The 72,089-nt window shown below is 41.6% G+C and overlaps 1 protein-coding gene across 1 annotated transcript; it reads left to right on the top strand.

Annotated features, from left to right (window-relative positions):
* The first annotated feature begins 31,413 nt into the window (after positions 1-31,413).
* On the top strand, positions 31,414-71,837 carry LOC128834695 (hormonally up-regulated neu tumor-associated kinase homolog A-like). The gene is made up of 9 exons (XM_054023705.1): positions 31,414-31,679; positions 32,703-32,995; positions 36,064-36,119; positions 47,694-47,832; positions 54,825-54,952; positions 57,370-57,505; positions 59,206-59,383; positions 68,252-68,471; positions 70,183-71,837. Exons 1-9 carry the CDS (start codon positions 31,428-31,430, stop codon positions 70,935-70,937), a joined length of 2,157 nt encoding a protein of 718 aa, XP_053879680.1. The 5' UTR covers positions 31,414-31,427; the 3' UTR covers positions 70,938-71,837.
* The last annotated feature ends 252 nt before the right edge of the window (positions 71,838-72,089 follow it).

The raw sequence follows: 72,089 nt of genomic DNA, 5'->3' as shown, positions 1-72,089 counted from the left end.
ATACTGAATACTGTCATATGCTGGAACTAAGCTCAAACCTGTAAATCAGTCTAAGATACCCTTGGCTGAACGTATTCAAAACAGTTCTCTAGGATGGGTTCTAGATGCATGCTATATCAATCCTGTCTTCACTAATGGCAGTTGCCACGTCAGTGAATGTAGCATTAGCTATTATGCACTTTTACTGTTAATTAACTCTGTGGTAAAGATAACTCATCTCCTTTTCCTTCTGAGCAGTATCAAGACTGAACAGTGAAAGGACAAAGAAAGAATAATTGCTCAAGGATCTGGTGTGATGTTTTCTCCTGAACAAACATACAATTAGGCTGTCTTAGCCTCCCAATATAGCAATAAACACCATTTTGCAAACTCATTTGCAGGCAAAAGTCACTGAAAGGAGAGGAATTCTACTCTGCAAGACAATTGCCCTGTCATTTAGCCAAAGCAGCAGTTCCACTAATTTAAGCCATCAAAAATCCTTCGTTACTTTCCTCTAACTCAAATGAGATTGAAATAAAGTCTATACATTCAAATCATTGAATAAATCAGCTAATAAAAATACATTTGTGACTGGTCATAAAAAAGAATATAATTGGTCACACTTTAGAAACTACTTTTACATACACAGTATGGGGGAACAAGGTCTCAATAATATTGACTTTACTAACACTTCTACACTTTTCTTCCTCTCTAGTTATGCCAGTCAACACCACCTAGAAACTGTAACTTCCAGTGTGTATTTCTTTAGTTTAACTGACAGTGGGGTAAGGTTCTGATTGGAAATAGTGAATTTCTCATATTCTACCACTCCACAATATACTGCCCTAACGTTGCAACGGGTCCACATGTGCAGAGCTCTTTACGCTTTTTATAAATCTGGGTTTATAAAGTTAGGAGAGTACGCCATTTTTTTAAAGGCTAAAATGATGTGAATTGTGAAATTTGGTCATTTCATATTTCACTGATTTTTTTAAATTCTCTTGGCATGAATTATGGGTGAAATTCTGGCTCTACCGAAGTCAATGGCAAGACCCTCACTGATTTCAGTGAGGCAAGGATTTCACCCTGTGTGCCTGCTCCTGCACCACTGAAGTTGATAGGCGCTGCCCCATTGCCTTCGGGGAGTGCTGGATCAAGCCATATAGTAATAATAGGATGACTCAATGTGAGGAACTCAAACGAAAGCAGGAAGAGTTTAGAGAAGGTTTTCCGTGTTTCCAACAATTATACTGATGTATAGAATCCAGAACCATTGTTAGTTAGGTTGATTGCAGTGGTTCTCAAGGAACCTGGTCAGGGATCAGGGCCCACTTGTATTAGTCATCGTACAAACAAGTAACACAAGTAAAGTGTCTCCCCAGGAGAACTCACAATCTAGGACTTGGACAATGCACACAGGTATCACAGTTCTCAATCACTGTAAAACTATTGATTTATTTATCTGGATAGGTATTTTCTTATTTAGTGACAAACCAGGATATTTGATATTTTCAACATTGCAAAGCCATGGTATTTTCACATCTTTGTCAGTGATTTACATGAGACCCTCTCACAACAGAGACTAGACTACATCGACCTCATTAATTTCCTTCCGTAGCATATAGTACATGCACGTGACAATTGTTTTTGCTAACTTTGTTCCCTTGGTATAACTATGGCCCTTGGCAAGCACACTAGTTAAGATGCCTATCTACCCCTTATTTAAAGAGGTTCTTCCTTTACTTACAACTGATATTACATGTCTCAAGAAAATATTGATGAACAGAAAACAGTCACTATGCTACTCTTAGAAGACAGAGGGACAGATTCTGCTCTCACCTGCACCAGTGAAAATCCAGAGTAACTGCACTGGCTTCCCTGTGTAAGGGAGAGCAGAATTTGGCCCAGGGAGTGTAAAACCTTCAATAGCAACCTATAGAACTATTCCTTCACACAGCAACATAGGAATTGCCATACTTGATCAGACTAGTGGTCCACCTAATGCTGGATCCTATCTCCAACAGTGCCTAATTCCAACTGCTTCAGAGGAAGGTGTAAGAACCCCCTGCAGCAAACAGGGAAACATTCTAGCCCCCATTAAATAGAAGTTATTGCATGCCCTGGAGCATGAGGGTCAGTATTTCTTCCAAAGCTCTGTTTTTTATCCTTACCATAGCAACTTTGGAGATTCTTTCTGCCAGTGCTATAAAAGGAAGATTTTAATTTGAGGATGTACATAGTAAAAACAACAATATTAATTTTAAATAATTAAATCATGCTTTTACAGCACTTTGCATTTTCAAAATGCTCAAACATTAACTAGTTAAGAGCCAATCCTCCCTTCCTTTACACCCAGTTGACGTCTATGGAAGGTTTGTGTGCACAAATAACTAACAGTCCTACATTATTAATCATTCAGCAACTGCTGTAAAAACAAATCCGCTAGGCTTTTATGTGCATATGCATTTGTGGAGTTTTCAAGATACATGCACCTGATACAAGGCATTTCTAAAATAGACCAGGGTGTTGATCTAAAATTAGAATCCAGTCTTGAGTCTGCCCCACCATTGGCTGAATCCAGCTTTATAACATTAGCTATAATACAAATCAAGATAGACTCCAGACTGCAGAAACCACCTTCCATGGGCTGTGGAATTCTCAGGGGGGAAGACGACAGTAAGAGACAGCCAAGAAAAAGGCCAGAGGTGCTACAATCTTGTTATTCCTGCTATTATATTATTTGACAGCACCCAAAAATGTGCTAGTGACTTCACCATGCCACTAAGGTGACATGGCCTCTGCTCTGAAGAGCTTGAAGTCTAACTTCAGTGAGAGACACAGGTCTGCTTGTGGCATCATTTCTGACAGGCATTGCCCCCTCCCATTCAGAAACCAACAAGGAACCCATTGAAAAGTTAATACAGCCCTAATGTCCTGATCCTGCTTCAGAATCTGCTAGCCTGGACCCCTGTGCTGAATCATGGCCTTCTGTTGCATTAGCTTTTCTGCAGAGCCCTCCCTTTTAGGGAGTCTCAGGAGCAGCTGGGGACAGGAGACTCCCTGTCAGAACGGCTCTGGCAAAGCCATGCGGTCAGGAGGCAGGGTCCCAGACCAGTGCAGAAGCACAAGGCCTTCATACAGATGGCAATGGCCTCCAACTGATCTTGGGGACCCACAGGAGATTCCACCCCTCCGACGGAATGATCTGGGAAAACTCCAAAGAGGAAACCTAACAGTCTTCCTCCTTGCTGACTTCTGCTTATGACATCCCCCTCCCCCTAAGAGGCAACAATCTGGATCTAGAGATCACGTAGTCTAGTGTTTAAAGCATTGAACTAGGAGTCAGAAGACCTGCATTCAATTCTTGGCTTTACCACTGACCTGGCATGTGACCAAGTCATACACCTCTCTGAACCCTCCCACCCTTTGTCTGTTGTGGCTATTTAGATTGTAAATTTTCCAGGACAGGGACTATTTCTCACAATAGGAATAAACTTTGCCCAGCACAATGTGGTTTCAATTTCAGTAGAGGCTTCCAGGCGTTATTTGCAATACCAAATTATTAATAATGTGGGCCAAAACCTAAATCCTGTAGTCGGTGCAAGTTTTCCTGATAATATACTATTTTAGCCATCATCAATATGAAGCTATTTCTGGAGTGAAATCCTGCATCTGTCTAATACTGCACAGCAATACTACATAATAATGCTACTAAAAAATGCAAACAATATATTGGAGTTTCTGCAATGATCTTCTTGGTTTAAGAACCACAGCAAGTCAGTCTGAGATGGAGTCAGGAGGTGCAGTAAAAAAATACAGCAATAGCGACCAGATCTCTCCTCTAAATTAAAGCATTGATATTTTATACTATAGAAGTCAATCCTGGAAAATAAGAGAATTTGTCTAGTAAGGAACAATTTAGTAGTTTAATTATGAGCCCTTTAATGTCTTTTCATAATCAGTTAATAAATACCTTAACAATAAAATTGAATTTAAGCTTTTAATAGGCTGTGTTGGCTTGAACCTAAACAAAAGAATTAGCAGCTCCAGGCATTGTGCAATAACTGCTCACTGCTTGGTGCCAGGAGAAACAAAGCATTTCAAGTACATTTTTTGTACCTCACTATAATAAACGCTTGTAATATTCCCCAATTTCTGGAGTGTAAGATGCAGATCTTATTTATCACAGTATGTGACACATCTGGCACATGGATCAGGAAACAACTGTTTTACTTCATTTCTGTCATCACCTTCCAACAGATTTCTTTCACATTCCAATTTGGACGAGAGGACTTAGACTTTCTCTCCATAAGTTCTCCATTAACAGTTTCACAGCAACGAGCACTATTGGTTCTTTCTCCTTCCACAGCAATTAGTTACACTGAGCTGCATATTTTGACTTTAATTACAGTGAACATGTGAAATCGTTGGTATTTACTTATATCTATTAGCAACGTCTTTGTCACATACAGAGTGCTGGGGTGGTTTCTGATTATCATTACCTCTACTTAGCTATGCTTTCAAACGGTGTTTCGGCCTGGACATGGACTGCTGGCTTCCACTGCCTCCTGTCACTTTTATTAACATGTGTTTTATTTACAGTAGGTCTTTTGTTATGTCACAAAGCATGTTTTGCAGCTGAAGAGAACAGTTTGTCTTCTGCATTAACGGTGGCGGGCATATCAAACTCGCCGAGACTTGAGCTTTGCAAGCTGTATGAACAGCTACGCACTAATAAAGTTTGAAAAGCTTGAATTACATTGTAACTCACAAAATTTTTCAAATTAAAAAGCCATATTTAGAGGTCTCCCGTGGATTGTGATTTTATTTACTTTAATCCCCTCTTGTGGCCAATTAGGTAGACACCCCTCTGCACATGCATACGGCAGGACAAAAAAAGTGTAAGCCTAGTTTTAAAAGAGTAGTATATCATTCAGCCATGGACAAAAATTTTTTTCCCTGCTGCAGCCCTGAAAATAACATGACTGTTAGAAATCAATAAAACTGTATGCAAGAGTATGTATTTTATTTTTCTAGGCTGTATCTTAATTTCTCTTTGTTTTTACTGCAGCGTTCAGTAAAGTTTCATTAACATATACTATTTCAGACTATATAATAAGCACAAATCCTCCAGCCTGCTGCTTTTATTCTTAACCCCAGAAGCAAGGAGATGTCCTGGAAAGAAACTCTTTGGACACTTAATTGAAATGCACCACATTTATGTAACATGTATGCACAGTGTGGACCAAATGCCCCTTTCATTTACACTAGCGCAACCTCATTGACTTCCGCAGGGTTGCCCTGGTATAAGAGGAAAATGTGTGTGTGTGCACAGCTATAATTCACATCACCCCAAGTAACACATTTGTTGCAAAAACTGTTGGCAGCGAGTCTTATTTCTCACTGCTGTTCTTTTAATCAAAAGTCCAAAGTTTGTCTCCTGCTTGTCTAGTGGCAGACACCAAGTGTACCATATGAAAAAGGAGTTAATAAAATACATGCTGGAAATATAAAAGAAGGTCAGAGGTGATGTTTTGGTAGTGAGGCCTTCTGCAAGTGTAGAAAACAAAAGCTCAAAATGTTACAGCTGTCTATAGCAATGGGCAAATAACCAAAAAACCTGCTGCCTGATTCCTGCTTTCACTAACAGATAGTGTTAAGAGATCAAAATAATAATCTCTTAGAGCCTGAGCCTTCAAATACTTACACACAAGTACCTTTACTGAAGGTAGTAAAGGTACTCATGTGCACAAATGTTTGCAGGTTTGAGCCTTTACTGCTCTGCTAAACCAGCTGCCACATTCCACCTCAGAAGTGGCTGCATTCCTGTGGCTGCTGAAGTGATTCATGTGTGCATGCAAGTGTGTAGTTTTGCAAACCACTTTGGGGCACATTTGGCATTAAGTGTATGATATTGTAAGAACTGGGGGTGGGGAGGGGAAGTTGTTTACATATAAAGGAAAAAAAGTCCATATGTATATATACACACAAGTCTATGAAATCCAGCAGATCCGTTATATTTTCAGGATGTGCATCTTTCTGAATTAACCCAAAATAACTGCATTGGCCACTATGCTCAGTTACACTGGTCTAAACCAGCCCTTAGAATAACATAACAAGAGAAGAATGGGAGCCAACAAAATCAGCCTCCAATGGATAAGTCATCTTTATACCACATAAACCAGATTAGGATAAAAAAAGAAGCTCATATAAAAAAAAAAAAAAACAAGTGAATGTCATGCTTGTGAAAAGTGCCAGACTCACAGATCTGGAGCCTGAAGTCTTTTCTCCATAGGCACAGCATGGGCATTGGCAGTTCAGTCCACTCCACACTGCCTTGCCAGTGAGCCTCCATCCTGACCGTGAAGGAATCATGTCTAGGAGGTGAGAAAAGTCTCCATGTCCATTCTGCAACAACAAATAGTGGAATTCTTGAAACCAGAAATATTCCATATCAAAAGCAAAGTCGTACTGAAAACACATTAAAAAATATGTTGAGTATAAAAGTCATTTATGACAATTTAATATAATACAAAGTGAAATACTGTAATAATTAAAAATACTTTGACATATTTAAAAATCTAAGTGCACATAGTGTCTCTCTCTCTCTCTCTCTCTCTCTCTCTCACACACACACACACACACACACACATGTCATAGGCCCCAGTACCTCTTCTCCCTGGGCCTGATCCAAAGTCAGCGGAGAGACTCCCATCAGTCTCAATGGATGTTGGATCAGGTTCCATATCTACGGGCACAGGAGATCCTGCACCCAAGGAAGGAATTTTGTGGAGATCCATCTCTGTAATATGTTCTAATTTCCCTCTGACCCCACAGAAACTGCTTCATGGGGTGATAGCTGGGTACCAGCATAGTGGAATTGAGCAAGGGAAACAGGGGGACCCAAATGGGCTCCTCCTGACCATGCAATCCAAAAACCCAAACTGTAAGATAAAGTAGTGTAACTGGCTGTTCAGGGTCTGTTACACAGCCCCGTGTGTGCCTGATCCACAGAGGACAGGGGTTTGCTACAGCCTCCAGCTACAGAGCCAGGCTGGTGAGCTCAGGTGAACATTCAACTCTAAAGGCCTCCAGTTCAATCCCCATTGTGTGGGTCAAGATGGCAGCCATCACAGTGACATAAATTAATAAATCCTAGTGAATTTAATAAGGATTAAATGAATGAGGCCTCTGAAGGGAATCTATATAACTTAAGAAAATGATATTCAATCTATAGGTTTTTTGAACCATGCTATAGAATTCCATAGCAAGAATATAATTTTAACTTTATAAGATGGTTCCAAAAACCCTGAGTTCTCATTATCTAATACATTCTATAGGACTTTCCCATATGAAGTGTCCATAGGAAGGACAGACTGAGGCCCCAATTTCTGAAATTCCAAGGACAGCTGTCAAAGCAATAGCAGAAGCTGGTGGAGTCAGACAATCGAGCAAATGCCCCTGTCTCTTGTGGATCTCCCAGAATCTGCAGATCTCAAAGTATCTATAAGTTAAGGAAGCAGAACTCTAGAGCTTTTTCTGTGGGGAAAGCAATCAATGGCTCCCCTCCCACAGAAGAATAAGCAGGAAACTCTGCATGCTGAAATTAACTGAGCTTCCTCTCCCCTACGCGTGTTATTCCCCTATAGGGGAGAATGGGGCCTTTTATACCTCCATGCCTCTGGGCTCATTGAATAATGAGGGGAACACATTTATTGGTACAAGGTTCAGTGTTTATTGATGCTACCCATTTTTCACCAGTTTTAAGACTCTGTGGGGAAGGCACGTTGACTTCGGAAAACACATTGTATAACCAATTTGTTTCAAGGTTTACACAGTAGAACACTTTCAACTATTAACTGGTAAATAAAAGGCACTGATAAGTACTAAGCCTGCCTTAAGATATTATAGTCAGTCACATCCTCAGCTATCAGATTTATAAGCAAATCAGCAGCTCTGCTGCATGTTTACACACACAGGCACACATGCAAATGTGCTTTTTAGCTGGCAGGCTAACAGCAGATGCAGCATTTGAAATTATGGGTCCTGAATGGTTGATGGGCAGAGGTTAGCCCAGCTTAGCACAACGGAATGAATAAAAGCAAGAATTCATTTCTACTGATAAAAAACTAAACATCCTCACACCTCATCCTCTCAGATAAAGATTTTTATAAACGTCAAATGACTTGCCTTGATTGCTCTTTAGAAAGATCTTTTCGTTAACATTTCCAAACGTTAAAAGCCTCCTGAAATTACTGTCTCTGTGCTGCATGTTATTTCAGTCAGCTCCCCACTGCAGGGCAGCCAACCTCACCTCTTGAACAGACACACTCCCTCTTGTGGATGAATGCTGGCCCTTGACTGTTTCCAAGAAAGAACCAGAGCACATGGGCAGCGGGAGTAAAATCCACTGATGATATATTGAAATCATTAGGGCTGAGTAGGCCTAAGTATGGTCTCAAAAGACAAAAAATGAAAATAGACCATGCAGGCAACAAATGAATTAGGATATTTTGCAGGCAACCTTCCTGTTATAAAACATTAAGGAGTTATCTTGCTGAGTACGAGACATCTAATCTTTTAGACAAGTAGCAGGCCATTGCTGTACATTATAGTGTAGATACCAGAGCCCACATACAACAGTGAATTTTATGGCTTTTTCTTGAGGCCAGGCACAGGGGGTTCTTTTGATGAGGCATGTGAAATATTAAACGATGGCAAAATCCTACATCCGGTATTGATTTAACAATGGCTGGCCTGGCAAACATTATTAGCATATATAATGCTTTAGAGATTGATTGCAGCTATGCATTTGCTATCTGGTATTGATGTGTTACTTAATTTATTGATTCACAGAAGGATGTCTTAACCTGGTACTGTACAAGCTGTTTTCTAGAACTCTGAACAAGAAATCTTAGAAACAAAGGGGTTTGGGGCCATTTTTTTTAATATTTCTGAAAAAAAGGCACACCTCTCATACTCCAGGTGCTTCTGTCATAGAGTAAAAGAACAATTATGCTAACCACAAATAAATCCAACAGCTCCTGGGTATGAGCACCATTAAAATCTGTCTGATCGTCTTCAATTTGTTTCTGTTTCTCACTGTTTAGGTATAAATTCTGCAGCTTTGATTTAAAAACCAATCAAGAAAGTAACTCATAGGGGAACATGATCTTTAATTCCCTTCCTTCTTTTCATATTCAAAGAGAAACTGATATCATGGAAAGGTGGTGAACAGGCAGCCCAAATGAGGTACAGAGAACGGCGGGAGGAGAGAGGCGTACGGGTCCAACTTTGTGCTTCTCCATGACATTCACTGGGAGATTTCCAGGACAATCAAAGCTTTTATAACAACATGTGTACAGTAGGCTAAGGGACTCCTATAAGGTAAAACATGTTTCAGCAGAAAAAGGATGGTGTATAGAAAACTCCACAATGGTGATTTTTAACTGTTCCATTGAAGTAATTATAAAATCAGTTGACAAGGGAATGGGATCGACTACATAATCTGACTGCTTAGACTCAGTGAGGAATATACTGGGACTCTTCCCCTTATGCCCAACGATAGAGTCCCTCTTTCTCCTTCTTTGCTTATAGATGGGCACAAAGAAATCTAGATTAGTCTATTCCCCTTTTAATTCAAGCAAATTAGTTAGCTAAGGGAATATCTTCTTTGCATGTAACAGATACATAGGGCCTATCTGTACATGGAGCAGCAGCACACACTATGACGGGTGTGATTTCCAAAGCACACTAATGTGTTGAGCATTATCCCTGTCTCTTAGCAGTTGGTGAGAAGCTAATAAACAGCTGGACACTGAAGAAACCATGCCAAGCACTTATGATTTCAGGCAAATGTAGGTATTCTTTTCCCATATATACATGTTCAAAAGCCGGAACCTCTTATTAACAACATATTGTAATCAAATTTAGAAAGAAAAGTACAGTATACTCCATCAAGATGCTGCTCACTGAAATGTCCTTTTGTCATTTGCTTTGCATTAATCAAAATAAAATATAAAAACAAATCATCTCCTGTTCCTGAAAAACCCTTTAAATAACATGAATTGTACACACCAGCTGCCAGCAGCCCACAATCTTATTAATAAACCCCTTGAGCTTATTACTTATTAGTAAACCCATGAGCACCTGTCCTCTAGCCCTCCTTTATTTATTTATTTATTGGTGCAATTTTCTAGGCAATTTTCCTGTATCATACTCAGCTGTAAAAAGATAGAGGAAAGTATGATCACGTAATCTAATGGAGATTTATTTGATTTCGGAGTCAGGAATTCTGTCATAGATTGCAAGCTCTCTGGGGCAGGGACTGTGTCTTTTATTTAGTTTGTAAAGGGCCATGCCCAATTTTGGAGCCCTTTTACAAATACACAAGTTATTCCTCATGTTGTGATGCCCTTTGAGGACTTTTGGCATGGATCAGTTTTCTGGCATTCAGAATCACAGAACTCTGAAATTCTTTTAGGGTCCCAGTAAGAATGTAGTGGAGTGGAGCGCATTTTTCAGTCCTCTAGTCATGGTGTTAACTCGTGTCTGTTTTCTCACCTCCCAAGACACCAACTGGTTCTTGCAAAATTAATGAAGAATGGGCAGAACAGTGTCTCCTTCTTCTACACCTATGGCTATAATGACCTATTACACTGTAGCTTTGGGAAAGGTGCAGGGAGCACCCCAAATGGAGGGAGGGCAAAGAGACAAGTTTGTGTCAAAGATTCTCTCACACCCATAAACTTGTCATTAGGGAAGTTTTGCAAAATGGAGAATTTCAAGAACAGACTGTTAAACTCTGGCCTTCAGGATGGAAAAACATGACATATAAATCTTACCACAGGGTTTATAGAAATTTTGTTGTGTGGGCAAACTCAAAGTAATGAAATAAAAGTTTCCTAACACGAATTACTGTAAACCTCTAATCTTTGACTATTTAGCTAGCAAAACGGTGGTTGGTAAACCTACTGCCACATTTAAAATCTATGAATCTGCCTTAGTGGCTCTGTTCCTTTGAGTGAAGAGAACCAGGGAATAGGTATGCCAGTCAAAGTTGTTCCTTACTGGCCAAACCTCTGAAGTCCAAATACAACTCACTTGGGGTATTATGTTTTTGTTAAATCATTTAGCATATTGACAAATGCTTTTTCAGCATCAGAGAGACAAGACACATGCCACTTTGGCAGCTAAATCAAATGTGTCAGAACTGCTCCCCTAAGAGCTGATGAACCCCGGATAAAAAGAAATCCAAAAGGGGAACACATTTTTCCTGACTCCAAAATCAAATACATTTCTGTTAGGTTATCTGATCATACTTTCCTCTATCTTTTTACGGCTGAGTATGATACAGGAAAATTGCTTAGAAAATTGCATCAATACCTCTTTGGATAGAATGGCTGATTGAGATGCTTACAAACACAGGGCTTGTCTACACTTGAAACACTACAGCAGCACAGCTGCAGCTGCACCACTGTAGCACAATGACCTACATCGATGAGAGGGGTCCTCCCATTGGTATAAGTAATCCACTTTTCACACCCCTGAGCAACATAGCTGGGTCGATCTAACTTTTTAGTCAAGTATCAGAGGGGTAGCTGTGTTAGTCTGAATCTGTAAAAAGCATGCTCCCAATACTTCTGTTAGTCTTAAAGGTGCCACAGGACCCTCTGTAACTTTTTAGTGCAGACCAGGCCCCCAGGCTACGACAAACAGAGAGATAAAGAGGAGAGGTCATACCTCTACCAAAGGTCATGGCTGCCAGTTGACTCTGACATGAGCTTTGGAAGAAGAATAGCCAATAAGTTTATTTTGTAATGACATACACTTCTCTTAGGCTGCAGAGTTCTGCCAGCATAGCTATGCTGGTCAAGGGTGTGAAGATGTGCATTCTGAAGCACTTAGAGGAAAGGAAAGTGATCAGGAACAGTCAGCATGGATTCACCAAGGGCAAGTCATGCCTGACTAACCTAATTGCCTTCTATGAGGAGATAACTGGGTCTGTGGATGAAGGGAAAGCAGTGGATGTGTTATTCCTTGACTTTAGCAAAGCTTTTGCTATGGTCTCCCACAGTATTCTTGCCAGCAAGTTAAAGAAATGGACTATAAGGTGGATAGAAAGCTGGCAATATCGTCGGGCTCCTTGGGTAGTGATCAACAGCTCCATGTCTAGTTGGCAGCTGGTTTCATGCGGAGTGCCCCAAGGGTCGGTCCTGGGGCTGGTTTTGTTCAATATCTTCATTAATGATCTGGAGGATGGCGTGGACTGCACTCTCACCAAGTTTGCAGATGACACTAAACTGGGAGGAGTGGTAGATACGCTGGAGGGTAGGGATAGGATACAGAGGGACCTAGACAAATTAGAGGATTGGGCCAAAAGAAACCTGATGAGTTCAACAAGGACAAGTGCAGAGTCCTGCACTTAGGACGGAAGAATCCCATTCACTGTTACAGACTAGGGACCGAATGGCTAGGAAGCAGTTCTGCAGAAAAGGACCTAGGGGTTACAGTGGACGAGAAGCTGGATCTGAGTCAACAGTGTGCACTTGTTGCCAAGAAGGCTAATGGCATTTTGGGCTGTATAAGTAGGGGCATTGCCAGCAGATCGAGGGATGTGATCATTCCCCTCTATTCGACATTGGTGAGGCCTCATCTGGAGTACTGTGTCCAGTTTTGGGCCCCACACTACAAGAAGGATGTGGAAAAATTGGAAAGAGTCCAGCAGAGGGCAACAAAAATGATTAGGGGTCTGGAGCACATGACTTATGAGGAGAGGCTGAGGGAACTGGGATTGTTTAGTCTGCAGAAGAGAAGAATGAGGCGGGATTTGATAGCTGCTTTCAACTAGCTGAAAGGGGGTTCCAAAGAGGATGGATCTAGACTGTTCTCAGAGATACCTGATGACAGAACAAGGAGTAATGGTCTCAAGTTGCAGTGGGGGAGGTTTAGGTTGGATATTAGGAAAAACTTTTTCACTAGGAGGGTGGTGAAGCACTGGAATGGGTTTCCTAGGGAGGTAGTGGAATCTCCTTCCTTAGAGGTTTTTAAGGTCAGGCTTGACAAAGCCCTGGCTGAGATGATTTAGTTGGGAATTGGTCCTGCTTTGAGGAGGGGGTTGGACTAGATGTCCTCCTGCGGTCCCTTCCAACCCTGATATTCTATGATTCTATGAATCCCTGATCAACATACCTGTGCTGGCACAAGTCCCTAGCATAGATACAGTTATACTGGTGTGGCTGGTTTCTCTTGTGGGAATGGTTTGACTATAACAGCTAAATAACGCGATCAGAGGTTTGTGGTCCATTTCAGCTTTCACTGTCTGTCCATAAATATACTAATTGAATTTCTCACAGGCAATCAATATTCCTAAAAGCTTTTCCATCTGTGTATATGGTTTCTGCCTCAGTCAGTGATTTGGATGCATATGCCTCTGGTTGCCAATCCTCATGCTTCTATAAAATCACTGCACCTAACCCAGACTGTGAAGCATTTGCTGAAATTTTAATAGGCCTTCCTGGTGCATAAAAAGTCAACACTGGTTCTTGTATTAGTTGTTGTATTAAACCTTCCCATGATTCCTCCTGTTCTGCACCCCAATACCATTCATTTTTATGTTGCTTTGGTAGATAGGTTAGGTATGAATTTTCCAAGATAATTTACCATTCTCAGGAACCATTGGACATCTTTCTTTGAGTCGGGACATGGCATTTCAATTGCTAAAATCGTTCTCTTATCGGGTTTTACACCTTCATTGGAAATAATGTCCCCAACAAAAGTCAGTTCTGTAACCCCTAAAACACATTTCTCCCTACTTAGTTTGAGGTTTGCAGCTCTAGTTGCATCCAGGACTTCCCAAAGTCTCTGATCATGCTCCTCATTCATTGAGCCCCAGATGATGATGTAATTCATTGAGGTGTCAACATCATTAATATGTTAATAGATCATATGGTTTTGTGGTACACTTCTGGTGTGAAGCTATATCAAAGGGTAACCGTAAGAATCTTCCAAATGGGGTATTAAATGTGCATAGCTTTAAGCTTTCTTCAGTTAATTTTAGCTGCCAAAAACCTGAGGATGCATCCAATTTACTGAAATGTTGAGCATTTGCAAATTGAGCCATAATCTCTTCTCTGGTTGGTAGTTTGAAATGTTCTCTTTTTATAGCCTTGTTGAGGTCTCTGGGATCCAAGCATATGCATAGCTGGCCATTATCTTTCTCCACAGTGACAAGCGAGCTCACCCATTCTGTTGGCTCCTCAATTTTTTGTATTACTTGCATTGCTTCCATCTTTGCAAACTCAGCCTTGAGTTTATCACAGAGTGCAAATAGCACCTTTCTACACTGATGGATAACTGGAGGGACCTGCTTGTTTATCCAGTTGTATGTTCACCCTGCAAGCAAACAAACCCTTGAAACAGGTCATGATATTCCTGAAAGAGTGCCTCATAGCCAGATTCAACATGATCTTGTAGTGAAAGCACCCATTTTACTAGATTAGAGTTTCTCTCATGCAGCCAGGCCTAAAACTGGTGCCATCTTCTTTGGCCCTACAATGAAGGGGAGCCTGTACATGGTGTTTTAATGGTTGATGCTAGGAATGCACTTGTCCCTCACTGGTATATTTGCTCCATAATAACCAGTTACTTTTATTTTTGTTGGTCCCAGTTTTGGTCTTATTTTCAGTCTCTCATAATCTTGTTCAGACAGACTATTAATCGGAGCTCCCATGTCCAGTTTCAGTGGAATAATTGTTCCATTCGCTGTCATAGGCAGTATCCAGTCCATCTCATCTGGTTTTCTAGATCCCAGTACGTCTATGAAAAACTCCTCAATCAGATTGTCTTTAACTGAATACACTTGACTTTTCTGCACTTGGGATCTGCAGGATTTTGCAAAATGATTATTTTCCCCACATTTATGACAGTTTCCCAAAGGCAATACACTGTGTGGGGCCATGCTGTGATCCACACGACAGTCTGTATCTAGTCTTCCCCTTAGCAGTGGTTTTCATAGCGAGTGGTTCGACTCTTTGATTTGACCTATTCTGGTTATAATCTTTTGTACTTAGTACATATATAACCCTTTTTAGTGAAGTCAACTCTTTGGCTTGTGCTTTCACAGTTTCTGCTGCCCTGCATATTTGGATAACTTTGTCTAAAGTTAGGTCTCCTTCACAGAGCAGTCTCTCTCTTAACATTTTGTCTTTAATGCCACAAATTATTCTATTTCTGACCAGAAACTCTGTCAGCTCACCAAAGTCACAGGTTTTACTGAGTTTCCTTCTGTGACATATTGTTCTATGGTGTCATCAGTTTTTTGCATGCATATAAAAAGGGCATGTCTCTCAAAGGTTTCATTCCTTTTTGGCATGCAATGTTCCTCAAAAGTAGTCAGTATTTTACTTAATTCATGCTTTCACCTTTGTCAAACTTAAACTTGTTATAAATATTCAATGCTTCCTCCCCAACAACATGCAGAAAGACTGATTTCACTTTATCTTTTTTCTCCTTTGCCTCTATGGCTGCTAAATACAATTCAAATCTCTGTCTGAATTTTTTCCATTTTTCTGCAACATTGTCTGGCAATTGCAGACTATATGGAGGTTGCAAAACATCCATTGTTGGCTTTTTTCCCTTGCTTAAGCTAGTCAAGCTACTATTGTGCTCACCAAATACATGCAAAAGGCTCTATGCCTAGTGCTTCACATGCTGCTCTGGTGCCTCCGGTTGTCTCTGCTTTCAGTTGCAAACACAGGAGTTAACTTCAAAACAACTGCAGTTTACTTCTCATTCAGCACTTCTGACATCATGTAATGATCTTGGGATCATTAAATAACAAACCAATAAATGAGAAAGGAATAAAACATTAATAAAACCAACTGGAGAACTTCTATGGTGAGCTGTTGCACACAGCCATGTGGTGTTCCCAACCCCCATCTCTGGGCACATCTCCAAATTCCTATGTTCATAACACTGTCCCTTATGAGGAAGTGTCTCTAAATTAAAATCTTCTACAAACATATCTTTACATTAATCAACCCACAATTACCTCATTTCCAGAGAGGGTTTCATTTGGGCATAGTGCTGAGGATCAAGTAATTAGACCGACATTTTTTACTGAGGATGCATTTGAGGCAGGACAGAAAGTCTGTGATTCTGTTTTGTTGACCTGTCATCGGCATTCGGTACAGTTTGGTACCATGGACTAGTCATAAAATTATTCTCCATGGTTCAAAATACGAAACTTGTAGAGTTTATTAGGCAGATGCTTTCTAACAGAACAGTGATTGTCAAGTGTGGAGATGTTTCAGGTTGACCACATCATATGAACAATGGGATCTGTACTCATTCCGATGCTCTTTAATATATATACAGCTGACCTGCCGCCCACCTCGGCAACTAAATTCATTTACACTGATGACATCTGCCTGGCAATAGCCAGAAGAAGCTTTGAGAAACTGGGTCCAGTCTGTCATCTGATCTTGACACCTTGGCCAAGTACTTTTTGAAACACCAACTTAAACTAAACACACTTAAGCTAATGGCACCTTGTTTCCATCTCGCCAGCCGGTGAGCTCATCGACAGCTGCAGGTCCTTCTGAACAATCGATCAGCCAATTGTTTTTAAACTGTACCCTACTTATTTCGGGGGAAATCTTGACCAGTGTCTGTCCTTTTGACAACACATCAAGAAGACGCTAAAATCCTGTTGAGAACCACACTCCTCTCAGACTTGCCAACAATTCATAGAGTGCTAGCGCTGCAACCTTATGGACATCTACCAATGCCTTAATTATTGCACTTCCAAATACTGTGCAGGAGGATAGGGCTCCAGTCAACATTGTGGCAAGTTGGACTCAGTGATCAACTCTGCTCTTCATATCATTATTGGTGTGCCTGGGGCAACTCCAATCTCCAACCTTCCAGACCTGGCTGGCGTTGCTCCTCCAGCATGAAGGCAGGGCCTTGGTTGCATTGCGCCACACAAGACAGCTTACTTCACAATTTAATCTCAAAGCCACATCAAAAATGGCAGCTAAATGCCAGCCCTTTTTCTGAAATAGCTGAGCCTCTCAGACAGTACATCAGACAACACTCTTTCTAATGAACAGTGGCAACAGGTGGGCAGGACTATGCTTTGGATCAATGGTTCATTTCTTGGCAGATAGACAACTTAGATCTGCATCCCCTAGTGTATCCAGGTCAGGTCTTGCAGACCCATCAGAACAATCATATGAACCGAAAGATCCTTCTTCGTTACAACAGGATACATTGTAGTCATAAGCAGTTTAACTAACATCTTTACCATTGGGGCTTCTTGACCTCCCCGCCCTGCCCCTGTACAGCCCAAGAACAAGCAGCCTGCCATCTGGTTATGGACTTCCCTCTTTTTCATCTTGATGGTGGATGGACATGCTTAATGTCTCCAGATGATGCTGCCGTGATACAGTGACTACATCACTTACCCAACATCTAACCTGTTGTTGGTGCCATCAGAAGATGATTTAATCAATTAATTTCATTCTCAATAATGAGATTCTATATGCTGAGGTCTCACGTTGCCAGGTGAAGGCAGTGTAACATATGCCACTTAAAAATGCTCCAGTCATAAAAGAAGCTATAAAATTAGCTGAATGTTAAATACAATACACAATGTTCATACAGTGTTAAGATTACACAATTATACACTCAAAAGTCAGGAAACGCCACAGGCTGCATACTAACACTTAATTCTGCCCCCTTGTGTGAATGTGTTACAGTGAGGTCTCTCATTGCATGATATATATAAAAACCGTAATACCATCCAGAAATTGAAGCTAGTGCAGAAGGTGGAAATCTGCTTGGTAAGTGGAATGTCTGGCCACAAACATGTTAATTCAGTGACCTGCACTGGCGGCCTATGGATTAGTGGGTGAAGAATACACTGTTGGTTATGATCTTCCATCAAAAAGTTCTTTTTCCAAATGAAAAATGCCTTTTTGAAGGATAAGAAAATGTTCATAAAAATATGCAATAAGAAAAAATTGTTTCCATTTGTACTGAATGGATATTAAATGAAAGTTTTTCAGTTTCCTCCCTCATCTCCCTTTTATCACTTTTTAACCAAGAAAAACAACAAAATAAAAAAAAGTTTCAGATTCCATTCAAATTGAAGGAAAACAAAACATTTTATTTCCAAATATTTCTCCTAAAAAAAATCACAAGATTTCAGGAAAAGTTACAAAGGAAACAAAAAATTCCTTTACACAAATTTTTTTTTGAAGGAAACAAATTAAGCTCTAAATCTTAGGATCTACCCACTCGGGAGCTTGCCTCTCTCCCTGTGTCATGGTGTGGCAGCGGAGATCGACGGAGATGCTCGGGCTGGAGCTGTGTTGCTATAAATGAGAGGAGACTTCTGGCAAGGCATTCTCTGGGAGGGTTTTGGAATTCACTCCCCTCCACTTGGTCTGAAACACTCCAAGGGAGAAATCCTGGCCCCATTCAAATCAGTGGCAAAACTTTCATTGACCTCTGTGGGGCCAGGATTTCACTAGGAATCTGATGGTCTTCAAAGATACACTGTGAAGCTCATCTTTTTTCCCAGCCATTTGAAAATGTGGGAGAGTTGTGAGGGTGGGCAATTGTTGGAGGGGAAGGGGGATTTGAGTTTGTAAATTGCATGGCAATAAAAATGGGTGATATTAAACTGTACTGCTGCTGTAGAATGTATTTTTAAGTTATGACACGGGAACCTAGAGTCTATAGCGCAGTGATTTGTAAGTGTCCTGCTTCTGGCTGCTTTTTTAACAGTGTAGTAACAGATAAAATGTCTTCTCGGGTTTGTCCTGACAACATTCATGAATCAACTGAACTCTACTATTTCAAAAATATAAAATGTAAGAGAATTTTTTAAACAAAAAAGTGAATTAAATTAACAGAACTTGTTGCCTCAGGGGTTTGGTAATAAGCTTTGGAGCTTTGCACTTTTATCACCAATCTAAGGCCTTGTCTACACTACGAGAGTAGTTCGATTTTACTTAAATCGAATTTTTGGAATCGATATTGCAAAGTCGAACGTGTGTGTCCACACTAAGGACAGTAATTCGACTTTGTGAGTCCACACTAACGGGGAAAGCGTCGACATTGGAAGTGGTGCACTGTGGTCAGCTATCCCACAGTTCCCGGAGTCCCCGCTGCCCATTGGAATTCTGGGTGGAGCCGCAAATGCCTTCTGGGTAAAAAAAAGGTGTCCAGGGTGCTTTTGGGTAACTGTCGTCATCCGTCCATCACTCCCGCCCTCCCTCCCTGAAAGCGCCGGCGGGAAATCAGTTCGCGCACTTTTCTAGTCAGTGACAGCGCGGACGCCACAGCACTGCGAGCATGGAGCCTGCTGCAACCATCACTGCAGTTGTGGCCGCTCTCAACGCCTCGCAACTTATCATACACCTTTCCCTGAGGCAGATGCAGAAAAGTCAGGCGAGGAGGCTACGTCAACGCGGTGATGGCCTGAAGTCTGAGAGTAGCACAGACCTCTCAGAAAGCAGGGGACCCAGCGCCGAGAACATCACGGTGGCAATGGGTCATGTTGATGCCGTCGAAAGGAGATTCTGGGCATGGGAAACAAGCACTGAGTGGTGGGACCGCATAGTGCTGCAGGTCTGGGATGAATCCCAGTGGCTGCGAAACTTTCGCATGCGGAAGGGAACTTTCCTGGAACTTTGTGAGTTGCTGTCCCCTGCCCTGAAGCGCAATGACACCCGGATGCGAGCAGCCCTGACTGTCCAGAAGCGAGTGGCCATAGCCCTGTGGAAGCTTGCAACGCCAGACAGCTACCGGTCAGTCGCGAACCAGTTTGGGGTGGGCAAATCTACCGTGGGGGTTGTTGTGATGCAAGTAGCCAAGGCAATCGTTGATGTACTGCTGCCAAAGGTAGTCACCCTGGGAAACGTGGAGGCGATCATAGATGGCTTCGCAGCGATGGGATTCCCAAACTGCGGTGGGGCCATAGATGGAACTCACATCCCTATCCTGGCACCGGAACACCAGGCCAGCCAGTACATTAACAGAAAGGGCTACTTTTCCATGGTGCTGCAAGCACTGGTGGACCACAGGGGACGTTTTACCAACATCTACGTGGGATGGCCGGGCAAGGTTCATGACGCTCGTGTTTTCAGGAACTCTGGTCTGTTTAGACGGCTGCAGCAAGGTATTTACTTCCCGGACCACAAAATAACTCTTGGGGATGTGGAGATGCCTATAGTCATCCTCGGGGACCCAGCCTACCCGCTAATGCCCTGGCTCATGAAGCCCTATACTGGCGCCCTGGACACTGAAAAAGAACTCTTCAACTACCGGCTGAGCAAGTGCAGAATGGTGGTGGAGTGTGCTTTTGGCCGTCTCAAGGGGAGATGGAGAAGCTTACTGACTCGCTGTGATCTCAGCGAAACCAATATCCCCATTGTTATTGCAGCTTGCTGTGTGCTCCACAATCTCTGTGAGAGCAAGGGGGAGACCTTTATGGCGGGGTGGGAGGTTGAGGAAAATAGCCTGGCTGCTGATTACTCACAGCCAGACAGCCGGGCGATTAGAAGAGACCAGCGGGAAGCGCTGTGCATCCGGGAGGCTTTGAAAGCAAAGTTCCTGAGTGAGCAGGGTAACCTGTGACTTTAAAGTTTGTGTATTGAGAAGCTAAACCTGCCCCCATTTCTTTGCCCAGTTAATGTTGACTATCCTATCCAGTTACATACCCCCTTCACCCCACTTCCAACACACGTTTCAAAATAAAAATAGTTCTACTTTGTTAAAGCACACCGTTTTCTTTAATACTGTATTCGCGGGAATTTTTTAAAACTGGGACGCAGACTGTGGTGCGGAGCGGGTGTACTGTAGTGGCGCGAATGCAGCTTCTAAACTCAAGGATTGACAGGCTCCGCTGCGGTGGGATGGTTGTTTCAACGGAGCCTGTCACCCCTCCTGATAGGGACTGTGTGTATGGGGGGGTCTATGTGACTTTGTGGCAGGGGGAGGACGGTTACAGATCCCCTGCTGTGTGGCTCTGTGATCCTGCCTAAGGACCGCCGCTTAAGATCTGTAACTGCCCTCCCCTGCCACAAAGTCACAGAGCAACCCACCCCCCACCACATAACATAAAAACAACCTCCCAGACTAACCAGGGTAACTAGTCACTGCATCACTGCACTATGTATGTGCCCTGCTGCTGTGCCTGCCCCCGACTATATACCCTGCCAAAGGTGACTGTCCTGTCGAATTACCAACCCCCTATCCCCCCCTCCTGCAAAAGAACATGATGGAAACAGTAGTTAACAGAAACGTATTTTTTATTATCAACCAAACATGGAACTGGGAAAGTGAAACTTGGACGGGGGCTTGTGTCAGGCGGGAAGGAAAGAACTTGTCAAATTTTGGGGAATGAGAGCCTTCTGCTGCTCGAGCTCTCTGCAGGGGTGGAGTGAGAGTTAGCAGGGACTCTGCCGCCTCTCCTTCTGTGCACTTTGGGTGAGGGGAGTATGGGACTTGGTGGCGGGGGAGGGCGGTTAGAGATGGACTGCAGCGGGGCTCTGTCCTCCTGCCTCCGTTCCTGCAGAACATCCACAAGGCGCCGGAGCGTGTCCGTTTGCTCCCTCATTAGTCCAAGCAGGGTTTGAGTCGCCTGCTGGTCTTCCTGACGCCACCTCTCCTCCCGATCCATGTTGGCTTGGTGCATTCGGGTCAAGTTCTCCCGCCACTGGGTCTGCTGTGCTGCCTGGGCTCTGGAGCAGGCTATAAGCTCCGAGAACATGTCCTCCCGTGTCCTCTTCTTCTTATGCCTAATCCGCGCTAGCCTCTGGGAGTGTGATGACAGGCTAGGTTGTGAGACAGTCGCAGATGGGGCTGTGGGAATGGGAAAAAGGGAGTGAATTCCTCAGAAAGATAAATGTAGTTGTGAACAAAGAACATAGTCTTTCTCTGTTAACAAGACCATGCACAGCACCTCTCACATGCGCACTCAGCACAAGGTCGAATTCTCGGCCTTCGCATTCAGTGCCTGGGGTCTTCTACAGCACATTTGAGAAGCCTCTCAGGAGAACGGAATTTCTGTTGCAGGCAGACATGGTAAGCCGTAGACTTGTGGCAGCTTAAAACTTTAATATTAGCAATGGCCTCATTTCACATTGAAATCAATGTCGGTCCCTGCTGCCAGCAATTCGGCAAGCAGGAAGTCTGCTCCTGTCCCACACCCTCGCGGCTGTCCCCGGGAACGATCCCTTTCGGCTGCCCCTCTCCCGCCTCCACCGCGTGGCTGCAAACCAGCGGTTACAGTTCTGTAAAGGAACGGCAAAGCAGTCCCAACACTAACATTCCCCTACCTCATTCAAAGCAGGTCATCATGAGCGACATCACCCTCATGAGGATCTCTGACAGCGAGAAAGAGAGAATGCTCCGGGAAAGCCTGCAAAGACCAGGGCCGTATGCCGCCATGCTGTGCAGAGCAATGATTCCAGAGTACTTGATAGTCTCGTGGCGTGGCAACGTGTCCTACTACGGAGGACCCAATAAGGCCGCTCTCCCCAAGAACCTAATGCAGCGGATTTCCAATTACCTCCAGGAGAGCTTCCTCGAGATGTCACAGGAGGATTTCTGCTCCATCCCCGGACATATAGACCGCATTTTACTGTAGCTGCTGTAGCAGTGACTAACCAGTAGAGCGGCTTGGGCAGGACAATCATGCAAAACCGGACATTGCTAGATGTTTTTTCAATAGTTGCACTGCCCATGACTGAACCGTTAAGCTAATCAAACTAATCATGAGAAACCCATTTTTTAAATTGTTAATATTCCTGTTCTGTTACAAATAAATGTTTAGATTTTTACAACACTTACTGGCTGATCCTTCCCCAGATTCTGTGTCCGGGGTAACGGCTGGGGAGGGTTGGTAGGGGATCTCTGTAAGGGTGATGAAGAGATCCTGGCTGTCGGGGAAATCAGCGTTGTGAGCGCTGTCGACTGCCTCGTCCTCCTCATCTCCTTCCTCATCTTCCCCGTCCGCTAACATGTCCGAGGATCCAGCCGTGGACACTATCCCATCCTCAGAGTCCACGGTCACTGGTGGGGTAGTGGTGGCGGCCGCACCGAGGATGGAATGCAGTGCCTCGTAGAAACGGGATGTCTGGGGATGGGATCCAGAGCGTCCGTTTGCCTCTTTGGTCTTCTGGTAGCCTTGTCTCAGCTCCTTGATTTTCACGCGGCACTGCGTTACATCCCGGCTGTATCCTCTCTCTGCCATGTCTTTAGAGATCTTCTCGTAGATCTTTGCATTCCGTCTTTTGGATCGCAGCTCGGAAAGCACGGACTCATCGCCCCACACAGCGATGAGATCCAAGACTTCCCGATCAGTCCATGCTGGGGCCCTCTTTCTATTCTGAGATTGCACGGCCATCACTGCTGGAGAGCTCTGCATCGTTGCCAGTGCTGCTGAGCTCGCCACGATGTCCAGACAGGAAATGAGATTCAAACTGGCCAGACAGGAAAAGGAATTCAAATTCAAATTTTCCCGGGGCTTTTCCTGTGTGGCAGTTCAGAGCATCCGAGCTCGTACTGCTGTCCAGAGCGTCAACAGAGTGGTGCACTGTGGGATAGCTCCCGGAGCTATTAGCGTCGATTTCCATCCACACCTAGCGTAATTCGACATGGCCATGTCGAATTTAGCGCTACTCCCCTCGTCGGGGAGGAGTACAGAAGTCGAATTAAAGAGACCTCTATGTCGAACTAAATACCTTTGCGGTGTGGACGGGTGCAGGGTTAATTCGATGTAACGGCGCTAACTTCGACATAAACGCCTAGTGTAGACCAGGCCTAAATGCAATTCACACTGCTGATTGTTTGGTTGATAAAGGCAATAGTCAAGTATCAGAGGGGTAGCTGTGTTAGTCTGAATCTGTAAAAAGCAACAGAGGGTCCTGTGGCACCTTTAAGACTAACAGAAGTATTGGGAGCATAAGCTTTTGTGGGTAAGAACCTCACTTCTTCTGATGCAAGTAATGGAAATTTCCAGAGGCAGGTATAAATCAGTATGGAGATAACGAGGTTAGTTCAATCAGGGAGGGTGAGGTGCTCTGCTAGCAGTTGAGGTGTGAACACCAAGGGAGGAGAAACTGCTTCTGTAGTTGGATAGCCATTCACAGTCTTTGTTTAATCCTGATCTGATGGTGTCAAATTTGCAAATGAACTGGAGCTCAGCAATTTCTCTTTGGAGTCTGGTCCTGAAGTTTTTTTGCTGTAAGATGGCTACCTTTACATATGCTATTGTGTGGCCAGGGAGGTTGAAGTGTTCTCCTACAGGTTTTGTATATTGCCATTCCTGATATTTGACCTGTGTCCATGTATCCTCTTGCGTAGTGACTGTCCAGTTTGGCCAATGTACATAGCAGAGGGGCATTGCTGGCACATGATGGCATATATAACATTGGTGGACGTGCAAGTGAATGAGCTGGTGATGTTGTAGCTGATCTGGTTAGGTCCTGTGATGGTGGTGCTGATGTAGATATGTGGGCAGAGTTGGCATCGAGGTTTGTTGCATGGGTTGGTTCCTGAGTTAGAGTTGTTATGGTGCAGTGCGTGGTTGCTGGTGAGAATATGCTTAAGGTTGGCGGGTTGTCTGTGGGTGAGGACTGGCCTGCCTCCCAAGGTCTGTGAAAGTGAGGGATCATTGTCCAGGATGGGTTGTAGATCACTGATGATGCGTTGGAGAGGTTTAAGCTGAGGACTGTAGGTGATGGCCAGTAGAGTTCTGTTGGTTTCTTTTTTGGGCCTGTCTTGTAGCAGGAGGCTTCTAGGTACATGTCTGGCTCTGTTGATTTGTTTCTTTATTTCCTTGTGTGGGTATCATAGTTTTGAGAATGCTTGGTGAAGATCTTGTAGGTGTTGGTCTCTGTCTGAGGGGTTGGAGCAGATGCGGTTGCACCTCAGCGCTTGGCTGTAGACGATGGATCATGAGTGTGTCCGGGGTGGAAGCTGGAGGCATGTACGTAGGCGTAGCGGTCGGTGAGTTTTCAGTATAGGGTGGTGTTAACGTGGCCATTGCTTATTTGTACTGTGGTGTCTAGGAAGTGCACCTCCCGTGTAGATTGGTCCAGGCTGAGCTTGATGGTGGGGTGGAAGCTGTTGAAATCATGGTGGAATTCTTCCAGGGTCTCCTTTCCATGGGTCCAGATGATGAAGATGTCATCAATGTAGCGTAGGTAGAGATGGGGCGTGAGTGGACGAGAGCTGAGGAAGCGTTGTTCCAGGTCAGCCATAAAAATGTTGGCATATTGTGGGGCCATGCGGGTGCCCATAGCGGTGCCATTGGTCTGGAGGTATATATTGTCACCAAATTTGAAATAATTGTGCGTGAGGATAAAGTCACAGAGCTCAGCAACAAGTTGTGCTGTGTCATCATCAGGGATACTGTTCCTGACAGCTTGTATTCCATCTGTGTGTGGGATGTTTGTGTAGAGAGCCTCTACATCCATGGTGACTAGGATGGTGTTTTCTGGGAGGTCACCAATGCATTGTAGTTTTCTCAGGAAATCAGTGGTGTCACGGAGATAGCTGGGAGTGCTGGTGGCGTAGGGTCTGAGTACGGAGTCCACATATCCAGACAGTCCTTCAGTGAGAGTGCCAATGCCCGAGATGATGTGGCATCCAGGATTTCCAGGTTTGTGGAGCTTGGGTAGTAGATAGAATAACCCCAGTCAGGGCTCTAAGGGTATGTTGATTTGTTCCTGTGTTAGTGTAGGGAGTGTCCTGAGTAGATGGTGCAGTTTCTTAGTGTATTCCTCAGTGGGATCTGAGGAAAGTGGCCTGTAGAATTTGGTACTGGAGAGTTGTCTGGCAGCCTCCTTCTGGTAGTCAGACCTGTTCATGATGACAACAGCACCTCCTTTATCAGCCTCTTTGATGATAATGTCAGGGTGGTTTCTGAGGCTGTGGATGGCATTGCGTTCTGCACGACTTAGGTTATGAGGCAAGCGATGTTGTTTTTCCACAATGTCTGCCTGTGCACGTCGGCGGAAGCATTCTATGTATAGGTCCAGACTGTCATTTCAACCCTCAGGAGGAGTCCATGTGGAGTTCTTCTTCCTGTGTTGTTGGTGGGAGGGTATCTGTGTATCAGTGCGCTGTTCAGTGTTATCTTGAAAGTATTCTTTGAGTCGGAGGCGGCAAAAGTAGGCTTCTAGATCACCGCAGAACTGTATCATGTTCGTGGGGGTGCTGGGGCAAAAAGAGAGTCCCCGAGATAGGACAGACTCTTCTGCTGGGTTGTGTTCATGTAATATACTTAAGACTTCTGCAAGGCATTTGACTTGATACAACATGACATTTTGATTAAAAAACTAGAATGATACAAAATTAAAAATGAGAGAGATAATGTAGGTGAGTTAATATCTTTTAAAGGACCAAGTTCTGTTGGTGGAAGATACAAGCTTTCGAGCTACACAGAGCTCTTCTTTAGGACAACAGAAGTTGCTCCAGCAAAAGATATGATCTCACCTACCTTGTCTCCCTCATATCCTGGGACCATTGCAGCTACAACAACACTGCAAAGAAAATAAATGGATTAAAAACTGGCTAACTGATGGGTCTCAAAATGTAATTGTAAATGGGGAAGAAGAACCACAAAAATGATAAACGGATTGGTAAATATGTCATAGTGAGAGACTTCAGGAGCTCAATCTATTTAGCTTAATAAAGAGAAGGTTAAAGGGTGACTTGATCATAGTTTACATACCGATCAAATATTTGATAATGGTCTCTTCAATCTATGAGACAAAGGTATAGCAAGGTCCAATGGCAGAAACTAAACAAATTCATACAGGAAATAAGGTGTATGTTTTTAACAGTGATGTAGTTTGCCATTGGAATAACTTACCAAGAATTGTGGTGGATTCTCTATCACTGGCAATTTTTAAATTATAGAATATCAGAGTTGGAAGGAACCTCAAGAAGTCATCTAGTCCAACCCCCTGCTCAAAGCAAGACCAACCCCCAGATAGATTTTTACCCCAGTTCCCTAAATGTCCCCCTGAAGGATTGAACTCACAATTGTGGCTTTAAGCAGGCCAATGCTCAAACCCCTGAGATATCCCTCCCCCCCAAGATTAGATGTTTTTTTCAAGAGATGCTCTAGTTCAAACAGGAATTATTTTGGGGAATTTCTATGGCTCATGTTATGCAGGAGGTCAGACTAGAGGATGACAGTGGTCCCTTCTTGCCTTAGAATCTATGAAAGTCCTTATCTGATGGCTCTTTGGTGGCCTATGTGAAATGAGCTGGTGGTCTCAGGCCAGTTTCTAGCAGCCAGGTGTTCCAGTTCATTGGCTGGCACATTTGGCTGTTTCAGTAGAGAAGCCAAAGACTGAATGTGTTTGAAACCAGAACTGTTTTCCCTTCCCTACAGGGGACGTCTTCAGGGCAGAATGGATGCATGCTGTTGAAGCATGGCTACTACTCTTTCTGTGCTTAGTCCACAGATAAAAGAAAGACTGGTGTCTCCAGGGCTGTCACCATAAATTTGTTCTGTTAGAACAAATTCAATGTGAAGACAAGACTGTGGCCACTCTGAGGTTTGGAAGAAGTCTATTTGAAATATATTGGATGTATAATTGTTAAATACACAAGTAGAAGATGACTATTTAGAAACCTCTGATGTTGATGCTGAATATCTGGCAGCTTAGTCTGTTATTGACCTGAAAGTTTCTAGGTCTTTTGCATTTGTCTGCTGACGGACCTGCCTCAGATACTAGGGAACATTTAGGAATTGACACAACCTTCATTATGCCTTGAGAAGAGAGTCAAACTCTCTACTTTGAGAAGTGGAACAGCAGGTGCAGAACACAAGTCACCAACCCTATTCATACTTGAGCAATAAAGTGGATCCTTCTACAAAGACACACATGGTGAACACAAGTCTGACTTCTATCAATTCAATCTAAAATAGTCACAGAAGATTGTTGGGGATTAACAAACAGTGCAAGATTATTTTCAAAACTGGAAAATAATCTGACACACAGAGGCATGGGGGGAACCAATAACAAATATGCTAAACTCATGCAATGTTGCAAAAAAGCAAAGACATCAGCAAGGTAAATCCGTTCATCCTTCTTTTGGTTTAAAGGCTAATCTAAGAAATCACTATAGGATTGGTCACGAGTCTAGCAATGGTATGGGTTGTGAGAGTAAAAATGAAGGTTTGTAAGAAACTTTTTTGTATTATAATTATTCACATGCAAGTTAATATTTAATAAAACATCAAAGAGAACAAACTCATTATGCTCTTTTAAAGCCTGATCCAACTCCCTTTCAAGTTACTGGAAACACTCCCATTCACTTCAGTGGGAGTTGGATCAGCTCACTAATCAGAAAAAAATACCCCCATAGGTTTCTATCTCCACTGTTCCCACAATGGAACAGAGCAATTAGTTGTTTATACATGGATATAGACATGGCATAAATAAAATACCATGGGCCTGATTCTGCTCTAACTGCATTGATCTCAACAGTTACTCCTGATTTACACCAGTGCTAGAGAAGAATAAGGCACCAGAACTTTATGCCTTCTCAACTCCTTAAACACATTGCAGTGAGTTAATCCTGCAGAAAATCTGCTGAACCTGTACATACAGTGACTTCTAAAATAAAGTCTATGGCTGCCAAAAGCTGTATAAGAAGTCAGAAATAACATACAGCATGGCAGGTGTTTTAGTGTAATAAAGCCATGCCTTAGGTACATTGGGAAGCATGAGATTGATGTAGTTCCAGACCCTGAGAATTATTACAATATAGAATGTAACGTTGTCCTACAATTCCTACCCTGTATTTCAAACAGTATTTTTTTAAATTTGTTTGCTCTCATCACCACATTAAGGCCACCATCTTGGATTTCCTTCTGAGGAGGAAATCTCCACTTCTCAGTATGAAACTTCAAAAGCTTTTAGTCTTAAAACAACTCTTTGAGCATATGTGGCTGTGTTCATGCACCACCATCAGCTAAACTAAAACATGTGTAAATGTGAACAGTTTAGAACCTGCAGGCCCTAAAAAGTAGGCCTAGCTTGTAAGTGAAGGAAGCAACTTCATTAGCTCAGCCAGCAAAGGGACTGACATACAGCAGTGTGCATTTCACCGACATTCCTTCTTCTTAGCATGTATGCAATGGACCCTTCACTGAATTTGGTCCACTGCTTGGATTATTAACTTCCCTGGCCCAGGCTGGGTACTGACAGGGAGCACAACATGAATGCTGCTCCATGCCCCCCACAGACATTCCTTGAAGCAGAGGGCAGTGAGGGCAGTGGTTAGTGGGAAACACACAAAAGGGAGTGGGTAAGATTTTCAGAAGTGCCCAGGTGACACAGGAGTACAAGCCCCATTGACTTTCAATAGGGCTTCTGTTCCTAAGTCACTTAGGCACTTTTGAAAATCCCATTCTGTATGTTTTATATTACACAACAATCGAAGGATAATTTCTGAAGTACGACACAGCTTTTAAAGCAGTTAGGAATCCATCCTGCAATGACAGAAAGAGAGCAACCAGGAGCAAATTTCTTCAGCTGCATTCAAGACCATAAAACCTTCAAATATAGCCACAGACTTTCCTACGTCACACAAGAAAATCCAGTATGGTGGTTGTGATGTGCCAAACAAATTCCTGCCTGTGCTGCTAAATTCACACTGAATGTAATAGAAATAACAGTGAACATGGACACTACTAGCATTGGCTTTCGGCTGCCTTCTCATACAAGATTTCAGCTTCAACTGGCTTGTGCTCAAGACTAGGAATATACTCCCCAACACAGAGATATACTTACTTTTTACCCCTTTTTAATTCTCCACTATGCCAAAAAATTTATTTTAAAATATATTTGGTAGTTTTTCTACTTCAAGATTTTTCAAGGTGTCAAGTTGGGCCTTTCCCCAACAATAGCAATAATTAACTTAGCCAGCGATCATGTTTTAAGGTTGGTTATATTTTTTAAGAGGTTTTTGCCTTTCTTCTGAAAAGTGCCAGAAATATGGGCTTTCTGTTTCATGCTGTGGTTCCTCTCTTTGTTTTTGTTTTTAATATGTTGCCTCTTCTGTCTTGATTTTCAATGGGAAAGCCAATAACAAAGGAATGGATAGCAGGGAAGGAGGCACAGCCAGTACTAAGCACTAATCAGGAAGCATTTCTCAATTCTATCAGTCCCATTCTCTGGTTCTGAATCTCTGTGGGGAGCAGAAATACAGCCATAGTCAGCATATCAACTACCCAGCATAGCAAGTGACAATCATCAGAAAACAAAATTTAAATACTTTATGAAAACCTAGAGTTTGCTCAGCTCAGCTGCAGCTTATCTTTCGGTTAATGATGGGAGTGATTGGGAGTCAGAGGAAGAGAACAGTACTCAACATTTCAGCTGGGTGACATGGAGAGGAGTTCATCAAAAATTCAAGTGTGACCTATATTAAATTATCTGAACTACCTTTTTGATGGTCATTTGAACAAGGTGTCCTAGGTCCTGATCCTTCAAACAATTATACACATGCTTCACTTTGTGCAACTGTTGCCCCATTAAAGTCAATGGGATATTCACATGTATGGAGTTAACTGTTTGTAGGCCCTAGTTTTTCATTACAGTTTTCATCCCCTCCCTTTCACCCAGTTTGGGGACTAGTGCCCAGGCCCTTTTCTGAAGTACATGAGTCACAAAACACAAACAAAATAGTCTTTACGGGCAATTTTTTTTCTAAATAACTTTTAGAAATCCTCTCTGTTAAGAGGAAAACGCTCCTGTGATAAATTAATGGGAGATATTTTGCAGAAGCTAATTTTGTAATAATGTGACAGGAAATGTAAAATGTCTCCTGAAAATAAAATCCACATGCAAGCTAAATTTCTGTGACTTAAAGATGATGACGCAAGAGATATATTTAGACATTTACTACCAGCTTCTGTTTGATTAACTCTCTCTAAATGCAAACTAAAGAGATGTTTTTACAATGAGCAGCTATGCTCTTGTCTTTGAAAAACAAACAAAGAAGGTTGCAGTCCCATTTAGTTGATTGGTGTTACCTGCCCGTGCACGGACCATTTGGTCGCAGTCTTGTTCTATGTGAAAGGGGATGGTTTATTCCATGCTAATGCTGGGATTGTGTGTCATCAGAGCTGGCAGCGCTGGGGCATTAATTGACATCATGTATCAGGTTAGGTTAATAATCTGCATCTTGGTTCTGCTTGAGCAGATCTGAATGCCTGGGGGGTAGAGATCAGTGATGAAAAGGAAGTCTCTGGGGGAAAGGATTAGATACTGGATAGTCAATGGGATGGTACTTGCATCCCGAGATGTACAGATTTAATGCTCATCTTTGTTATTAATCACAGGCTACACCTGGAAAGCAGCACTGTTTAGAGAGTGGGGTCAGTAAATCTGACCCTCCCAAGGATGCCCGCAGCAATCAAAGCAACTTTGGATGGCATAACAACAGACACGAGCAACCTGGATGGGACATTACCAGAATTCGAGAAAAACAGCAGGGATGTGCAGATACCTTCTTGTTTTAGCAAGATTACCCAAGAGCCTGGAAAGAATTTCCCTCACACCAAACAAGTTGGGACTTACCTGGTGGGGAAAATGATCAACAAAGGCTCTTTTGCCAAGGTGATGGAGGGACTACACATCCCCACAGGGGAGAAGGTAAACTCATAATGGAGTAAGTTTAACTAATAATTGCCACTACTCTCACTGCATTGTATGTGGGAGGAATTCAGATGATTGTTTTTAATCCCACAAACCAGTCACTCAGTGAACTACCACTCTAAGCCTTAAAACTGAACCTGTCGGGCTTCAGAAATGGAGTTTACTGTTCACTTAAAAGCCAGTCATACATGTGAATGTAAATTTGTATCATTGTTTTCATGTAGCTGTAATTGGACATTGAGCTAGTTCTGACAGCAAAGCCATCATCTGTTGAAAGAGGGAAAAGATTGTGGCATAATTACAACCTCAGATCTATTTTCTGCAGTAATCCTCCCTGAGTCAATATCCTGTATCTGATCCTTAAAGCTATGGAGAAGTGTTTATAGAAAAACTACCCACTGCAACAGCAATATCTTAGATGGCAGGATGTAGTTAGTTAATATATATTTTCCCCAGCTAAAATACAAAAATATGTGCCACAAGTCTCCTTTATGGAGCTGTATGATGTACTATTACATTTGTATTTGTTGTCAACTTTATTTTTCGAATGGCTCTAAACAACATATGATATTTTGTTATTTATGGCCCGATCAAAGACCACTAATACCAAAGGGAGTCTTTCCTTTGCCGGGTTTTGGATCAGGCCCTAAGGGAACATGTTAGAAAAAGAACACATTGACCACCTTCCAGTATACAGTTCATTTAAAGGGACATAATTATTTTTTGTCTTTAGGTGTGCTTTACATGCGCACCTTACTTACTGCAATCAGCAGGCTATACAAAGATACAGATATAGATATGATGTGGATATCAGACGGCAGATTTTGACCCTTGAGGGAGACAGGAAGCTTATGCTTCACTCTGGAAATGCATCCTTTCTGCACCATCAAATTGTCAAGACAAATCTAAATAATCAGGAGTTCACTAAAATAAACTTATTCCCCAAGCATATTGAAAATAGATCTATGTTGCTCAAAGTTGAAATGGGTGTTGCCAATTTGCATATATTCTACAATTTAGGTAGCCATAAAAGTCATTGACAAGAAAAAAGCCAAGCAGGATTCCTACGTTTTAAAAAATATGAAGCGGGAGCCCCGGATACACCAGATGATTAAGCATCCTAATATTGTTCAGCTATATGAGACACTGGAGACTGAAAACTCCTATTACATGGTGATGGAACTATGCCTAGGTGGAGACCTCATGGACAGAATCTGTGACAAAAAGAAACTGGAAGAAAGGGAAGTAAGGGACTATACCAGGCAGATCATGTCTGCAGTTGAACATCTGCATCGCCATGGGATTGTCCACAGGTAGGGCTCTTTCCCCCCTTTCAAATAAAAGTGACAAAATCAATAATTCCAGAATGGGTAGCATTTTTCTTTATGGAAATTATTTATTTCACCTGCCCTAATGATAATGATAATGTCAACTCCAGAGATCAACATTTTTCAATTTTTCATCTCAATATTTTCACACAACCTCTACCCCCACTTTTCAATCCTTTCTAATAAAGTGTTTATGGTGTTTATGATGAGTGGAGAAATCCAGGGCCAGGGCAGAGGACGAATTTTATAATGTAGGTTAGGGAACTAACCTGGAAGTTTGGTTATTTTGGTTATTTTGGAATTAATTTGGGTCAAAGTGTTATCACACCAAATAAAAATAATTCAATATATTTGTTAATTTAAATACTGGTTTAGTTGTGATGAGATCCATTGTGACTTAATCTGACCTGAGTAAGGGGCAGCAGATTATTGTGTTGTCCGCAGGGCAGACCAGGGAACAAATTGCGACTCAGAGTCACAGTTAATTTTCTTGTTCCCCACTTGCTCCAGAGAGCAAGCAGTGGACCATTGCTCTAGACCAGTGACAGATTGTTTACCTTTCCGTGCTGGCCTGGCAGAGCTCATTGGTGAGTTGTGGAATCAAAGTCAAGGCTTACGTATGTGCATCCACTTTCATGGATGGGTAGCCACTCTATGGAGGCTGCTCTCATACCCCAGGCTGTGAATCATGGGGTGTGTAGAGGGCACAATGGACTAAGAGGGTGCATTATGCCTCCTAACTCCCTTGTGCAGTGATCTTTCACATTTTCTGTATTTATGTAAATAATTTGTAATTTATTATAGCTTTAAATAACAATAAAAACACCCACATATAAAGCTCTAGCCACCCTCGCACTTAATCAAACTTATAGTAACTTAACAATAGCTACCAAGCAGTATTAAATATTCATCTAGCAGGTAGCACATTAACTCTCTTACAAGTGCTTTGCGTGGTGTTTTCTGCTTTCTTGTAATCCAACAGTAAATATCTGCCTGTATCCGTTGCTTTGTACTAATCTTTTTACTCACAAAAATAAAGAATTAACTGAACAAAATTACGAAATAAAAATATGGCTTAGGTATTATAAGCAGCAAAGTATCCTAACAGAAGCCTCACTGACTATCCCAGTCTGACCTCACTGTCTTTGTGGGCTCCTAGCTAATCTATTTTAGGGTTTTTCTTTAGTGCCCACCAACATAGAGTTAGATGGGTTTGATTTAGATTATTGCTCGAGAACTCAAATAGTGAAGCTTATTATTAATAAAAGATGTTAATTAATCAAAGATAGAGCTGCACGGTACAGAAAGGCAATACATACCAATCTGGGTTGCAACTCCGCAGCTTGAATCGGTTCCACCAAATATGAGCTCACTTCAAGGTATACTTATACACAGATTGTTAATGACAAAACAGAAGATTCGCCAATTAGCACAAACTTTTCATCCTATTGCTATGAGGTCATCTTTTAGTGCGCCTAAGGCCACCTACATGCTATATCCTGGTTTTAAGCTTGATTGCAAAGTAGCCATGACATTGGCACATGTCACATGTTGGAGCTTGGTTATCAATGGTTTTGCCTAGGAATGGCACTAGGACACTCTTGACTTAATTCTGTAATATACCTTGGAACAAATAACAATTTCTATTGAGTTGGTGGTATATTTAACTAAATACTGGTCCATTTCTTGACCACTTCTAGTATTGAAATAAGGAATATTGGTCATCAGGAATCCTTTTCCCTATTTTGATTGTTATTTTGATTGTTAAGTCACCACCCTTCCCCATTCTCTCCTCACAGTCTCCATCCCTCCTTAGGTCTTGTCTTACCTTACATTTTAAGCTCTGCAAGATAGGGCTGTAGGGCTGAATGAGTCCTTAGCTGGCTCCAGTAAGTGCTGGTTACAACTGAGGGGAGGAGTTTCAAAGGAGCTGCTTGTTCTCCATCCCACTTCTGCCATCCCTGGCCCCAGCGTACTTTAGGACAGCCCTAGTACTGATCTAAACTACACCAGCTTACAATGGTGTCCAAAGGTCTGTTATGCCACCAGGGATCATAGGAACATAAGAGGCTCTGGACATGCTCCCAATATCAAGATTACACCAGCTGAGGATTCCCCTGTGCTATGGAAAAGCCTCGGCTGCCCTTTTGGGACAACTTTCTAGCCATTGGACACCATCAAAGCAGAAGCCAGGTTCTAGTTCTTAGTTTTTTTGTCAGGATATCAAATATTCCCATAATAAACACATGTTCAGCTAAGCCAATTTATAGTATCTCCTCTAAAATTTTGATCTAGTCATCACTGTTTGCTATAAGGAGTTGGTTTTGGCTGATCCTGTCTACGTGAACATCATTGCAAGGATGGTTCCATCTACAGTGTCCCTATTCTCTGTCCTTCTTTGACCCGACTGTTCTCCTTCATACGCAAGGCAGATCTCACTTCTCCTCCTTTCTTTTATACTGCCTGAACACAATTAAATTACTCACATAGAAAGCAACTGCAATATAATCACCTCTTTAATGCAACAGAGAAAATACATTCAATTCTCCATAAACTTGAAGTGCAAATCTGAGTGCTTTATACTCAAAGTATATCTTTGCAAAGATAAAAAAGACAAAAATAAAAATACTTGCCTTTGTCTTGAAACTGAAGTAATGCAACAGGAAAATCAATAGCTATATTTTAGATATTTTCCTTGAAGTTTTGAAGCACTGAAGAATTACTATGCAGCCACTTAATAAATAGTGTACCACTATAGTATACAAAATAATAATGGAATGGTATTGACTTAATCCAAAGATATTAACAGAATGGATGATTTCTAAAATGAGTATTCATTAAAAATATTCAGTAAGATATTCAGTAATTTAATGAAAGTTTCCATTCCACTAACTGAAACTGCAGGACCCTGTTATAATTATACATTTTGAGCTGTGTGGTACTATCATTATTGTAATGAAACTTTTGTTAAAAAACGTCTGCTAAGAATTAGAATATAAATGTTAAGTTTCAATATACATCTTAAAGTTTGCTTTCTGTCTTGATTTGCTTAGGGACCTGAAAATTGAGAATTTTCTTCTGGATGAAAACAACAACATCAAAATCGTTGGTAGGTGCATATCATCCATAAAAGAACATAGAAGGTTGATTCTTGTTACTGGACTTGATAGTTCATGTAGCTTTCTGTGACTATCAACCATTGATTAAACTACACATTTTGTGGGTGAGTTAGTGATTATTTAACAAATGTATCAGATGTAAATGGAACAGTCTTTGCCCAAGTGTGCCTTTACACTGTATTTGTGCATTTATTCAATTTATTTTTAAAATATGCAGAGTATTTTGCATAGGATTCAGTTTTCTTTTGTTGTGTATTGTGGGGCAACAAACAATTTAAGAATTATAGATCTCTTGTGGGAAAAGCAGAGGTGAATTATAGACACAAGCAAATAAACTTTAGACCAGGGATCGGCAACCTATCAGAAGTGGTATGCCGCGTCTTTATTAATTCACTCTGATTTAAGGTTTCGTGTGCCAGTAATACATTTTAACGTTTTTAGAAGGTCTCTTTCAATAAGTTTATAATATATAACTAAACTATTGTTGTATGTAAAGTAAATAAGGTTTTTAAAATGTTTAAGAAGCTTCATTTAAAATTAAATTAAAATGCAGAGCCCCCCAGACCAGTGGCCAGGACCCAGGCAGTGTGAGTGCCACTGAAAATCAGCTCACATGCCGCCTTCGTCACTCGTGCCATAGGTTGCCTACCCCTGCTTTAGACTAAACACATACAACTCCATAGGCTTCTATGAACTAATGCCCTCAATTGGACTCCTCATCATTAAACATTTTGAAAAGAAAACTGTTTCTATCAGTAATGGAAGCTTTGCTAGAGTGCTAAAAGGTGAGGCAAACTACTGTTAAATTGGGGGAATTTGCACCAAGCAGTTAACACGGCTCAGAAAGGCATTTATATATTTTACAGAAACCTCACAGAATTCTGCAGATAAACTTGCCTTTGCATAGCACAGATTTCCTAAACTTTTGAAAGCTTCGTTTCCATCAGGAAAAGGAAACCAAACAGGCACACCTTCGCCCCCTTTCCCTGCCCCCCCCCCCCCCCCAGCTAGTCCTTCACAACCTTCTTTCCCTCCTACACATTTGGGGAAATGTTTACGTAGCTCTTCACAATACAACACTTCCACTCCTTTCTTATGTGCTTTGATAAGTAGCGCAACAGATAATAATGCTGACATTTAATGTGTCATCCTTTGACCTGAGCTAACACCCATTGAAATGACTGGGACAGTTAATACTCAGAGCTATTGTTTCAGGCTCATTAAGAACTTGGGCTCATTAAGATATTGCTTCATCAGTTACACTTGGGCCACATTGTCAAGATTTTCTTTGCATATATAACAGCTAGAGATTTACGTTTTTTAAAAGCAAAAGTCAAAACTCTGGACAACAACTGACAGACTTCTCTTGGCAAGATCTTCACACACACCCCAATTGTCAGGATCCTGAGTGAAGGTAGGAAAGATTAGTGGCAGGAGCTTTGGATTCCAGAACTGAAGTTAGGGGTCAGAGCTAGTATCAGGGTCAAGAGTCAAGCCAGAGTCAGGAGTTAAATCAAGAGTCAAAGCTAGAGACAGAGTCAGGTATCAGGCTGAGGGTCCATACCAGGGATAAGGGTCCTTGCTGGAGTTCCAGAGGACATTTGGAGTCAGAATCCAAGTCAGAGTCGAGATCAGTACCAGGCATTCAAGACCAGAGAAGCAAGGCAGTTGTGGAAGCTAGCTAGGGATCCACATTGTGGCCTGGACACTTCCTGGTATGCTCTCATGGGTGTATATAAGGACAAGGACCCATTTAGGGATCACTAAGACCACTATCAGTCAGATCACTTGAGGCAGAACACCCTGTGGTGTAGTAGGAGGATTTTATGTTTGTATTTTGTATCATTTAGAAAGGATAAAAAATCTTGTGTAGCATGTATTAAATGTATTGATGTATGATTTGATCATATCCTGCCAGCCACCCTTTCTGAAAGCAGAAAGGAATGGCCTAATGGGCCATTGGTAAAGATGCATCAGCCAGACTCCGTGTCTGAAGCTGATTTCAAGGCAGTGACAGACCTTTAGGGTCACCACTTTGTTGTAGGTTTAGCATTTTAAAATAAGTAAAGGAAGGCAATGATTGTTTTTTCCTGTATTGCAATTTGATGTTTCAGTTCAAATGCTCTGTGTAAATCAATCCTGTTTTGTGTGTGAATGAGGAATGGGTGTGTTAGAAGATAAGTGTGAAGGCCATCACCGGACCAGATGTTCTAGGGAGGAACCGAGGACAGATGGAAGGGCACCAGGAGATTGCAATACGCCCCTATTGAGATGTCAGAGGTAGGCAGATTGACAACTCTAAAGATGTGATCAAAACCAGTATGGGATAACTCCCTAAAAAAAATTAATAAAAAAACAAAATTAAAAATAAAAAAAAATAAGAAAACAAGCACTCGTCAAACGACAATTGATTACAGCATGACGGTGCAAAACTCATTGGTCCCAATGAAGAAAAATCACTATATAAACAGGGTGTTTTGCCATAAAACTTTGGGTTCATCCTGCCAAGACTTCCCCGGAGCATCATGTTTCGACTGACAGAACCCGGCTCCTATCTATCCATGATCAACCCTAGCTGGCCACTAGAATGATCCAGACTTTGAACTGGTAACTATAACATCGACTGGCGGGACTGTGTGTGTGTGTGTGTGTGTGTGTGTGTGTGTGATTGAATGCATATGCTAATTGTTGTATTTCCAATAAATAAGGGGTATTGCCTTTTCCCCTGAAAAAGATCCTTTGTGCTTCTTATAAGCATAACATTTTTGGTGGAGAATTGCGAAAGGGGGAAGACATGCACCGTGATTGTTGAAAATACTGCTAAAAGGTATACCATATGTATAAAGTGATCGATCATTCAACTGTGCACACCCCCGGTCGTCGAGATACCAAACAATTGAGGGAGGATTAGAGTCCTTGATGCTCCTACCCATCTGTCGGAGAAAACTATACAGATAAATATATATGTAAACTGTTTGTACAAACGACTTAGATATATACACCCCCAGTCATAGAGGTACTGGGCCCAAGGGAGAGGATTAGCGTCCTCGCTCCTACCCGTCTGTCGGGGGGAAAATTGTATAGGTGAATATACCCTCAGTCATAGCAGGATTGAGCCCAAAATGTAGGGGGATTAGTGTTCCCCCCTCCTGCTCTGTCAGAGATTTTAGTGGGTACAGACTTTTTTGTTGTTGTTGTGTAAGTCCCAGCACAAGCATTGGCACGGAAAAGTTATAAAGGTAAATGAGATTCATAAGGAAAATATATTCAGGTGAAAAGAGTCCCCTAAGGACAAAGCTCAAGAAAAGCAGAACAAATTACCATTCATACAGGAAACTACTCCTTTTAAGACAATTTTGCAAAAGTTTGGGCACAGCCCATGGACTGAACAAGCATTAGCCTATGTCCATACCACAGCTAAAATACAAGAATTGGGAAAGCCCATCAGTGCATCCTTATCAACATTAGCAATGGGACAACAATTATTTTCTAAAATGCTGCCAGTATGGCAACAGTGAGGAAAGCAGGATCGGGCCCAGACAAACAGGCAGGCAACAGATAAAGAGATTGGAAAACAGGTTGGCAGCCCTGAGGGGCTTAGTGGCAGGAGTAAGGAAAGGAGTAAGTACAGGCCTGGGGAATTCAGATGCTGGGACAATACTTGGAATGGTGATATCTGGGCTGATGAAGGTGTCATTTTGGAAAATAAGCAAGTGATTTAAGGAAAGAGAGTGAGAAGTTAACTCTGCAGAGGCTGGAGGGAATTAAGCAGTTGAACGTTGTAAAAATGTTAAAAAGAAAAAGTATTATAGAAAGAGAATTCTTGGTTTCTTTGCAGCCATTCTGAAGGAAAAATGGGCCCTTTTCCAAAGGAATGTCTGTAAATAAGCCAGGCAAAGAGACAATCTGATTTAAATCATTTGACTATGAACAGTTTAGTCAAATTTGCTAAAAGAACATAAGAGGTTTCTATTGGAACTTAACTGCCCCCAAATGTATACAAATGTAAGCTATGTACAGCTGTGTGTAAATATATTGTGTAAATATGTGAGTTTTAAGGACCTAAATCAACACTCCTGGTTTGTAAAACTCTTGTTTTGTAGGTTTAAAATAAATTGGTTTGGTTTTTAAAAAATACAAACATAAAGTACTACTACTACAGTGGCATTAAACCCCTGTGCATTGTGGGTCACCGAGTGTAGGCAGGCTATAGCTGCTGCCAGGTGGTGTTGTGGGGATGTTGGTTGCCTGGTAGCCCTGCAGGCCTAGATTCAAGTCCCACCAATCATTGTACCAATGGGGTACAACCCTGCACTTTGGGAAACACTGCTTTAGTAATAGCTTCTTATAGACCTGACCTAACAGGGCTCTGAGTGTCTTCATCTCCCAGTGACTTCAACATCTTACAGAGCCACACCAGAGGGATTACTTACTCAAGTTAGGCACAGTCTACACTTAAAAGTTAGATCAACATAGCTATGTCAGTCGGGGTATAAAAAAAACACCCCCCCTAACTGAAACAGCTATGCCAACCTATCCCTTGGTGTAGCTGCCGCTATGTCAACGGAAGAATGTTTCCATCAATTTAGCTACCATCATTCAGTGAGGTAGTGTTTCAATGGAAAAAACCCTTCCATTGGTATAGGTTGTTGTATGCTATAGGGTTATGCCAAAAAAGCTGTGGCAATAGCTATGCCAGTATAGTCTCCGTAGCATAGAGATATCCTTACACTAGCATAGCTTGACTTGGCTTTTACTGAGATAAAATTCCAAAATGCTATGTGGACTCTTATTTAAATTTTAAGCATGGTTTATTTGGCTTTAGTTAAACTTGTTCCTAATTGTAAAGAATGTGGGCGAAATCTGTATTTATTTTATAGCTGTTATATATCATTGTGGGTTTGGTGATTATTGTAGCTCACAGTTAAATCAGTCTTAGGTATGCATACTCGGTTACTAGACCATGTATATGCTTGCGCATGTTCCCTATAGCCATGCCGAGTGTCCACGTATACTCTGCTGGACATGGCTATAACGCTGTGTTCACACATATACACACATCCACACTGCAGTGGTTGTTACGCAATGTTACCATTACCATTTCATCGGAGGTATCACAGGATTCTACGCATCAGAAGGAGATGGTCTAGGAACCGCTTTGCTGCGTATTGTTGGTACTGTCAGCCCTTCGCACATTTGCCAGGGGTGGTTCCTGCTCACCACTCTCTCCTGCCAACTGGGTGGAAGACATGCATCAAGGGAATGATGATGTAGTTCTACTCCTGCTCCTTAGTGCAGGACAAATGTTTTTGCTGTGGAGTAGGTGAGTGGCGAGATGCCGGATGGACTTTGGGCAGAACTTTCTTACATGACTAAGACGGCTGACCTTGAGGGTCAATGACAATCCAGTTTGGCTCCCATGGAACAGATACAGTGAATGCCGGTATTGCTACAGTATACCAATGGGTTGTCCATCCGTTCTGATACAGGAGAACCAGCACAGTGTGGTTGGATTACATTGTTTTGGAAACAATGGGATGACCTGGGATTCAGAATTTCCAAATGAGGAAACAGACCTTTATGGAGCGGTGTGAGAAGCTTGCACCAAACCTACAGCACCAGAACACACAATAAAGGGAAGCCATACCAGGTGACTATGGAAGCTGGCAACACCAGACCGTTAATGATCAATTGCAAACCACTTTGGGGGTTGGAAAGTCCACTGCTGGAGTTGTGGTTCTGCACGTTTGCGAGGCAACTAATACTGTGATTCACCCATGGGTGGTTGCCGTAAGCAAAGTTCCAGAAATAATATCTGGATTTCAAAGGATGGGTTTCCAAACAGTACAGTGGCCATTGATGGCACCCACATCCCGATACTTTGCCCACCAAAAAGGATGAGTATGTGAACCAAAAACTATTCATTCATTCTGTAAGGCTTAGCAGCCCACAAAGACTGATGCATGAATACCAACGTGTGAAACATGGGAAAGATTCATGACACCAGGGTGCTCAGGTGTTTGGGATTGTACTTGAAGGGGGAAGATGGGACTTTATTCCCCAGAAGCCATATGGTTCTTCATGCTGTGTCTGTGCCAACTGTTATTTTGGGGGAACCACGCATACCAGCTACTAACTTGCCTCATGAAACCATACCACAACATGAAGAATGGGTCCATGGAAAAAGAGAATTCAATTACAAAATCAGTAGCTCCAGAATAGTTGTGAGGTGCACATTTGGTAGGCTGAAATCTTGTTGGCGCTGCCTATACAGCTGTTTGGATGCCAATGTGACCAACACTGTTCACATAATCGTCAGCTGCTGCACACTCCATGTTTGTGAAGATGAAGGGGAGTGCTTCCATCCCGAGTGGGCACAGGACAAGTCTGGTTTACAAACTCTATACAGGCAGCTGGATCCCACACACATGCATACTGGTCCTGGTTCCCAATAGGCAAGGGAATCAGGGATGCCAGATGTGCACACATCTTGGCACAGCAGGGAAACAGAGGATGACATCTGCCTGTGCCATGGGACAACTTCACACCCTGTAAAGCCACTGGAAAAAACAGGAGGGACCACTGGCACATATTAATGGGGCTTCATAGCTTTGTGTGGGTTTTTGTTCCCCTGTATTTGATGGCCATTATACATTCATTTCTGTGACTATTCACCCATTGCAGGCAATTATAACAGGCACCTCCACCATATCAACTTAGGGCTAGGTTTGTGCTGTGGAGGGTGGCAGCCCAGTTGTAATGTGGTCATTGTGTAATGCTGTTGTCTTAAATGTTCACGCTTGTTTACAGACCTGTTATCAGGAGCGCTCAATCTTTTAATGATCTTATCAACATTTTTTTTTAAGAGCGGCTGTCATGGAGCATTAATACCAATGTTAAAATGGATCAAGGTGGGGGAGGGGGCATGTAATCATTGGATAGTGGCAGATGCCTTTGTTGTTACTTTAATTGTGTTTCATTTTTCAGCCTGTGACCTAAGCCATAAAGATGTTTATCTATCCCAGCTCTGTGTTCTGAGTTCTGCTGCTTTTACAACTAGCAGTGCTTTCTCTAAGCACTTAACAACACATTTTCCACATCCCTCCTGTGGACCCTTGGGACTTTAGATATTTCTTAATCTGAAAGTGAGGGGGAGGAATGGACAGAGAAGTGTTTGCAGTATGATGGCACCAGACAGTTACACCTTTCCAAATCATGTGCTGTGAATTGTGGGGCCCAGTCTCAAACCTGAAAACATTGTATGCTCATCATACTTAGGAAGCGGAGTCCACACACGTGTCAAGGAAATTATAACATTGATTCAAAGTACTACAGAATGGGTAATAGAAATATTTTTAAAAGGAAATGGAAACCAATAAAACATAATGGGACTAAAACCATGTACAACGGGCAAATGTTAATGTCTCTGCACCTGTCTCCTTGCCCTCCTCCTCCCCGACAAGCAGGGAACAACTGGGGAAAATTGTTCTTGGGAACAAACTGGGATGTCTCCTGTGTATGTTTGGAGGCTGGGCACTTGGTAGGCTTCAGAGATTCCTGCAGGCTCTTTGTTCCCTTCCTGGATGCTCAGGAGGGTTCCTCTGCAAGAGGTTTTCAGTTCCAGTGGAAGGTGTGGTCCCAGAAGTCCTGCAGGCTCCTTCCAGTAACTCGGGGGGGAGGAGTCCTCTGCCTCAGCAGCACGCTAGGTGGTAGCCAGAGGAGGAGATGGTTGTGGCGGCAACAGTACATAGACAGGTATAGTGGCCACGGCAGCAGGTGCACCCTGAACACATTTGGCCACCAGGTCTATCAGCCTCTCCATAAGGGAATGGTGCCACTCCCTATGGATGTGCTCCCATTCCTAAAGTGTGCCTCCTGCTCCATGAACCAGTTATCAGTACCTCTTTCTGCTGAAGAGCCTGATCCTCCCATGTCCTGAGGAACTCCAGTTGTTCCTGATTCTTCCTGTCCACTCCAATGAGCAACTCCTCTAAGGTCCTTCTCTGTCTGCCTCTGCTATCTCTGGGGCGTTGCTCCTGCTGGTCAACAGACTGGTTTCCTTCTTGGGAACCAGAGGTCCTGCCATTCAAAGACAAGTGCAGCATTATACATTTTTCTCCTTTGGAGTAAGGCAAGAAATCTCCCCACATAACATAACTTTGCTGTGGAAGGCCACAATTTTGATACTTTTCAGCATTCCAGGAATGTTTGACTATCCTCAATTCTCAGACTTTTGCAGCCCATGAGGAAGGAGCAGAGGCTATTAATGGTAAGAGACATGGCGTCATGTTTTTAAACATTTTAAATTTTCATAGTGTCTCAAGGGGAGGAGGGGAAGATGGGCAGTTCCTTCCAGGAGCTATGTTACCAGTTTGCAATTTCTTCTTTAAAGGCTGGCCAACATTTGAAGAACACAGCAGTTTTCAAGGTATCAGAATAGAAGAGAGGTGGCTTTCCAGTCCTGTGGGGGAGATCCAGCAATCTATGCCAGAGAGATGTTTCTGCTGATGGTCATCCCTCTATGTACTGCTGAATGAAGGGGTTTGGGCAGCTATGAAGGTAGACCAAGCAGATTTGCACTGCAGTTGAATGTCAAGACCCAGCTGGAGTTTCTGCTACACCAGAAATTTGCTAATATGCTTACAGGACTAGGAGGCACTTCAACTGGAAATTGACTATATACTCAGCTAGCGTACCACGGACATTGCCCATGCATCCCACCTCATCTCACCCCCAGCATCACCAGAAAATCTTTCCCATGTCTGCCTAGCAATGGTGAAATGGACAGGGGGGAAAAGAAACACACCACAACTTTATTTCCTTCCCTACCACTTCCAATCAGCACCGCAAGCCCCTCACCTCTTCACAGCAAAGAGACACCACACTATGTTTATCCAACCGCTAGACCGCACCCCACACTTACTTCTCACACCTGTTTCCCTTGGCTTGTGCAGCACGGTTCCATGTGGAGAGAGGCCCAAAAACAGAGACAAGAATGGGGAAATTTTGTAATCTTCCAAGGGAGAAAAGATGGCTATGACTAACTTCCTCAGACAAGCAAAGTGTTTCCTTCCTCTCCCTGGACCTAACCCCTCTCCAACTCAATCCACCCACCATTCTGAGTGGCTCCCATTTGTAAGGGGATGATAAGATTGGGAAAGCAAGGGTTGAAGCACTGAAACTATGTAATCTTCCAAGGGACAGAAGATAACAGTTACTAACTTCAGACAAACAATTATATGCTCTTTACAACTGTCCCATTCCCAGCCAGGACCTTTCCACCTACCCACTCCCTTCCTCCAGTCAGCATGGCCCCAGGACCATCACTGCCTGATCGTTGTCCAAGAAATGCACAGACATGGAGCACAATGATTGTTCATTAACAATGTGTTTTATAGCATCTGCCAATTGCATTAGTAGTTCATCAGAAATCAATAAAATCATCGACTTACAGCCGTGTCTTGCTCAGGACCATTTAAGGGTCGAAGTGAAGCAGGGGCTGGGCTTAACATCAGGAATGTAGCACCAGAGCAAGAGGGAATATTGCTCGGCAGGATGGGGGTCCATTGTAACTTACCAGCCTCGGGTTCTGGTTCCTGCTTCTGCTTGGAGTTCTCCTTGAGTTGTCAGGGGGGCTTCTGCCTCCAGGTAGAGGTGCAGAATCACATGGTCCTCATCCTCTGGGGCTTCTCCACAGTCCCTGCTGCCTCCTCACTCTGGCCCTCATCAGACAATGAGGCCAGTGGGGTTGAGAAGCAGGGATCATGAGCCACTTCAGGGTCTGTACTGGGAGCCCTTGACAGCACCTGTAGAAGGGGCATGTACAATGAGCCCTCCAGGAATTACTGTTTGAGTCTTTTGACCTTCTGTACTTGAGGCTCAAGTGCTTTGCCGGCATGGGCCTGGTGTCTGCTCAATGCTCGCCTTCTCCAGCCTCCATGACATTTCCCAGTGCAGGTGAATGTTCCTGTCACTCCAGGCAAAGTTGTGGAGCGCAGTATGCTCTGACCACACACTGATCAGCATCTGGGTATGGTCAGCAGGCCAAGCAGCTGCTCTTGGAGTAGGATCCATGTTCCCTTTTTCAGATCAAAATAGTGCAGCAGAAAACTGTTCTGATGTGCTCAGTGCACCTCAGTACTGCTGGTGAAAACAGGGGGCCAGGGACTTTTATACATTGGTAAGGGTCATGCAGAAAGGGGTTCATTACATTATGGAAACAGGGATGGAGGACGATCCAAACTCAAGACCTGGAACGTGCCCTTTGCCCCCGTCCACACTGTATATGGGTCTGGGTCCACGCCACAGCCAAGGCATGTGCTAGCTTACTCGCCCTGTACTCACCTTCAGACAAGTTTCTGGAGTGTAGATGTGCACAACAGGGGAATTAGAGCACAACCACATGCATGGACTTGTACAGTCACTAGTGTAGATAAAGCCTTAGTTAGCTTTGGCCTGCAGAAATCAAACTCAATGGTTGTAGATAGCCCCAATGGCTGGTACTCAACCAGACAATATAGGAGTTCATTCCTTTGGAATTCACCTCCCCACATGTGGAATCAAGTGTCTGGCTTATCCAGTGGATGGGAAGCAGTAAGACCCTGTCTTGTGTCCTCAGAGAGATTCAGGTGGGAATTCTTAAACAAAGAGCTTTAAAATGGTTTAAACTGCTCCTCTGAGCACACAGGGGAAACAGAAGGTCTGCAGAGGAGCAGGCTGTCACTTGGTCCCTGGGAGAAGGTTGTGACGATGTGCCCAGGCTTGTTGGACCTACCCGTTTGAGAGATATGCCAAGTTTAGAGAAGAAAATAGAAAAAAGTTTAGGCTTTCATTGTTTTGCCATTTCTTCCCTGTTCTGTTATTATGGATAGATCAAAACAAAGTATTATTTAACAATGTGGTCTTGAACACTACATTTTTATACAGGTCCCAGATTCTTTGAGGGAAGTCTACAGCAGGCTAAAACCCATTTGGACCTGCTGAGGTAATACAGTGTTAAACAGGGGTAGCGTGACTTGGGGTTCCACTGTAAGAGTGGGCTGAATTGTGAAAATCAACCCTGAGAGACGTACAAGCCCGTTGCTTTGAAAGGGCGCTCATGGGGAGACAGCAGAGGGAGGGGCATCAAAAGTACAGCTAACCCTGGAACCATCACACTAATCAACTTTAGCTAAAGTGAAATAGGCCACTTAGACTGAACTAAGATTGCTCATAGTCTTTGGCATCAGTTTAACTAGATTGGTTTAAATTCATATTCTAATTTAAGGAAGTTGCACTGGTATAAGTGCACAAGCCCTATGTGCAGAATGTTTATTGTATTTACAAATTTAGAGCACATTCAGCAATCAGTGCAGTACTGTATTTTAAGAACAAAGTTACAATATTAATTATCAATGCTAAAAAAGAAATAAAGGAAAATGGGAATAGTACCTAGTCGTCTCCTTCATAACATTGCTTGTTTCAGTGTATTATTTCTGTATCTTTTTCCCTGTCTTTGGCCAAATGTTAAGGATAAATAAGTCCCAGAGGAGACTACTAACACTTTGTTTTTGTGAATCTGGCAGATTTTGGACTGAGCAATACTATTAAGTTTGAGGGTCTCTCTCAGGAGCTGTTGAACACCCAGTGTGGAAGCCCAGCCTATGCTGCCCCAGAACTCCTAGCTCATAAGAAATATGGCCCAAAGGTGGATGTCTGGTCCATGTAAGTAGATCTATAAAAATATACTCATCAGAAAGTTATGAAATTGAATTATTTAGACTCTGATATTACAGGGTTTGGTGGCACTTGTGTTTTGGGGCAACCTCTAGCCATTATGCCATTATGCTACTTTTAGGCCTCGATCACGCAGACACTTATGCATGGGTTTAACTTCATGCACTGTGAATATTTCCACTGAAGTCAGTGGAATAACTCATAGGACCTGATCAGAGTAAGCACAGCCATAAGTCTTTTCAGGGTTAGGTCCCTAAACTGTAGACTCCTGAGAGCAATGACCATGTATTTTATTTATCTGTAAGGCATCATGCACACTTTATACTATAAGAATAGACCATATTTTATTACTATGAATAATAACTACTAACAATAACAGGCAGTCTACAAATACATCATATTTAACCAGGACATATTGAAAAATCTATTGGTATAAGTAACTTCCATCTCATTCACTATTCTGAAAAAGTTCACTAACATAAAACTATTTTCATTTGCTAGTAGCTAGAGATGGTCAACTTCTTTCAAACAGAAAGGGTTTTTTGTTGCTGAAAATGGCTTTTTGTAGGAAATTGTCAGCGTTAATCAACATTTTCCATTTTTCACAAATTTTTCAAACATTCTTTATCACTATTTTTATTTAAAACCATTTTCAAAACTTTTCATTTACCAGAAACCCAATTTTCATCAAGAAAAAAAAAAAAGAAAATGGACCCAGGTCAAAAGCTTATAGACTAAGGCCAGAAGGAACCATTGGTGATCATGTAGTCCAACCTCCAGTATAACGCAGGCCACAGGACTTCCCTGAATTATTCATCTACCTGTGCATATATATTACACCTGGGGGAATTCTGAAGCAAAAAATTAAAAATTCTCCACACAATATTTTAAAATTCTGCAAAATTTTTCATATTTTATTTGTCAAAATAACACAATATAATCACACGAGTTTCCATTATTTTGGTAATTTATTTCAAAATACCTGTCAGCAAGTATGTCTGTAACAATACGAAGCGACAAAGAGTCCTGTGGCACCTTATAGACTAACAGATGTATTGGAGCATAAGCTTTCGTGGGTGAATACCAGCTTATGCTCCAATACATCTGTTAGTCTATAAGGTGCCACAGGCCTCTTTGTCACTTTTTACAGATCCAGACTAACACGGCTACCCCTCTGATACTGTAACAATACAGACAATGAAAAATATTCAGCAAATGTTTATTGTCAAATAGATTCCTTGCTAGCCATATAAATACAGAATAATAATTTGAATAGTATTTTGCATAATTAATTTAAACTACAATACAGAACTGTATTTCCCGCACCCTCCACCCCCAGAAGCAGTGCAAAGGCCTGGGAGAGTCAGGGGTAACAGAGAAGCTGAGGAAGAGGGAAGGAGCGTAGGAATGAACCTGGAGGGTTGTTGGATGTGGGTGAGAGAAATATCAAACAGGGGTTTTTTTGGGGTGAGGGAGGGATTGTTAGGGAGCCTTCCGCATGCAGACCCTGGCTGACCCCTAGCCTCTCCCATTCAGTCAGGCACATCCGCCCCATCCCCATGTGTCCCTACGCCAACATGTGTCCTTGCATCCCCTTCTCCCACATGTTCCTCCACCCCCACTCAGACATCAATTCCCCTCATCCCCATGAGCCCCTGCACCCCACTCAGCCACCCTCATGTGTCCCTGCACCCCCCCATGTGTGGCCCCACACCCCCTTCCCCATCCCCATGTGTTTCTGTGCCCCCTCAGCCGTCCCCCTTCCCCATCACCATGTGTCCCTGCACCCTCCCCCATCCCCATGTGTCTCTGTACCCCCACTCAGTCACCCTCTTCCCCCATGTTCCCCTGCACCTGCTTTCCTGTCCCCATGTGTCTCTATGCCCCCTCAGCCAGTCCCTTCCCCCATGTGGCCCTGCACCCCCTTTCCCGTCCCCATGTGTCTCTATGCCCCCTCAGCCAGCCCCTTCCCCCATGTGGCCCTGCACCCCATCCCCATGTGTCTCTGTTCCCCCACTCAGCCACCCCCTTCCCCCATGTGTCCCTGCACCCCCTCCTTCCCATCCCCATGTGGCCCAGTGCCTCCACTCCCATTCAGCCCCTGCCCCAATCTGTCCTCCCCCAATAGCCCTTATGAACCCCAGTCTGTGACCCCCACCCCAGCCTCATGCTGTCTGTCCCCCCATATCCCCTGTCTCCTGACCTGGTCCCACAGGCATGGTGCTGGGCAGGCAACCTCTTCCCTTCCCTATGGGCAGCTGGGACTGTTCCCGCCCAGGAGTAGCTGCTCTGTTCTAGCACTACAGTGGACCCTGTTGGTCAAAAGGCAGAACTGCAGCAACTTTCCAGCAGAAGTTATTTTCTTCTGAAAAAAATTATGCACGACACATTAATTATGCACGTATGCAGTGGCGCAGAATTCCCCCGTATATATAAGTGCCTATACAAACACACAGGTATTAATGATAGACAGACAGAGACAGACATTAAATGTTACAATACATATAAATATACATCCATTCTTTGGCTTTTGGACTTAAAGTCCACCAGGATGCTAACATGTCCACCCGATGTCCCTGAGTAATAGTTTGCATTTGAAATTGAGTATAAAAATGTATGTAAGCAGACAGTTCCCTGTCAAGCTACATACCTGCAGGTGACCAAGAGTGTAAACTAGACCTTCATAGTACTGACTTTATAGCATACACTAACTGCACATTTGTTCTTGAGAACTGTTGTGGCAGACATACCATATAACAGTATTTTGTGGCCTAACCATGACTCTTTACATCTCTCCCTTCCTGCTCCCCGGCAAACATACAGGATATAGAAAGTATCAGGGGGTAGCCGTGTTAGTCTGTATCTACAAAAACAACAAGGAGTCTGGTGGCACCTTAAAGACTAACAGATTTATTTGGGCATAAGCTTTCGTGAGTAAAAACCTCACTTCTTCGGATGCATAGAGTGAAAGTTACAGATGCAGGCATTATATACTGACACATGGAGAGCAGGGAGTTACTTCACAAGTGGAGAACCAGTGTTGACAGGGCCAATTCAATCAGGGTGGATGTAGTCCACTCCCAATAATAGATGAGGAGGTGTTAATTCCAGGAGAGGAAAAGCTGCTTCTGTAGTGAGCCAGCCACTCCCAGTCCCTATTCAAGCCCAGATTAATGGTGTTGAATTTGCAAATGAATTTTAGTTCTGCTGTTTCTCTTTGAAGTCTGTTTCTGAAGTTTTTTTGTTCAATGATAGTGACTTTTAAATCTGTAATAGAATGACCAGGGAGATTGAAGTGTTCACTTACTGGCTTGTGTATGTTACCATTCCTGATGTCCGATTTGTGTCCATTTATTCTTTTGTGGAGGGACTGTCCAGTTTGGCCAATGTACATGGCAGAGGGGCATTGCTGGCACATGATGGCATATATGACATTAGTGGATGTGCAGGTGAATGAGCCCCTGATGGTGTGGCTGATGTGGTTGGGTCCTCTGATGCTGTTGCCAGAGTAGATATGGGGACAGAGTAGGCAACGAGGTTTGCTACAGGGATAGGTTCCTGGGTTGGTGTTTCTGTGGTGTGGTGTGTAGCTGCTGGTGAGTACTTGGTTCAGGTTGGGGGGTTGTCTGTAAGCGAGGACTGGCCTGCCTCCCAAGGTCTGTGAGAGTGAGGGATCATTTTCCAGGATAGGTTGTAGATCGTGGATAATGCGCTGGAGAGGTTTTAGCTGGGGGCTGTATGTGATGGCCAGTGGTGTTCTGTTATTGTCCTTGTTGGGCCTGTCCTGCAGTAGGTGACACCTACAGGTGTGACACCTACAGACCTTGGGAGGCAGGCCAGTCCTCGCTTACAGACAACCCCCCAACCTGAAGCAAATACTCACCAGCAGCTACACACCACACCACAGAAACACCAACCCAGGAACCTATCCCTGTAGCAAACCTCGTTGCCTACTCTGTCCCCATATCTACTCTGGCAACAGCATCAGAGGACCCAATCACATCAGCCACACCATCAGGGGCTCATTCACCTGCACATCCACTAATGTCATATATGCCATCATGTGCCAGCAATGCCCCTCTGCCATGTACATTGGCCAAACCGGACAGTCCCTCCGCAAAAGAATAAATGGACACAAATCGGACATCAGGAATGGTAACATACACAAGCCAGTAAGTGAACACTTCAATCTCCCTGGTCATTCTATTACAGATTTAAAAGTCACTATCATTGAACAAAAAAACTTCAGAAACAGACTTCAAAGAGAAACAGCAGAACTAAAATTCATTTGCAAATTCAACACCATTAATCTGGGCTTGAATAGGGACTGGGAGTGGCTGGCTCACTACAGAAGCAGCTTTTCCTCTCCTGGAATTAACACCTCCTCATCTATTATTGGGAGTGGACTACATCCACCCTGATTGAATTGGCCCTGTCAACACTGGTTCTCCACTTGTGAAGTAACTCCCTGCTCTCCATGTGTCAGTATATAATGCCTGCATCTGTAACTTTCACTCTATGCATCTGAAGAAGTGAGGTTTTTACTCATGAAAGCTTATGCCCAAATAAATCTGTTAGTCTTTAAGGTGCCACCAGACTCCTTGTTGTTTTTGAGGATATAGAAAGTTAAGCACAGAAGGACAAATTTTATTGAGTTACATTGGTAAAAATCTGAAGTATTGCCATTGACTTCAAGAGTGCTACTCTAAGTTTACAAAGGAGTTACACAGCTGAATTTGTCCCAGAGAATGTTGTCAGCACCTAAAATCTGATTTAGTTTAGTTCGTGTTTGAGATGTCTGCAAAATGAATGCAAAATAGTAACCTTAAAGCCATTTACTGATGTAATTCTGTCAGTGAGTCACACACAGTTGTATAAAACGTATATGTGGCCTTTGGTATTTAATTTAGACATTTTTCTGTGTCTAAGACATAAAAAATGAATTTACAACTTGATTTGTTATTGCTGAGACCTTCAGCATGGAAAAAGAGCTTTGACAGAGTGAAATTTTAACTCTCATGATGTTATTTCTATCTCAGTTCAACTATCATGAAATAAGGATATCAACTAGTTTGTGTAAAAGTGCTGATTTTATAGAGACAGATTGATAGGTAATGGTTGTCACCAGAAACAAAGAGTTGCAAAATCATGTTTAGCCAACCAAATCAGATTGAACAGTAATACAACTAGGATTCCACTGAGGAAACACCAGCTCTAGCTTTGACCATACATGGTTTTTGTGCATCAGATTTTAAACTTCTTTGGAGGAATGGAAAATTATTAGCTTTCATACATCAGCTGAATTAAGAAAACAGCTGCTATATTGTATAAATATAGCCAGATATTTCAGCAAGACGGAAGAGCAGCAGTCTGTTATAGACCATAAATTTTCAAGCATAATGTATAGTCAGTTTCCAGCTTCAAATGTTAAATACATTGTTGTTAAGTAACTACATTTTGTGCATTACTTTTTTTATATATATATATATTTTAAAGATATTATGGTTGTAGCTCCCACCCACTCCCAAATTCTCATACATTGGGGATTTCACATCCAGTAAGCTGATGAAAAGAACTATTGCCGGTCATAAAGGCACCACTCATGTATATCATCAACAGCAATTTAAAGTGCGTGGCAAAGGAAGTGTTCACAATGTTGAAAAGACAAATGTACTTAATGTTATATGCCATTACACATCCATTTGCACAACATGTGTTCTTTCCAACTATCAGAAAATATTTAGGGACCCTCTCTCACTTTCAGTCCAGCTAAATTTAATCCATTTTCAATGAGATTATACTGTGTATCTAGAACTTTGGATGCCACTAATTAAATCAATTTGAACATCAATGCTGTTTCACTGCAATATTATACACACACACAAACACCCCCCCTTCTAATATTGTTCTGGCTGAAAGCTTAATCAGGACACTTTGGGGAAATATTACATTCAAGGACTGGATGTATCAAAAGATTGGGTAATGAGGATAATAAAGATTTTCATTTCGAGGTGGCTGATTCAATTTTGGTCCAAGATAGTAACTAGCAGAAGATGTCACACAGCCCATCCCATGACCGTTCTTTGGTGTGATTGCAGAAAAGACAGTGGTCTTCAAATATAGTTGTCTGCATCACATGTATCATCATCAAAATTATCTGCAGTAATAAGTATACCAGCTCAAACAAAATAAGAAGTGCCTGAAATTTGAAGTGAATCAAGCCTATTTCCAGGTCAATAAAGTTTGACCAGATTTTTCATTTTCACAGTCTTTGGTACTTTCTGGTCCAGTTGGAAGCAGGAAATGACAGAATACCAGGCTGATGCTGTGGTCCTTCTGACCCAACTAGTTCAGGAAGTGCCATGAATAGTGTGAAATGGCCTGTTCACATGAGATATTCAGACCAAGTTTGAAAACTGAAGACTGTTGGATAAGCATTCAGACACGTGGATACTTACCCACACTGAATCTGTGACCTTTAATGAAATTTGCTAGTGGCAACAGGTGCTACCTAACACCTAGGTTGGCAGTCTCTGCAAATACTCCAAGGACTGAATGATCATTTTACCCCCTGTTGGGTGTTCATTCCATGTCAGAACCAAAGCCTTTGGTTTGGATGGGCTAAGAATGGTGCACTGTCACTGCATGTGCTGTACTTATTTTGTGAACAATTAGCAGACTTCCACTTCCAATACTATTCATCCCGCATCTTCCACTCAAACAGATTAATATTCCCATCCACCCACAATTTATTCTTTTACTGTCTATGCTGTAGACTGATTTTCTAAAGCTAAATGGCATAAACATAGAGAAAATAATTTCAGTTGGTGATTCAATGTGTATCACTACTTAGAGATGATTTTCAACCTGCTCTTGATGTCAAAAGACAAGACTCAGAAACTTGAACCCTGGATTTTGTTTCCTGTATTTACCACAGTTATCTGTAGCTCTGATGTATTTATTGTGTTTTTCCTTGACAGAGGTGTTTGTACATTTGCTATGCTAACTGGCACATTGCCCTTCATTGTGGAACCATTCAACATCAAGCAACTACATCAAAAGATGGTCAACGGTGAGATCAGCCCCATTCCATCCAATATCTCGTCTGGTAACCCACTCCTATTTTATATATAGAGATATATAATATAGATAAGATAACATTTTTAACTTAAGTAGCAAAGTTAATGTAACAACCTCACAATAAGGAAGACAGCGTGATTACCTTGTTTAGTATCCATGTTATCAGGAGGTAATGTGATCATATTCCTATGGTGGACAAGAGCCATCTCTTCCATTTTCTTTGTTCTGTTTATTACATGCAAGATCACACAGTATCTAGACTGTCTCAATCTTGCCTCAGAGATGAGAGAGACGATAACATTGTTGCCTAAACTTGAGAGATCACAGAGTTCAATTCTCATTTACATTTAAAGAAAGTTGGAGCGGACATAAAAATTACACTCACTTTAAGGACCCTTTATGCTGCCAGAGTGATGTAAAGTGGCCTTAAGTGCAAATGAGATTCAAACCCATGGGGTTTTGTTTAGTGGGCTGTGTGCCAGTTTAGGACACAAACTGTTTAATGCACACAAAAGCAGAGTTGTGAAAACCTTTGATAAGTGGTGTGAAAGAGCTCCCTCACTTTTTGTTCTAAGCATAATTCTTCAAAGTTCAAACTTATAACTACAGCTGGTTGACAACAGAACTTTTTCATTAAAAAAAACTGAAACTCAAAATGTTTACACCAGCTGTAGTCATCACCTTCATTAGCGAGGCAGAGTCAACGGAGACTTTTAGGCTCAATTTTCAAAAGGCAGTTATCATAATCACTAGCTCTGGATTTGGCCCTAGGTTTTAAAAGCCAGAGATAATATTGGTGAATATGAATTTGGTGCTAGAAGTCCAACATTTATTTTCACTGGCATTAGACTTTCGACAATTCTTTTATTCAGTATCTATGGTTTTAGTTTACCTTCTCCTTCCAGTTGTACTGATAACATTTTAGCATCATCTGGCTTGCACATTACAGGTTTGGGTTGTTTTCTCACAGCAATTTTATGAGTGTAACGCCATTGGTTTCAATTCGTGTCAAGGGCAGTGTGTGAAGGGCAGGGGACAGAGTGTAGAGCAAGACTCTGCTTTGCCCAGTTCACCACTGGCATATATTAAAGTTTTCCCCTATTGCATAACTTTAACTTTGCATGGGGTCAGGATGAGTAGAATCTGACTGAGCTCAAACTCTGTATAGATGTATAGATGCAGTGAAGAATTCCAGCTCATTGAATCTGTCTAGATCTAGTTCAGAATTACAATGTTGAGGTAACATGATAAGGTAGATGATTGCTTCCAAAGAATGTTGGTGGCATAAATACCATACATATTCATCATTTTAATGATTTCTTGCTTGTTAACAGGACGTGTATTATCTCATCCTCTATTTTTTTACATTAAAAGCTATTGTTAGTGGGACAGTGTGAAAATTTCAGTTGTTCCAATTGATAACCTTCCTAGTTGGAGGTTAGACATGTTAGGGAAGTAATGAACGAGGTTTTCATATCTGAAGACCTCAGCTCTTCTAAGGTAGGTTACAGGTGAAATAAATGTTATGGTCCTAGTCTAATCTTCATCTAACATTTTTTCCCACTTCTAAAACTCCCCATTTAGCATTTTTTGCTCAGGAATGTGCCAAAACTGGAATATTAGCAGTATTAAAGAGACTGAGTTCCATTAGCAGAACTATATACAGACAGGGATATTTACATGTACTTCATCTGTGTGTGTTACAAGTGGCTGAAGCCAAATTATTAGTTGCTCTCTTTCATGAGTGCTAAAATGTGCCAAAAGCACACAAAACAATAAATCTTGTCAGTGAGATTAGCTTTATTGTGTGAGTGAAATTACTACTGAGCAGAGGATCAGCCCAAGACTTATAACTAGAGCTGGTCAGAAATTTTCGGACAAAAACATTTTTTTTTTTTTTTAAGGAAAATGCCAGTTCGTCAAAACTCAAACTGTTCATGGGTCAGTTCTGATGAATCTCCTGATTTGAAAAATTTTGGAAAGTTTTGAAATTGTCAAATAGTTTTGACATTTTCAAAACTAAAAGTTTCATAAGTTTAGCATGACTTTTTGCTTCAAAATGTTAGAAAATATACTAAAAAAGTTTTAAAATATTTAAAAGGTTGAAATTGACATAAAACATTTCAAAATTATCAAAAAGAAACCTTCTGATTGACCACCCAATCTGAAATATATTTTAGATCATTGTTCTGCAAAAAATTTCAAGATTTTGACTTTTCATCCTGATCTGGGATGGGAAAAAATGTTGACATCTCAAAAATTTTCATGGGACAGGAAAATCCTTTCCCAGGCAGCTCTGCTTATAACCCACTTAAATACCTGACCATGCCCCAGATCCTCAGAATAGGGCTGACTTTGTGCCTCTGCACATGAGTAACTTTACACTGTTTGAATAAACGGACACTACTATAGAGGTCAAGCCATTTCATCTGAATTTCTGTACAGGAGCTGTGCACTTCATACATTCCTTACTTGAGCCTGATCCTGCTAAGCGGCCTGCTGTTAAAGACGCAATTAAAGACAAATGGCTGAATGACGTATTCATCAGGAAATCACTGAATTCTATTACATATAAAAATAGGTAATTTCAAATCTCTCTTCCATTTATTTGTATCTGCCCCGTGGAGTTTCAGAGGCTTTAGCCAATCCCAGTACTACCAATAATTAGTAAAATTTTACTTTATCCTTCATTAATTTAGATCTGCTTTACATAAAAATTACACAAAATGCATTTATGTTGCTATGTGCATATATTGCATTTTTTTTTTTTCTGGATATGTTTAATTGGTGACATTAAATTTCTAGATTTTTTGATTCCAGTTATTTCTTCACTACAAAATTACATAGTATATTCCCATCTGAGAGATTTTGAAAAAGCTTATGCTGAATTTGCTACGTTGTTATTATTCTCACATACACTTCTACCCCGATATAACGCTGTCCTCGGGAGCCAAAAAATCGTACTGCATTATAGATGAAACCGCGTTATATTGAACTTGCTTTGATCCGCCGGAGTGCGCAGCCCCGCCCGCCCGGAGCACTGCATTACCCTGTTATATCCGAATTCGTGTTATATCGGGTCGCGTTATATTGAGGTAGAGGTGCATCTGCAAAATTGGGCTCTACTGTAGTTCATGTTTTCCCAGTCAAATCACTGCACCTATTAAACAGCAGAAGTGTGCAAACAGATGCAAGACACCACCAAACACTGCCTTTTCAGGCCAGTTGTTTTCTCATATATATGCATATGCAGCTCCCACTCTGAGGATAAAATTTGGCCCACTGTCTTATTATTTCTTAACTATCTGTCTCTGAAGAGGTAATATGACACTTTATAAATGAATTCTCCATCTTCATAGTTTTATTAATTAGTGTTTCATATTAGTATTTTCATGCTCTTCTAAAATATCTAATTTCAGTGATAGAGCTTTTATTATTTCTAACTAAGAATCATTTGATTTAGGGAAAATGTTTGGGCCCAATTCTGTAGAAGTCAGTGGGTTTGCACCCAGGAAACAAATACAAAAAAACTGACCTGCAGTTCCTTTATGGCGGGGCTCAAACCAGCTGCATTAACTTTGTCCCTGCTTCCTGTAATATTATAAAAATGTTTGGAAAAGAAGCTTTGGAATTTTTTAAACCAGATATCTAGACATTTCTAAAGTGCCCCCTCCAAATTCATTCAATCTGCTTATGAAAACACTTACATGTCTATTTGGAAGTTATTTATAATTGTAGTTTTACTGAGTAATTGTACGTATAAAAATCCTCTCCAACTTCCCTAAGATCTTTTATTTACTCCTTGAGATCCTCCAACTTCCTCAGATCTTCCCATCCTTCCACACTGTATCACGCCCTCCCAGACTCCTATATTGAAGACCAAAAAATAAATAAACAAACAAACAAACAAAATCATGAGAGATCATTAACTATTTGCTTCTTATCATGCTGCAATCTTAATCTTGGGAAACATCCTTTCAAATTAATCCATCCACTCTGCATCAGCAGTGGAATATCTAACAATGTTGTAACCGAGTCTTAGCCCAGCAATGATCTTGGTGTTGTCCAACAGAATATTTAAGGTTACGTAACTCTGTATCTCAAAGTTTTGTATATGTAAAGTATGTTGAGTATCCGGACTGTCAAATTACTTATAGCCCACTCATGACTGTACTGCTCACTTATAAATCCATGCAACTACACTTGTACATTTCTTGGTTTGGGTTTTGTTTTTTTTTTTTATTTTTTTTTTTGTTAAAATGAGCATTCCTAATTTTTCAGACTTCACCCTGATGAACTGAGCCCTGTTGTTCTAAACTACATGACAGAAACAATGGAGCTCAGGCTTTCAGAAGTTATCAATGTTTTGATAAATAACAAACCATCTTCTATCATGGCTTCTTATTGCTTATTACTGAAGAAGTTGGCCAAGTATCAAAAAGAACTCGAAACAATGAAGGTAAGACATCAATTCATAAACAGCATGCTAAGGACCAACCTCTGTTCACCCTACTCATGTGAGCAACAAAGTCAATAGGAGGGCTTGTGTGAGTAAAGTAGCTCTAAATACATTATGTATAGCACTAATGCCGCAAACTATGGAAACATTGGTAACAGAAGTACAGTCATATATACAGTCTAAAGAGACTCATTCATGGCATTCTCAGAGGTGATTACTGTAACAGATTTTTTCCCAGAGAAAATTTATATCGTTTTCTCTACAAGCAGTCGAATTGGAACTGACAGTTGCAATGTTAATGGGAATTTGTTTCTTTACAGAACAGATGATTTTTCCAATCAGAAAAGGGAAAGTTTGTTTCTGCCTGACCACACACCACCTTGCTCTTGTGACTGGTCAGTGAGGGCCTAATTTTAAGTTCACTAAAGTGAATGGGAGTCTGAAAAGTTACACATTTCCATTCTTGTCTCCTGTGTGCATTGTAGAATTTCTACCACCGTAGTGTAGGTTCAGGTTTTAACCCCGACTAACTGAGAGAAGGAAGCTAAGATTAGAAAATACTATATAGCAATAATTGCTGAGGACACAATTAGCTAAAAAGTCTGTAAGCTTTTCTTTTACAACCATTTTTACTAAGGGGTTCACAGTTCAGTCATAAAAATTTTGCTTCAGGCAGAAACGAGACAGACAGGAAGCCAGATTCCAACTTCTAACATACAAGTGCAGTAGGGAATGTTTCAATTACTAAACAATGCACATCAGAGATTAGAATCCCAGTCAAAGTGTTAGCCCCAGACAAACTGTATTTTGAGACAGTCCAGTTGACTGCTCTAGAAATTAGTGAGCAGTAGGTCTAGATCTGTATCCCAGCACACAGCCCTGGAGTCACGCTAGCATATGCATGTTTCCATTCTAATTCCATCTCACCAGCCTGAGTAGCAGGTCCTAGTGGGGGAAGGAATCCCATCCATAGGCCTCAGAGCAGCTTCAGAGCCAGTTCATGAAGGTTACTCAGCAAAATGGAGGAAGAAGCCTGCATAGCCCATTCTTCCAGGGAGAGGGCAGAAACAATTAGGAATTAAAAATTATAATCCCCAAAAGATATTGTAATAAAAGTTTAAACCAGTAAGTTCTTAGTTACAGGTGTTAAATTATTAGAAATCATATTTAAAAGTGGCCAAAATACCTCCAACACATTTACAAATAAAAAAATAAATAGAAGCACAGGACTCCGTTTTAATAAAATAATTAAAAATAAGGAATAAATGGAGGAATTTTCACAGGAAATTCTTATTATTTTAATCACTTTTTCTTAAGCCATCATTGAAACTGGTTTTCCTAAATTGGTGGATTCCCGTTATGTATCCTACATGGGGGAATTAATGTAATGAAAACACCTCACTAGCATTTGGCTTCTGATCAGATTAAGAGAAAAAATAATAGGTATTTTCACTATAATCATATATGTGTTCTGTAATAAAATGAGTCATAAATTTAAACAGGGCACATGTCACTACTGCAATGGGGACAAAGCCAGGTAACTTAAGAATCCCTTGGCTCACTTAGCATCTGAGTCAATATGAATAACAGAATCGCAAAAATTACGAATAGAAAAAAACGAGTAGTCCCATCTTGTCCATGGCCCTGCCATTGCAGATCCATTCCCTATTGTTCATTAATAAGTGGTTGGTAAAGTGTACATTTAAAAGTTCATAGGTTCAAGCCTTCTACCAGTTCTATTTGGAGACTATTCAATAACTCAATAGATCTTCCTGGTAGGGAGCTTTCCCAGATATTCAGCCCAAATTGTTTGTTTCTTAATTTCATCCCATTACTCCTAGTTACACCCTTTTGCATGACCATAAATAATTTCTCTACCTTGGTGTTTATGCTCTACAAATATTTGTAACTGATCATGTTTAATTTTTACCTGTCCAAGCCATACACATGATTAACTCTTCTAATCATTCCCCGCAATGAGATCTCTTAAATCATAACTAGTAGTGATACAGTCCACTTGCCAATTCCCTTAACATCCTAAAATATGTATCATCTAGACTGACCATTTTTTTAAATATATGTTAATATTTGCCCAGTATTCCCTTGCCTGTTCTTTAGCAACAGCTATTTTATGCTTATGTCTACAAAAAGGCAAAACTCAGGCGAAAAAATATTAAACGTATAATCAAGGAAAGAAAGAAAACTTGCTATACACCAAGAGACAGGTCAGACAAAGGGCAGGAGGGGAAACAAAACCAGAGAGATGTGATGTTAAGAACACCCATACTGGGTCAGATCACAGGTCCATCTGGCCCAGGATCCTGCCTTCTGACAGTAGCCAATGCCACATGCCCCAAAGGGAATGAACAGAACAGGTAATCATCAAGTGATCCCTCCCCTTGCTTGAGGTCACACGGCAGGTCAGAGGCAGATATAGAACCCAGGTCTGCTGAGTCCTAGGCCCAGTGCCACTGGACTGTGCTGCCAACACCTGCAGAGGTACCTATTCGAAGCTTCACCACAACATTCTCTCTGTGCAGCTTTTCTGCTTTGGTCTGAAATAGCCCAGATCCCAAGGCCTGTAGAGCACACAGCAGAGCACTCAATCCAGCTCACCCCCCTCACACCGCCATAAGTATTTGAAAGTGGGGGAGAGACGTGAGGGTGGCTAACTGATAGAGAGGGAGGATTTTTCATGTGTTAGTTTGTCTGGTCTTCTGGTTGGGATTTACATGAGACGATATTGCAGCAGTTTAGTTATAATGATGTGGGTATTTGATGTTTATATGTCACATTTCATCAAAGGTGCCTAAAGAGGATGGATAGATGCTCTTTTTATTCCTTATAAAGCCAAATATTTGCTATTTGTTAGTCGCAGTCTGTGATTGGTCACTAAATCACAAAATATAGTTTCCAATCCACAACTGAATAACAAAAGCCCCAGATCTGCAAATTTATGCATGTGCTTTACTGTAAGTGCAAGAGTGGTCTCCCTGAGCTCAATAAGAATATACGGGTGCATAAAAATGAAAGCACACAAAGTAATGTTTGCAGAACCGGAGCCTAAAACATTTTAAAACCAGGAGAGAAACCAATGTGTAGCAAAGAAAAAAATAGCAAATATGGTCTGATCCAAAGCCCATTGAGGACAAATTTCCATTGTTTTTGGATCAGGCGAAAATGTTCAGCATGTACTCTTGCTTTCATCTGAACATGGATATTCTAGAGGCTGAGATTTTCAAAGGGCGCATAAGGAAATAAAGCATCCAACTCCTCACTGAAATTCAATTATACTTCAGTACCTAACTCCTTTGAGAAAATTCTGGCCAAAAAGAACCAAAAGATTCACCAAATATTAACATACACACTGGCAACAATGTTCAGGAATGGCATATAATAAAAAGATAGTAACATGGTCAAACCAAATAACTGCTTGCAATTCAAACAAATATTCACAAACATTATTTTTGTAGTTTCAACCTGCTCCAATCAATAGATTAATCAAGTGTTTCCACACAAAATCAAAGAAAAATGTAAACTCTTAAGGACAAATTTTCAACAAGCCTTCTGATTTGCAACTGCAAAAATTGCAAGTGCATTCTTTTGCATGTACAACAAACTGCATTTACATAAGTCGAATGAGTAGCTATGTTTGCAAATGCTGGTTTTACACTCAAACTGGCATTTCTACATGAAGATAAGGGTTTTCGTGAATGCAAATAGACACGATTCCAATTTTTGTAAGTGCAATTACAGAAGCCTGTTGAAAGTTTGACACTTAAAAGATTCTTTCCATGTTCAAATTTGAGCCATAAGCCATTGGATAAATATAACACATGGCCCGTCCTTTCATGCACGGTAATTTCTCCAAGCAATGTATTTGGATTATGTGTGTTCTTTTGTAGAAGAGAGCCTTAATGATTATAATTTGCCATCCAGAACTTTATAGCTAGCCCTTGTTGAAAACAGTGTTTCTGCCAAAAAGCTTCCTGCCCAGGTGCTTAACCAATTAGCTCTTAAGAGGTCTGGCAGTAAAACCAGTCATGGCAAGTTTTCTGATGTACTGTATATAAGGTGACAGCTTGCAAAACGTAAGATGAAAATTTGTTTTCTTAACAAGCAGCGTGTAAAATCCTGGGAGACTATTTGATTGCTTTGCCTAAAACGCTTATGACATCTCATATTCCCAGTTGATATAGTGTGGTTTTAATAATATGTTGTCAAATTAAACATATTTTATTTTGTTTTTTATATACACTCTAAAGACAATTTATTTAATTGTGATTTGGGTGTTGCAAATATGTAGTAGGCATGGACTAACCTAAGAGTTTGAAGTTTGGTAAGCTTCAAACATTTCCAAGCATTTTACTAACTCGCGAAATGCATTCAAGCTTTGAGAGACCTGTTTTACCCACAAATTATACCGAACGTTTTTCATCAGACATTAGATTAAAAACCTGTTTTTACAATGTTACAACTAGTGCTGTCAATTAATCGCAGTTAACTCACGCAATTAACTCAAAAAAATTAATCATGATGAATCGCAGTTTTAATTGCACTGTTAAACAATAGCATACCAATTGAATTTTATTAAATATTTTGGATGTTTTTCTACATTTTCATATATATTATATTCTGTGTTGTAACTGAAATCAAGATGTATATTATTTTTGATTATATATTTGCACTGTAAAAATGATAAAAGAAATAGTATTTTTCAATTCACTTCATACAAGTACTGTAGTGCAATCTCTTTGTTGTGAAAGTGCAATTTACAAATGTAGATTTTGTTTGTTACATAACTGCACTCCAAAACAATGTAAAACTTCAGAGCCTACAAGTCCACTCAGTCCTACTCCTTGTTCAGCCAATCGATAAGACAAACAAGTTTGTTTACATTTACAGGAGATAATGCTGCCCTCTTCTTATGTACAATGTCACCTGAAAGTGAGAACAGGCATTTGCATGGCACTTTTGTAGCCGGCATTGCAGGGTATTTATGTGCCAGATATGCTAAACATTCGTACACCCCTTCATGCTTCAGCCACCATTCCAGAGGACGTTTCCATGCTGATGATGCTCCTTAAAAAAATAATGCATTAATTAAATTTGTGACTGAACTCCTTGGAGGTGAGGGGGGGAATTGCATGTCCCCTGCTCTGTTTTACCCGCATTCTGCCATATATTTCATGTTATAGCAGTCTCAGATGATGACCGAGCACATGTTGTTCATTTTAAGAACACCTTCACTGCAGATTTGACAAAACACAAAGAAGGTACCACTGTGAGATTTCTAAAGATAGCTACAGCACTCAACCCAACGTTTAAGAATCTGAAGTGCCTTCCAAAATCTGAGAGGGAAGAGGTGTGGAGGCTGCTTTCAGAAGTCTTAAAAGAGCAACACTCTGATGCAGAAACTACAGAACCCAAATCACCAAAAACGAAAATCAACCTTCTGCTGGTGGCATCTGACTCAGATGATGAAAATGAACAGGTGTCAGTCTGCACTGCTTTGGATTGTTATCGAGCAGAACCCATCATCAGCATGGACGCATGTCCTTTGGAATGGTGGTTGAAGCACGAAGGCACATATGAATCTTTAGCACATCTGGCAGGTAAATATCTTGCAACACTGGCTACAACAGTGCCACGAGAATGCCTGCTCTCACTTTCAGGTGACATTGTAAACAAGAAGAGGGCAGAATTATCTCCTGCAAATGTAACCAAACCTTGAGGGGGCCATTTAGGGAACTGGGGTAAAAAAGTGTCTGGGGATTGGTCCTGCTTTGAGCAGGGGGTTGGACTAGATGGCCTCCTGAGGTCCCTTCCAACCCTGATATTCTATGATTCTATGATTATATGATAACCAAACTTGTTTGTCTGAGCGATTGGCTGAACAAGAAGTAGGACTGAGTGGACTTTGTTTTATTTTTGAATGCAGGTTTTTTTGTACATAATTCTACATTTGTAAGTTCAACTTTCATGATAAAGAGATTGCACTACAGTACTTGTATTAGGTGAACTGAAAAATACTATTTCTTTTGTTTTTTTACAGTGTATATACTTGTAATAAAAAATAAATATAAAGTGAGCACTGTACACTTTGTATTCTGTGTTGTAATTGAAATCAATATATTTGAAAATATAGAAAACATCCAAACATATTTAAATAAATGGTATTCTGTTATTGTTTAACAGTGTGATTAATCGCGCTTAATTTTTAAATTGTGCGATTAATCGCGATTAATTTTTTTAATTGCTTGACAGCCCTAGTTACAACGTAAGATAGACCAACAGTTGCTAATTCAAACCCTCTAAGGGCAAGCTAGACACACAGTGGTAATAAGGTCAAAGTCTCATTGGGGGGCTCTCTACGTCGTTTTCCTGCCTGCAACCCCCAGCTCTGTATCTTTCTCCTGAAGATACTTCTAGTCCCCTGCCAGCAACAGGGTGTGTGTCTGACTCATAGCCTTCAGGATGCCTGCTGCCTGGCCTTCCTTCTGCAGCCAGCTCCCAGGCAGCCTCCAGCTCTCTCCCAAGTCCAGTCCCTTCAAACCTCAGGCTGTACTTCCATTTTCTGACCCTTGGGATTTAGAAAGCCCTCTGCTGGCTGAATGTTGAACAGCGGGACGGTGGGGGACAGGGTCTCAATGCAAGTAACAAGCAAGCCAGTTCACTTCATCACACTTGATGGTGGGAACCCTAGACGTTCAAGAGCTAAAGCACCGATGTCAGGACGGCAGGATTCCCTTTCTCCCCATTACTCAGACTGACAGGTCCTGATTTTCCTATATGTATTTCTAATCCCTAGTCAAAACTCTGCAAGTTCAGGAGGCTGCTGAGAAACAGAACAGTAATTCTGGGGATCTTGCTGTGCGAAAAGGAAGGAGGTTACTAAATGCAGTGGGGCCAGGCAGGGAAGGTGCTGAGTGGAGGAGCAACTAAGCAGGGAGCAGATGCTCAGCAAGACTGAGGAAGGGAAACTGTTCAGTGGGATGTTAGAGAGACAAGATGGGTGAGGTCACATCTTTTATTGGACCAGCTTCTGTTGGTGAAAGATAGAAGCTTTCAAGCTACACAGAGCTCTTCTTTAAGCTCTGTATGAACTTGGAAGCCTGTCTCTCTCTCCCACAAAGTTGGTGCAATAAAAGATGTGACCTCACCCACCTTGTTTCTCCAATACCCTGGGACCAACATGGTTACAATACTGCATACAACAATGGGATGCTGGCAGGGAAGTTGATCAGGGAAAAGGCGCTGTGGAGCCAGATGGGCAGCTGCAAGGAGGAAAAGAGTTAAAACAAATCCTTTCCACTAAGCTATCTCCAGGCCAGCTTCCCTCCTCTCCTGCCTGTCCACAGTTGCCTTGTCTCTCCGCCCCCAACTCCCCCCCCAAAAAATGCACACACTGAGCAATTTCCCTTCCCCAGTCTGTTTTCGTTCTCGCTCCACATTCAGCTGCTCCCATTCCTAGACCCAATGTTCTTTTCAGAGCATCCTCTCTCATTTCCTTTTCTTCTCCCCCTCCAACAACCCCTAGTATCTCTCCTTACACTCCCACCCCAGTAACCTGGCCTGAGTATCCCTCATCCCTCTGCTGGCTTCCCAGCGTCACCTGGGTTTGGATCTTCCTTTTGGAGGACGGAGCAGCAAGTTCCAGATTCCCACCTACTGCTGCTTATCATGGGGCTGCAGCCAAGTAGTGGAGTCAGCTAAGAAAAATAGAGGAAAAAAGGCTAAAATAAAACACTTGTGTTTTACTTAAAAAATAAAGCACATTATTGTCCTACAGGCAGGCGCCTCTGCTATTTGAAGCATTTTACTAGCAGATCTGGTCCCAAAAAAAAGCAGTGCTTGCTTGGTGAAAAACGTGGAAAGAAACATTTTTCATTCTTCATTCTTCATTCATTTTGTGTTTTGAATTTGTTTTCATTCAGCTGAGACACCCCCTATGTGGGGGAGAAGTTAACCAAAGTTTAAAAGTGAGAGAACTTAATTCTTTTTTCTCACTTAAAATATTGCAAATCAATTATTTTCAAAATAAATCATTAGAATTAAGAACAGGACTAACCACACTTGAAGTGGATCATTGAGGTAGGATCACTGCATTTATGGATTGCTGTGCTCGTGAGTAGATGACAGATTCCTCGGTAGCGTTGTAGAACAGGAAGGGGGTTAATCGGGGGCATGAAAAAATTCTCATATACAAAGAGATTGAAAAGACTGTGATTATTTACCTTAGAAAGGAGACAAATAAGCCAGGATGTGATAAAAGTATACAAAATAATGAATAATTTACAGAATGCAGATCTGGACCTTCTGTTCTCCCTGTCTCATAACACAAGAACAAGGGGGTATTCAATTAAATTGAAAGGTGGAAAATTCAAAACTAATCAAATGAAATACTGTTCACACAACACACAGTTAGACTATGGAACTCGTTCCCACATGAGGTTGTTAAAGCCAAGAATTTAATAAGATGCAAAGAGGGAATGGACAAGAGGAATTATTGCTCCAGATTCTGATCACCTCCTTCTGCAGGTAAAACAGCAGGTAGGGGCTAAGAGAGAGTAAATCTACTAGGGTCTCTTTGCAGACCTCTCCCTAATTGTTCTGCCAGGAAGCAGGGCTTACCAGCTCACAAACCATGTGGATCTAGGGGATTAGAGGGAGACCAATGAACAACTTCTGTGCTGGCTCATTCTGTATTACATTGCACAGGGCGGGAGGGGATTTCTGCAGGACTGGTGGGGAAGGAAGATGCACATTTTCCTCGCACATGTCTGAGCTTGTGGTATTTCATTTCCTTGTACGTTCAAGCTTCTTTTCAATGTAAGACATTATTAATTATGACTGTTTTATTTTCAGAGGGAAAATGTAATAGAAAAATGTGATGGTAAACCTCCTAGAAACCTGAATCAAGATGCAGATATTCAGATTTCCCAAAAGGCTGAACTGGTCACAACAGAAAACCTCAACAACTATGGCAATAAGACATTTCCTTCTGCACTAACCTCAGCAATCCCAGACGCCATTCAAGAAGATGAAATTGCAATTACTTTGGATAACCAAGAAAATATACCAGAAGGTACTGTACTAAAATCTATTAATGGCTTATTAATCTGAAAATGTTCCTTTAGCACAAGTCAGTAAAAAGTGAAAACATTTTATGATTGTTTTTTAGAAATTTTCCCTGTTTGGTTTGGTTTTTGTTTGTTTGTTTGTTTTTGGTTTTGTTTTGTTTTGTTTTGTTTTTGAGGGGGAGGTGGGAGTTCAAAAAAATGTAGCTCAGCTCTAGTTCTCCAGCTTCACACAGTTTTCCCCTCATAGAACTATCTCCAGCATTACACTACTGTAATGTTTGTTACCTCAGAACAGATTTTTAAAGACTTGGAAGTGTGTCTAAGTCACTGTGAAGGAGATTTAGGGACTGATCTTACACTCACTGAAGTCAGTGGTAGAACACCATCTTTGAAACAGAGAGGAGTGTGATGGGAAAGAACAAGGTCCATCCATCTCCAGCCTCCTCTGCAACAAGAAAAAATTCACTGGGTGAGATATGCCCAATAGATAATGATCAATGCTCAAAAAAAATCATTCAATATATCCAAAGGCCTTCCCATTACACTCTTGGAGGAATTCTTTCCTGATCCCAAGTTTTGGTGATCAATTTGAAAACTTCATACATGTAGGAAAGAATAGCCATAACTAAGCATCAACCCTTGCGTCTGACGAAGTGGGCATTCACCCACGAAAGCCTATACTCCAATACTTCTGTCAGTCTTAAAGGTGCCACAGGACCCTCTGTTGCTTCATCAATCCAATTGTTACTCTGGATATACTGACTATAAGTAACAGTCCATTACATGTCATTCTCCAAGTCATTTCCATTGTTTTCCTCACGAGTCCTAGTAAGGAGTATTGTGAGGAACCTCCAAGGTCAAGAAATTCCAAACACTGATTATTCTGGGAGAGAAAGACAGAAAGTGACTTTAGACTTTGAGGCTGAATCCAGATCTGGTATAAGAGTCACAACTTAGTTAACTTCAAGATGGTTGCACCCACTTACACTCTCCGTTGCTCTGCACCAAATCAGAAAGGTGGCCGTTTACACTTTCTTTGCAATGATGTAAATAGCAAGTGCACGGTGCAGACCCATGGATAGTCAGACCCTAGCTCTGAATTTGACCTCTCAATAAATGTCAATTGATTCTGACCCGACCATTATGCACTTAAATATTTTTAGATTCATACTGACTTTAATAAATACTGAGTAATAGCCCCAGTAATAGCCATACAGAAATAACAAAAAGGGAGACAACCCTCTGCCCAGCTGTCCCCTTTCTGTTCCATCATAGCATCAATAGCTTCCTCCTCATTTGGATGTGAGCTACGCTGTGTCGTCACTGTTACTGAACCTTACACCACTTATAAGCAATTATGGTAACACACAGGTGTAATTTTTCAATGACTAGCAATTGTGAGTGCCTCAGTCTTGAATGCCAGCATTTTAAAAGGGGTCTGATTTTCAGAGTGCTGATCACCTCTCCTCTGAAAATCAGGACCCTTTAAAGCATCTAAAGTTGGCCACTAAAATTACTAGTTACTTTTGAAAGCCTATGTGTAAACTTATGGCATTATATCAAGATTGTTTATTATTTATAATATTGCAAAAACTCTACCAACAGTCAGCAAAATTCACAGTCCCCAGGGGAGGTACTTTCAGTAATAACTTGTTACTTTTATTGACGCTATCATTCCAGCATGAACTGATCTTATCCATTCTATATTCCATTTAGTTTCCATGTTTGCAGATAGAGAATGGGTTCATCTTGAACCTCCTAAATCACCAAATAAAAATACTTCATGTGAGCCAATGAATCAGCACCTTTTGGATCTGCAGGAGAATTTGGATGATTATAAAGACTTAGCTGATGTGAGGAAATTATATCTTCCTGAGAAACCACCTCCTACATTAGCAAATAACCCAACACATTCTGCAAATCACCAGTCTCAAAGATCATGTACAAGCAGAATAACCCCACGGTCTCTAACAGAAAATAGAGTCATAGACCACAGTCCTCATCAGGATACAAGATTTAAAGACCTTCTCACAGCAATGGATGAGACTATTCCAACCCCAGCATGGCTGTACTCAGAAAAGGAAAGTCCTAATCTACTAATGATTGAAACACCACAGCTTTCCCCTTTGCCCAGGCTGAGACAAGCTGCCTTGAGAGACACCATAGTTAAAAAGATTTCATGTATGGGAACATCACATCAACAAACAAGTGGTTCCCCTCCATTTTTGGTCAATGGCTCAAGACCACCAATTTTCCCTATATCCCAACTGCAAACACATATGGTAAGAAGTTTGAGGCAATCTAAAGAAAACCCGAAAACCTTTTTCTACAACAACATGAAGATTAAGAGAAACTTAGTCCAAATCAAGCATACCCATAAAGTTACAGACCTGAATCTTCCAGTATTATCTCCACCATACCAAACCAGGTCAGGGAAAAAGTCTGAGATTTTAAGGTTAGATTTTGCATAAATACAGTGCACGGCCATATAAGAAAAAAGGGAGGGGTGTGTGAGTGAGAGATAAAGAAAATAACAGCATCTGTAAACTTTCCACAAAGTATAAAGCTGATAGGTTTTAGCTGAATACCATGATGTCACATGATGTCAGAAGTCTGTTTAATGTAGATGCAAGATTTGAGGTTGTAAGAAGACAATTCACAATCATATTTGATTGTGAATTTTTTGTGTCTATGTACGTTGTTTGCACCCAAGCTGTGGATCATTGTGTTAGGGCAAAAGATCCAGAAAATAAAACTGACTAGTCTATTTTGATTGGCCTAGCTGAATAAAGAGCAAATATAAACAAATTGTTATAATGATGGAAAACTAGATTTTAAAAATCCTCTTTCCATTTTAATAAAATACAGCATTAGTAAGACGTCAGGAATTTGTACGTATTAGCTACATGAATTTTAACCAGACAGTGGCACTTTAACCCAACTATGTTCCAAAACACAGAAGAACAAATTTTGCATCCAACTTCACTGCATTAATTAATTAATTAGGGCTACACACATGTGACAAAGTAAAATGTATCCCTTTTGTTTTAAATTCCAATGATTAATCCTCCTTATTTACATTTCCTTTTTCTTATTACTAGACTTTGGGCCTAATTCTCTTCTCATCCTAATATAACTTCCTTGACTTCAGTGGAGTTACTCTTCATTGATACTTATGTGAGCAAGAGGAGAATCAGGTTTTGTGTTTGCAGCTTTGAAATGTCCATGTGAGGTGTGAGCTTACAAGTTAAGGGTTACAAAGGATTTCTAAACTGTATTTGGAATGCATTGTGTGTCATCTTGTCAAGATTAGCCCTCCCATATTTCTACCACAGTGGTTCCCAAACTTGTTCCGCCACTTGTGCAGGAAAAGCCCCTGGTGGGCCAGGCCGGTTTGTTTACTTGCCGCGTCCACAGGTTTGGCCAATCGCGGCTCCCAGTGGCCGCGGTTCGGTGCTCCGGGCCAATGGGAGCTGCGGGAAGCAGCAGCCAGTACGTCCCTTGGCCTGCGCCGCTTCCCGCAGCCCCCATTGGCCCAGAGCAGCGAACCGCGGCCACTGGGAGCCGCGATCGGCCAAATCTGCGGACGCGGCAGGTACACAAACTGGCCCGGCTCACCAGGG

Source organism: Malaclemys terrapin, chromosome 3 (assembly GCF_027887155.1).
Source record: "Malaclemys terrapin pileata isolate rMalTer1 chromosome 3, rMalTer1.hap1, whole genome shotgun sequence".
In the NCBI taxonomy this organism is placed as follows: domain Eukaryota; kingdom Metazoa; phylum Chordata; order Testudines; family Emydidae; genus Malaclemys; species Malaclemys terrapin.
The sequence above is the reverse complement of the archived record's forward strand: the minus strand, read 5'-3'. Positions and strand labels throughout refer to the sequence as shown.

Coding starts and splice junctions, on each gene's coding strand:
- LOC128834695 (XM_054023705.1), top strand. CDS start 31,428: ATGCCCGCAGCAATCAAAGCAACTTTGGATGGCATAACAACAGACACG. Junction 47,833..54,824: donor AAGGTGGATGTCTGGTCCAT/GTAAGTAGATCT, acceptor TTTCCTTGACAG/AGGTGTTTGTACATTTGCTA. Junction 68,472..70,182: donor CCAAGAAAATATACCAGAAG/GTACTGTACTAA, acceptor TATTCCATTTAG/TTTCCATGTTTGCAGATAGA.